Here is a 72089-nt window from a genome sequence, read left to right as displayed (position 1 = left end):
GGTAGTCAAATATACGTATGAATTCCAGTGAGTAACTAAGTACATACTGTAATTATTACTGTATTAGTTACTTGATGGTGTTCTGACCTGTTACATACTGAACAATGGTTGATACTATTAATGTATTAGTTACTGTTTTCTTCTGCTCTTTATATCATAGATGTACAAATATATATTACAGGTTAACAGTAATACCTCTGATATTTTCATTATGACATAATAATTTAATATTTCATATAAAAATAGTAGCACTGATATGTTGAGAAACAGTGATCCATACACTCATTTATGTTTCCATTTGATATTAAATTTCATAGGAGATAATAAAATTTGGGATACTTTCAGTATATCCTTATCTTGTTTTCCTATTTCAATGTTGTACTTCAAAGTTAGAAAATTACTTTGTCTTCAGTTGTATCAGATAATGGTAAAACATATCTATCATTCCTTCGAGTTTTGTATCTATTCTACAGGTAGAATTTGACAGTCATTATGGATCAGAACACTATTGTCCTCTCAGTACTGTCAGGGTGTTTGGAACATCTATGGTGGAAGAATATGAGATAATGGAGACAGCAGATGAACCCAGTCATCCTTTATCACTGGAGAATGAAGATGATCGCCTTGGTAGGTTGCAGTATCGTGTCAATGTTTATATTTAGCTGTGGATAAATTAATCAAGATATATATATATGATTGTTTTTCTATAGATACATTTATTTTGATTAACATTTTTATAAATTTTCTACAAATACATGATATATTTCAAATTTAATAAATATATCTTTTAATAACTTTAAAACTTAGCTAATACCAAATTGTATATTTACATATTTTTTATACACACAACAGTTGCTATGGTTACGTGATTAGTGCTACTACAGTTTGTAGAGACAGTTGTCTTAAAAACAATATAGATTTAATTTTCAACATTATAACTAAACTTAATCGTGGCTTGTTGTGAAAGAAAATACATCCATTATTTTTAAAGCTACTGGGTATTGTCGTCTTTTAAAGATCATAAAATGTTTGTTGTCAGGGCTACTCGTCTATTTTAAATCAGCACATATGTTCATATCTGAATTCTGTAAAATGTACCAAAGAAAACAATTGTCCATGAATATCAGAAATATGAAAAACAAGTCCTGTTTTATTTGTTTCTCTTGCTTTAAAATTACATTATTTTGAAGGCCCTTATTTTTAGGGCCTTTCAAATGTTCATGACCCAATGAACTTCAGAGATAAACGTTTTACATAACTTTTTATGGATTTTACTCGCAAAGAAAAATGCTTCAGTGAGAATAAAAAAAATTGTTAATATTTGGTAGACATTTCTGATGAATCTCATGTGAGGACAAATCTCTTTGGAAGTGCAAAGGAAGCCATACTAAACATTGTTAAAAAAGTAGTTCTTGTCTTGTCTGGAAAAGAAAAAGGTAAGTATTCCATTTCTTTGTTTCCTCTGTGGTATTGTTTGTTTTTTTGTAATGTTCCACTTTTTGTAACATAGTTTGAAACCAACTAAATCAGTTTGCTTACACTTGTCACAAGAAACCCACTTGAAATAAAAATGTATCTCGGAATAAAAGGACCTGAAGATGACGTAGGAAGGTCAAAACATTGACCTCTCCTTATGAATAAGTGTTAATACTCATACCAACTGTTCTTAGATGCAGGTTACTTACACTGTAATAATCATAAAGGAAAATAGTTAATTTGTAAGAACACTCCTTGTTGAAACTGATTTAACTTTGTAATAAACAACAAAGTGAATGACTGCTAGTCACATGTAAAATTGTTATACAGAACAAAGTAGGTGATCACTACTACTCATGCGTAAAATTGTTATACAGGACAAAGTAGGTGACCACCTGTGAGAGCTACTCTTGCTTTGTGTATAAAAAAGATGTAGCTGCTTGTGTGTTATATCAGTGGGAAGGGGATAATTATAATCTGTTTGAGTTACTTTGGTATAAAGGTGTGTAGTTGGTGTTAATATGTTGAATGTAAATTGATAGATTGGTGCACCAATTTTATTTTTATGGAAGGTGTGCACTGTTATTATATTGAATGTAAATTGTTAAGAAAATTGTTTGTCTTTTAGAGAGAAAAAAAGCTGTATAAATTTGATATTTTAATGAATTGAGTGTTCTAACAAATATCAAACAAATTTTATTCTTTTGTATTTTATAAACACGTTTATAAAGTAAGAACATATGGTTGATTGTATTTAGTAAAACTGATGGTTTGGTTTTTGTAAAATTATTATTTTTATGGTTTTATTTTTGTAAACTGTAATTTGTAGAAATGAAACGTTTGAACCGGTTTCTGAATTTTTCTCACACCCTAGTAGTTATGTCACTCTTTCTGCATCTCATTCCTTTTTAAATTCTGGGAAGATTTTCTAGTGTTTAGAATGTGATGTTTTTCAATACAAAGATTAGTTAGTGTTATTAGCATAGATAGACTGACATACAATGTTATCCATTTGTAACATTTGACAAGTTATGTTTTATTTTAGAGATCCAAGAAGAGAAAGATGTGGGTACTGAACCCCCAACAAAAGTTCAAAGGTTACATAATTTCTTTTTCATATTTTTATATTTTGATTCATAAAGTAAGAAACTAGAGTAAAATATTTACATAGTTTAATAACATTTTGACATCCAGACTTTGAAAGCATATCCTTAAAGGAAATTGTTGTTATCAATTGGAAAATCTTTAAGTATGACCTGGCCTTGTTCTGCTGATTGTAAATTCATATTTTAAATAATGCAAATTCATAAAATGTTCTTATTTAGTATTCTTTCTTTTGACCAGCTTGTGATTTATTGTCATTTAGTGCTTTGGTAAGAATTGATGCCTTCTAAGGAAGAGTTCTTTATAATTAGTTTTTTTGTTTTAGCTCTGACACTGAAACCAAGTCTGTGACCAATTACTCAGTGTCCAGCAACACAACAGCTAACGTGACTGAGTACTATGGGAAGAATATTGCGTTACCTCATGGTATAAGCAAGTTGATTCCTTATCTGTTTACTTATGACCTCTGTAACATTCACAACAAACTCCATTCTGATACATCCAGTCTGGCATGTTGGTTTCTACATGTTGTATTAGGACCTAAGTCTCCTGATCAACTGTGTTTCATGAACAGTGTTCCACAACCAATGGTAGATAAAGCTGTTAAATGTGAAAAAGGAACCACACTACAGCTTGGTTATAATGTAGAGGAACTTCATTATTCTATTGCCAACTTGCCTACCTCTGGACCAACTGAATTGCCAGTTGTTACGTCAGAAAGTGTTACTCTCACACTGATAACTCAAAACACCAGTGGAAGTTTACCCTATGACCAGTCATCCATTTTAAGTCATTCCTTAAGAGATGAAAATCTTGCTAATATCCAAGAAAAAATTCAACCAACACAAACTTTCCCAGAAAGCAGTAAGATATCTGAGCAGGTTGACAGTGAAGAATTGACTGTTCTTTTAAACGACCAGTTGCAACCAGAGTTCGATAAGATATTTTACACTGAAGAAATGGTGAATAGTGGTATCCAGGCAGCAGGTTATGACCACCTTTCTGTGAATAGCATGGAAAGCAAAGAACCGAGAGAGAGTCCTGAAAGAGATGAGGAAGTTGAAGATGGTGATGAACCAAAACATGCTTCAACTAACTATAGTCACGTCGTTAGAAAGGAAGACGACACAGAAGTCTCTACAGATCATGGCAGAGAAGGGGTTATTGTTGAAGAAAAACAAATTCCTAATACGCATCTCCACGAGGCTGGACCAAGTGGCAGTGGTCAGAAGCATGACCCTGTTATTGTTCTGACACAGGCTGGACAGAAGGAATCAATCTTTATGAGATTAAGCAATCGTATTAAAGCTCTGGAGTTAAACATGTCCTTAAGCAGTCGTTATCTGGAAGAACTCAGCCAACGTTATCGTCGTCACATGGAGGAGATGCAGAAAGCATTCGATCGAACTATTGGAGCATTAAATGTTACAACAGCTGATGCAGCTGATAGGGTGGGTATTACATGTAAATTCAATGGAATAAAACAAATATAACAATTTAACCAATTAGAAAAAAATTATTTACCCTTGGAGAAGGAAGATCTTTTCAATTATGCTCATGTTGTGGTTTTAATTTTTTGTTTTTTTTAAACCTTGTACATTTTTTTTTTCTTAAAAATCTATATCATGTAGACACACAAGTCATGGACATTAATAGGTCTGTTTAGTTGAATATAAAAGGTGGGGTGTCTGCTTTGAAGGTTCTTTTAAAGAATATCTGTCCTTTTCTCTTGCCAAGCCTAGTGTGGCCAAGTAATTAGGGTGCTCGACTCGTAATATGTGGGTTGCTTTAGTGGTTGGTAGTGATGACTATCTGCCTTCCCTCTAGTCTTACACTGCTAAATTAAGGATGGATAGCACAGATAACTCTTGTGTAGCATTACGTGAAATTCAAAAACAAACAAACATACGTTCTTGCTGAGATGGTTTGATTTCTTACAAAATTCTAAATTAACTGAATTTTCTTTAATTTGTAACTGAGAAAAGTTAGATGTCAACACATCTTTAACATCCAACTAAAGTCTGGTTTAGTAGACAACTAATACTGTATAAGCTGAAATTGAAATATTAAATTTTATAAATTAAATAATTCTCATGCTTATAATGTTCTAGTATCTCAAACTGTAAGTGCAATCTAACTGATCTTGAGTTTTAAGTTTTATTGATCTGTTGGTGGAGAGGTTTATCATGTTGTCAGCCTCAAGTTTACTATTTGTTTAACAGAATCTCCATCAAGAAGAAGTCATTGGACAGCTCCTAACTCAAGTTGCCAACTTGACACAAACTGTAGACCTTCTACTGTCTGAAAAAGAGATGATACACGAACAGGTAGAGAGTTGTAGTCTGATGAGAGGCTTTCATAAACATTTATAAAGTTGTAGTCTGATGAGAAGCTTTCATAAACATTTATAAAGTTGTAGTCTGATGAGAGGCTTTCATAAACATTTAGAGGGTTGTAGTCTGATGAGAAGCTTTCATAAACATTTAGAGGGTTGTAGTCTGATGAGAAGCTTTCATAAACATTTAGAGGGTTGTAGTCTGATGAGAGGCTTTCATAAACATTTAGAGGGTTGTAGTCTGATGAGAGGCTTTCATAAACATTTAGAGGTTGTAGTCTGATGAGAGGCTTTCATAAACATTTAGAGAGTTGTAGTCTGATGAGAGGCTTTCATAAACATTTAGAGGGTTGTAGTCTGATGAGAGGCTTTCATAAACATTTAGAGGGTTGTAGTCTGATGAGAGGCTTTCATAAACATTTAGAGGGTTGTAGTCTGATGAGAGGCTTTCATAAACATTTAGAGGGTTGTAGTCTGATGAGAGGCTTTCATAAACATTTAGAGAGTTGTAGTCTGATGAGAAGCTTTCATAAACATTTAGAGGGTTGTAGTCTGATGAGAGGCTTTCATAAACATTTAGAGGGTTGTAGTCTGATGAGAGGCTTTCATAAACATTTAGAGAGTTGTAGTCTGATGAGAAGCTTTCATAAACATTTAGAGGGTTGTAGTCTGATGAGAAGCTTTCATAAACATTTAGAGGGTTGTAGTCTGATGAGAGGCTTTCATAAACATTTAGAGGTTGTAGTCTGATGAGAGGCTTTCATAAACATTTAGAGGGTTGTAGTGATGATATTTGCTTTCATAAACATTTAGAGGGTTGTAGTCTGATGAGAGGCTTTCATAAACATTTAGAGAGTTGTAATCTGATGAGAGGCTTTTTCATAAACATTATTAGTCCCTAATCACAAATGTTTTGATGTACAGCTAAATGAGATAATTCTGAATTTAGTACAATTTTAATATTTTATATGTATGAGACTACTACCTTCTTATTAATTTTTCATAACCAATGACTCTGGTTTAATCAGATATCAGTGTTACTCTTCTTAATAACCAGTTTTCATATTGTCTTCAAAGTATCTTTGGTTCCTGACATTACAATGCTCTCTCTCTTCAGATTCTAGAGATACATGTATGCTTCTTGGTCATCCAGGTTATTATTCTAGTGGCGGTGTTGTCTCTCTATGTCAGAAGGTTTTTCTACTCTCCTTACCAGCATTCTGTTGCCATGTCTCTTAGTACTGACATACACAAACAAAGTATTGTAGCTGGTTCTCCTGTCATACCAGAAGCAGAGAAGAAAAGAATACCAAGAGATGAAATAACCACTTCTGGTGATTAGATTTTGGATTTATGTAGAGATGAGTGAGTGTTGAAAATAGCAAAAAAAATCATTTAAAAGTAATTTTATGGGCTGTCTTTTAGTTGTTAAATCACAATGGGGTTCTTGATTTTAAAATTATACTCAATTCCTGAACAAAATTTTATAAATGTGTTTCATTTATTCTAAGTTTTTGAATTACAAGTAGTTTAATGACAGTAGCTTAACAAGAAAGGTTTTGAATTGTATCTGCATATGTAATATTGTCCTGATGCCTCTACAGAAGATATACTTATGTATATTTTCTTTCCCTCACAAGCTGTTACCAAGATTGATATGGCATCTTGGTAAGTAAACTGTTTTGTTTTATTTGTTATAAAGTTTGTTTAACTTGGTTCTAAATATTTTGTAATCTGTTATGACAAAGTTTGTCTTTATTATTGACCAGCTGTTCCGCTTGTTAGTTATTCATGTTTCTCATTTGTAGTTATTGTGCTCTTCTTCTAGGGACAAGCCCACATGTGGTGGTCGTGAAGCCAACCATTCCTATCATGGTAGATCCTCCTCCCAAGGTAACTCGCATCAGTTTTATTATCCACTTAGTGGTTAATAAGTATTATAACAAATATTTGACAGTTAACAAACCTTTGTCAGTACTGCTTGAGGGTTGATGGACCTTCATCAGTACTGCTTAATAGTTATTAGGTTTTTATCTGAACTACTTTTTGGTTAGTATGAACTAGAAATACTTGAGTGTTAATTTAAAAGCACGAAAAGTCAATTTTTTTTTCCACTTTTCATTTTGTTTTCTTTGATGTTTTATTGTTTTTCAAATAGTTTTGTACATACGTTGAAATATTTTGTGCTTTGAGCAGCCCCAGAGAAAACAGAAGAACAAGAAGCCAAAAGGAACGGTGATGTCTGCATCAAAAGTGAACTTAAACAAACTAGTGGAAAGTAGTGACATCTACAGGACAGCTGAAGATCAAACTTGTCTTTCAAAGTGTAGAACTGTTGGTGTCTTCTTTTCTCATTCTTCTTTTACCCAAGATTTAACCCCAACTGTAGAATTAAAACAATCTAAATGTAACCTGGTATGTGGAATAGTACAAAATGAGAATGTTAGCTCTTGGGAGACAAAGAAGATCATTGATAAAAGTTTTCCAAGTAAACCTCTACAAAATATTACCAATGAGTATGCAGTATTTAATGGTGCCAAAGTGAAGAATGTATCTGTCAAGAAAAAGAAATCCAACTTCAAAAGTGTTAAAATTAGAGAAAATTGATTCTGTGTAATTCTAGTCACGAAACTATTGAGATTTATATTTTATTAGAGTTGCCACCTTTCTGTTCGTATCATGCTATGGAGTTGCCACCTTTCTGTTCTTATCATGCTATTGAGTTGCCACCTTTCTGTTCGTATCATGCTATTGAGTTGCCACCTTTCTGTTCGTATAATGCTACTGAGTTGCCACCTTTCTGTTCGTATAATGCTACAGAGTTGCCACCTTTCTGTTCGTATAATGCTACGGAGTTGCCACCTTTCTGTTCATATCATGCTACGGAGTTGCCACCTTTCTGTTCATATCATGCTACAGAGTTGCCACCTTTCTGTTAGGTATCATGCTGCGGGTTGCCACTTTTCTGTTAGGTATCATGCTACTGGTTGCCACCTTTCTGTTAGGTATCATGCTCGGGTTGCCACCTTTCTGTTAGGTATCATGCTGCTGGGTTGCCACCTTTTTGTTAGGTATCATGCTATTGAGTTGCCACCTTTCTGTTGGTATCGTACTCACGGGTTGCCACCTTTCTGTTCGTATCATGCTACGGAGTTGCCACCTTTCTGTTTGTATAATGCTACGGAGTTGCCACCTTTCTGTTTGTATAATGCTACGGAGTTGCCACCTTTCTGTTCGTATCATGCTACGGAGTTGCCACCTTTCTGTTCATATCATGCTATGTATTTTAGTTATCTGATGAAATATACTAATATCTTAGGCATTTGTTTTCCCATTGATATAAGGAATTCTCAAACTTTTCTTCATACATTCTGAACAAGTACTGATAAAAAAACACAACATTGTGATAGAATCATTTTGTTCAGGAATGATTAGAAATATATTAACATTTCATCACTCTAGCAATTATATTTGCCTGCACCTGTGAAATGTTATCATATTTATTGGAAAATCTCTGCCCCAAAGTGGACTTCGCGTTAAATCTGTCTTCTTTACATGTAACAGTTCCACACATTTATCTATAGTTTGTCAGTAGCTGTTGTTGTATTATATTTTTAAAGTGTACTTTGTTACTTTTATTATACATATATTCTAAATGGATTTTAATGACTTAAATAATAGAATTATAAAACTCAGAGCATGCTGCATATCAGAGTTAATAATTGTTTTTTATTTTATGTATGAAAAGTTACTTGTAAGAAGCAAGAACTAAAATTAATTTGATAAAGAAAAATACAAAAGAATATTATTTGTTAGTTAGCAGCTGAAATGACAGAAACAAATCACTTTAGCTTTGTTCTTTATACTGAATCTCACAAACATAAACTTTAATATAGCTAACCTAACCTAAACTGTACTGAAAATGCAAAACTGTGACACCAAATCTGCATGTGCTACAATATAAAACTGATACGCATCCACTATAATGCAAGAATTCATTTTAACATTTTCACAACTGGTTTTAAACAAGTGAGTCACAAGTGTTTTGAACAACCCAGCAAGTCATAGAATTACAGATGTCAATCTTTCAAGCTCTGTTGGAGACAAGAAATCCCTGTTGTCAGTTTTTGATGACTCTTCAGTCTTCATGTTGACACTGAGGCCAAAACTGATTGGCTAGAAACTGGCCACATGTAGCTCTCTCTCCCACACATACATTTTTAAGATAATTTTGTTGTTAGAAAGATCCACACAATGTTCCAAATGTTTAGAGTAGTGATACTGGGACATGTTAGTATGCCATATTAGTATAAGAATTGCTAAATAAACGTCGGGTAGATCTCGTTGTTGGCCTAAGTGGAATTGATGTTGTTACAAGTAACATATTCATAGACTGTGGTGAAAAAACGATACTGTGTGAAAAATTGATGTTGTTACAAGTAACATATTCATAGACTGTGGTGAAAAAACGATACTGTGTGAAAAATTGATGTTGTTACAAGTAACATATTCATAGACTGGTGAAAAAACGATACTGTGTGAAAAATTGATGTTGTTACAAGTAACATATTCACAGACTGTGGTGAAAAAACGATACTGTGTGAAAAATTGATGTTGTTACAAGTAACATATTCACAGACTGTGGTGAAAAAACGATACTGTGTGAAAAAATTCACAGACTGTGGTGAAAAAAAAAACGATGATACTGGTGAAAAATGACAAGTAACATATTCATAGACTGTGAAAAATTGTGTGTTGTTACAAATAACATATTCACAGACTGTGGTGAAAAAACGATACTGTGTGAAAAAACGATTGATGTTGTTACAAGTAACATATTCACAGACTGTGGTGAAAAAATACTGTGTGAAAAAATTGATGTTGTTACAAGTAACATATTCACAGACTGTGGTGAAAAAACGATACTGTGTGAAAATTGATGTTGTTACAAGTAACATATTCATAGACTGTGTGAAAAACGATACTCTGTGAAAAATTGATGTTGTTACAAGTAACATATTCATAGACTGGTGAAAAAACGATACTGTGTGAAAAATTGATGTTGTTACAAGTAACATATTCATAGACTGGTGAAAAAACGATACTGTGTGAAAAATTGATGTTGTTACAAGTAACATATTCACAGACTGTGGTGAAAAAAACGATACTGTGTGAAAAATTGATGTTGTTACAAGTAACATATTCACAGACTGTGGTGAAAAAATGATACTGTGTGAAAAATTGATGTTGTTACAAGTAACATATTCATAGACTGGTGAAAAAACGATACTGTGTGAAAAATTGATGTTGTTACAAGTAACATATTCACAGACTGTGGTGAAAAAACGATACTGTGTGAAAAATTGATGTTGTTACAAGTAACATATTCACAGACTGTGGTGAAAAAAACGATACTGTGTGAAAAATTGATGTTGTTACAAGTAACATATTCACAGACTGTGGTGAAAAAACGATACTGTGTGAAAAATTGATGTTGTTACAAGTAACATATTCACAGACTGTGGTGAAAAAACGATACTGTGTGAAAATTGATGTTGTTACAAGTAACATATTCACAGACTGTGGTGAGAAAACGATACTGTGTGAAAAATTGATGTTGTTACAAATAACATATTCACAGACTGGTGAGAAAACGATACTGTGTGAAAAATTGATGTTGTTACAAGTAACATATTCACAGACTGTGGTGAAAAAACGATACTGTGTGAAAAATTGATGTTGTTACAAGTAACATATTCATAGACTGTGGTGAAAAACGATACTGTGTGAAAAAACAAGTTGATGTTGTTACAAGTAACATATTCACAGACTGTGGTACTGTGTGAAAATTGATGTTGTTACAAGTAACATATTCATAGAAAAACGATACTGTGGTGAAAAACGATACTGTGTGAAAAATGTTGATGTTGTTACAAGTAACATATTCACAGACTGTGGTGAGAAAAACGATACTGTGTGAAAAATGTTGATGTTGTTACAAAAATTGATGTTGTTACAAGTAACATATTCACAGACTGTGGTGAAAAAACGATACTGTGTGAAAAATTGATGTTGTTACAAGTAACATATTCATAGACTGTGGTGAGAAAAACGATACTGTGTGAAAAATTGATGTTGTTACAAGTAACATATTCATAGACTGTGGTGAGAAAAACGATACTGTGTGAAAAATTGATGTTGTTACAAGTAACATATTCACAGACTGTGGTGAGAAAAAACGATACTGTGTGAAAAATTGATGTTGTTACAAGTAACATATTCACAGACTGTGGTGAGAAAAAACAGACTGTGGTGAAAAAACGATACTGTGTGAAAATTGATGTTGTTACGATACTGTGTGAAAAAAACGATTGATGTTGTTACAAGTAACATATTCACAGACTGTGGTGAGAAAACGATACTGTGTGAAAAATTGATGTTGTTACAAGTAACATATTCATAGACTGTGGTGAGAAAAACGATACTGTGTGAAAAATTGATGTTGTTACAAGTAACATATTCACAGACTGTGGTGAAAAATTGAAAAGTAACGATACTACTGTGAAAATTGATGTTGTTACAAGTAACATATTCACAGACTGTGGTGAGAAAACGATACTGTGTGAAAAATTGATGTTGTTACAAGTAACATATTCACAGACTGTGGTGAAAAAAACGATACTGTGTGAAAAATTGATGTTGTTACAAGTAACATATTCACAGACTGTGGTGAGAAAAACGATACTGTGTGAAAAATTGATGTTGTTACAAGTAACATATTCACAGACTGTGGTGAGAAAAACGATACTGTGTGAAAAATTGATGTTGTTACAAGTAACATATTCACAGACTGTGGTGAGAAAAACGATACTGTGTGAAAAATTGATGTTGTTACAAGTAACATATTCACAGACTGTGGTGAAAAAACGATACTGTGTGAAAAATTGATGTTGTTACAAGTAACATATTCACAGACTGTGGTGAGAAAAACGATACTGTGTGAAAAATTGATGTTGTTACAAGTAACATATTCACAGACTGTGGTGAAAAAACGATACTGTGTGAAAAATTGATGTTGTTACAAGTAACATATTCACAGACTGTGGTGAGAAAAACGATACTGTGTGAAAAATTGATGTTGTTACAAGTAACATATTCACAGACTGTGGTGAGAAAACGATACTGTGTGAAAAATTGATGTTGTTACAAGTAACATATTCACAGACTGTGGTGAGAAATTGATGTTACCAGTGCTTTTCTCGTTCACATTTTGTCTTTGGTTTCGAATCACAGTTGTAGTGAAATATTCTCAGAGCGTTGATGTTTCAAGAATGTTCATAGATTCCTCGGCCACGTGGCCTATATCAAGGATCATCAAAGGACACAATTGTATGTCATTTGTTGGGTGTGTAGATTGTTCAGCCATGTGGTCTATATCAAGGTTCACCAAAGGACACAAATGTATGTCATTTGTTGGGTGTATAGATTGTTCAGCCATGTGGTCTATATCAAGGTTCACCAGAGGACACAAATGTATGTCATTTGTTGGGTGTATAGATTGTTCAGCCATGTGGTCTATATCAAGGTTCACCAAAGGACACAAATGTATGTCATTTGTTGGGTGTATATAGATTGTTCAGCCATGTGGTCTATATCAAGGTTCACCAGAGGACACAAATGTATGTCATTTGTTGGGTGTATAGATTGTTCAGCCATGTGGTCTATATCAAGGTTCACCAAAGGACACAAATGTATGTCATTTGTTGGGTGTATAGATTGTTCAGCCATGTGGTCTATATCAAGGTTCACCAAAGGACACAAATGTATGTCATTTGTTGGGTGTATAGATTGTTCAGCCATGTGGTCTATATCAAGGTTCACCAAAGGACACAAATGTATGTCATTTGTTGGGTGTATAGATTGTTCAGCCATGTGGTCTATATCAAGGTTCACCAAAGGACACAAATGTATGTCATTTGTTGGGTGTATAGATTGTTCAGCCATGTGGTCTATATCAAGGTTCACCAAAGCATACAAATGTATGTCATTTGTTGGGTGTATAGATTGTTCAGCCATGTGGTCTATATCAAGGTTCACCAAGGACACAAATGTATGTCATTTGTTGGGTGTATAGATTGTTCAGCCATGTGGTCTATATCAAGGTTCACCAAAGGACACAAATGTATGTCATTTGTTGGGTGTATAGATTGTTCAGCAATGTGGTCAATATCAAGGTTCACCAAAGCACACAAATGTATGTCATTTGTTGGGTGTGTAGATTGTTCAGCCATGTGGTCAATATCAAGGTTCACCAAAGCACACAAATGTATGTCATTTGTTGGGTGTAATTTTTAGCCACAATGATAAGAATTTGTGTTTTATACTTGTTTCAATGGTTAGGGATACAAACCAGTATGGAACTGAATCAAACTTTTTAAATTTATTTATTCATTTTGGAAGACCAACAACTCTAGGATAATGATGAATTGGTTTCTGAATTGACTGATATATCTTGTTAAATTTACAGTTACTTTGTTATTTGAGATAATAATTAAGCTGGATTTGGACCTCACATTCACCACTTGGTTTGATTAATTAACACCAAAACTTAGATGTCGTGACCACACATTCAGCACTTGGTTTGATTAATTAACACCAAAACTTAGATGTCGTGACCTCACATTCACCACTTGGTTTGATTAATTAACACCAAAACATAGATATCGTGACCTCACATTGACCAGAGGTTTGATCAGCCCTAATTCTTCTAGTTGTTTAATAATTAATACTGTTTCATCTTCATATAATCAGTTGTATGCTGTGCTGTCAAACAACAATCAGAATGGTATATTTCAATAACTTAAGTTTCACCAATCATGGTGAAACATTGTTAACTACATTTGCCTGATTTTACCATAAGCTTGGTCAGTTAGAAATGATTTAGAGTTTATGGTATTTATATCAAAAGTTAAAATCAGGTACTTTAGACCAGTTGTGCTTTATGATTTTTATGCATAGTTTTATTGTATAGGAAGAGATTTGAAACTTGATTTAAAACATTGTTTCTTCTTTACAAGATTCGAATGTCATTTGAAACCATTCAAATGTTATTTAATTATTGCACTCAACTATTGTAAAGAAGTGAAAATAAAGTTTTTATCACTGATTTCAGTGTTTTTCTCAAACTAATTTATTTAGCAAGCTATTATTAAAAAAAGTTATAGAATATGATAATTTATGGTATCTTTTGATGCATTTCAAATTTGTAAAGCCAGTATTGCCTAATATTATAATATCTGAGCCTAGCCCTTTAGGTACAGACAAATATTATGAATATGAAGTAAATATATGATGTAAACATAGCTACAACAGTACATGTGATATGGAGAGACAACCAATTCTATTCACGTATTTGGAATGAAAATAAGTTCGTTAAGTAATCTATCCGGGCTCGTCTTTGTGACAGTTTATATAAATCCCTGTTTGGGGCCTCGATATTTTATGTTTTTTGGTGAGGAACCGGTTGAACCGATTTAAATTAAATGTGTTAAAGGATCTCGAGTGGATGTGTTAGTTTAAATACATTTACAATCAAATCCACTTTTCCAGCTAAAAATAAACATTGCATGCAATGTGCAGTAGGAAATGAAAATAGTATTTAATTGTTCAAAGGAACAAAACTAAAGTACATTTACTGACGCAAGAACGAAATATGATCTTTTTTTTTTTTTTTTGTAAGGTCTGATGAAGTAACAACAGATTTCCTTCAACAATATTTATTATTGTCAACAAACTCAATCAAAATTAAGATCTTGTACAAATATAAGTCTAACGTTTCTTAAAGCAAATTATTGGAATCGCCCATGTTGATTAGCGCTACCTACCTGCTGGTTATTTTCATTTAATAGAGGGAAGTTTTACATTAAAGTTAAAACAGGAATCAAATGTGTAGCATGCCGCACTTTTATTAATACTTCAACTAAAATTTTAGCCTCTATAACAATCGTTATGTTCATTGTTTTCCAAATTGATCTAAATTCCATTTGTTTAATCAACTCTCGGAGATGTTCGAATTATTGCGAGATTTTCTGAAGTGCTTTGAATGAAAAGTTCTGATATTTCACAACCCTTGACCCGACATGGCCAGGTGGTTAAGGCACTCGACACGTGATCCGAGGGTTGAATCCCCATCACATCAAATGTGCTCGTCCTTTCAGCTGTGAGAATGTTATAATATTTTACCAATCCCACTATTTCTTGGTAAAAGAGTTGGCGGTGGGTGGTGATCACTAGCTGCCTTCCTTCTAGTCTTACACTGCTAAATTAGGGACGGCTAGCGTAGATAGCCCTCATGTAGCTTTGCGCGAAATTCGTAACAAACCAAACCACAACCCACCTCCTTCACTATCCTCAGGTAACTTTCTAGCGTATAAATACCATTTTGTGATGCTGAAGCCAAGTTCGCTTATTAATAAACTCTTTTCTTCATAAAACTGCAATAACCTCTTACTTCACTGTTAAAGTCGTGAGGCGTTATTATGTAACAATCAATCTTCCTGTTTATTAACAAATAGTTAGCGACGAGTGATGTTTGTCTAAATGCTTTTCTTCTAGGCTCGTTCTTTCTAATATCGCGCAAAGTTACACAAGGACTATCTGCGCTAGCCGTCCCTCATTTTGCAATGTAAGACAAGAGGGAAGGCAGCTAGTCGTCACCACCTACCGCCAACTAACAGACTACTCCTTTATCAACGAATAGTGGGATTAAGAGTTACATGATAAGGCCCCCACTATGAAAGGGTGGGCATGTTTGGTGTGACGGGATTCGAAGCCGCGACCATAAGATTACGAGGTAAGTGCCCAAATTATCTGGCCATGGAAACTCATATTTTATCTGAAAAAAATACTCGAGCCACTAAAATACACGGATAACAAGAAAAATTACAAATGTGTATTCTACCAGTTTTTGTTTGTGTGCTACCTAAAATTCCATAGATTGATACGGGCCTCTTTTAGTCTATAACTTCAAAATTACAGACGGCTATTGAGTTAGTAACTTTGCATCAACATATATATATATATATATATATTTTTTTTTTTTACAGAATGTGGCTAATATTTTCCTGTTGCTATAGTCCGAAAGTTTACAGACAGGTTCAAAATTATAATTAATGCCGCGCGTATTAAAACAAATAATAACCTTATGAAAAATATAAATAAAGTTTTGTGACTATTTTTTAGACATGTGATAACACTTGTAACTCAGTTAGTGTTCTTAATATGTATGTGACACAAACAAACAAATAATAATAAAAACAGTTGTTATGGAGCGTTGCACCTTTTCTTAAGAATTCACTGAAAACAATATGGCTGGTGGAACAAGTGCTGGAGATTGGTGTCTTATTGAAAGTGATCCCGGAGTGTTCACAGAATTAATCAAAGGCTTCGGTACACCATTTGAAAATAATATTTAATAGTGTTTGTCCAATCAGACTTAATTTTTATTTTAGAAGTTATTTCTGGTGTTTTTGTAAGTATGATGAATACAATTTAGGCTTAACAAGACAACGCTAACATTAGTTGTAAAAGTAACGTGACTGTGCAAGCCTGTTACTAATTAAATTAGCACTATTAGTATTAGTTATCGTTTCACAAAATTAGTGTTATAACTAGTCCACCATATTGTTTTCGAAATACATTACTAATATTATACTAATTCTGGCAATAGTATTGGTAGGAGATGTTTGCAGCTTAAGTTAAACCATTTTATATTTCTACTATTAACAAAGTACATGTTGTTTTTATTTGTTTTCTTCAGATGTGGTGAATGCAGTAAATTTAAAGGAAGACTATGAGTTATTTTGTAAAGTTTTGTAGTTTATGCTGATAGTACAATACTGCTTTAACTTGTCATATCATCAAGTTGGACGTTCGTGAACTTGGTGAAGTTAGGCCTAACCTAATTGTATTTTTAAAAGCTCCCAAATGTTCAGCTGTCAAGTATAATAAATGTTAATACATTAATTCACTATGGTTGGAAGTAGATATGCAGCAAATGGTTAAGTCTGTTATGGTAGATTTGAATAGAACACTGACTGTTTACATCAGTTGTAACTTGTAAAGCTGTTTCAGTTATCATATTTTTAATGTTAGCACAATGGATATATAGTCACTTATTTTCAGACTAGGCATTTTTTATTGTAATTCAGTACTATTGTAACTTTTAGTGTTTGATTAGTGTCTTATAATAACCATGGACAGTGATAACTGATGTGAAAAATCTACCTTCTGGCTTAAGGTAATTTATTTCTTTTATCGTATCTTAATCCTTATAGGAGAAATTATTTAGCTTTTTTTTATCATTTAACTATAGATTGGGTAAAAGTATCATGTTTTTTCTAGTAACAAGGCTAGGAAGTATTGAACTGTCAACATGAACTCACTATTTATGTATGTGTATTCACAGTAATGGTAGAATAAGTATTGTAATAAAAATTGTGTTGTGACAAACATTAATTTTACTGCTGTGTTTAATTATTTGTTAGGTTTATAGAGAAAGAATAATTTCATGGATGTATATTTAGTGTGAAAGGTTTAAAATGTGTTTTTTTAATGAGGCTATACTGGAAAGTTCTTTTTTTAACAACAGAAAATTAAGAAGAGTTGTTATTACGTCTAAACATATTTTTAATTAATGTTAATATTCAATCAAAATGAGTTTCCCCTATTTACAACAAAACTAAAAAGTAATTTAGTAGTGAATATAGCTAACTAGATAGAGTTTTGATACATACAGAAATGAGTGTGTGTTGTTTTGTAAGTTGGGTACTTTCACTGTTAACAATATTTAACAAACTAAAAAGTAATTTAGTAGTGAATATAGCTAACTAGATAGAGTTTTGATACATACAGAAATGAGTGTGTGTTGTTTTGTAAGTTGGGTACTTTCACTGTTAACAATATTTAACAAACTAAAAAGTAATTTAGTAGTGAATATAGCTAACTAGATAGAGTTTTGATACATACAGAAATGAGTGTGTGTTGTTTTGTAAGTTGGGTACTTTCACTGTTAACAATATTTTTGGCAGTAATCATTGTAATATTTCACATGGTTTGGCCATGTTTTAACTTATTTTGAATATTTACATATTTGTTTTCTGTTAGTATGTAGTGGAGAACTGAAGTCTGAACTGTTTTATACTAGTTCAGTTGATGATTAGTACAGAAACCAGAAGATGCTAGTATCTGTAACTAAAATAGAGTATTACTGACCATCTTCCATGACTTTATTTATATCTTGAGATTTAATATAAACATTTTGTAAAATGTGCAGATAACTACTATGCTGGCTAGGTGATTAAGGGATTCAACTTGTAATCTGAGGGTTGTGGGTTCAAACCACCTTTGCACCAAACATGCTCGCCTTTTCAGCTGTGGGGGTGTTATAATGTGATGGTCAATCCCACTATTCATTGGTAAAAAAGTAGCCCAAGATTTGGCAGTAGGTGGTAATGACTAACTGCTTTCCCTCTTGTTTTACACTGTTAAATTTGGGATGGCTAGTGCAGATAGCCCTTATGTAGCTTTGTGCAAAATTAAAAAACAAAACAAACTAATTTGCTATAGTAAGACTTGCCATTCCAAATTTTCAGAAGCTTTGGACAAAAAACTAGTTTCATTTGCAAGAAGTAATTCTGAAATACTACTACAGTAATAAAAACTAAATTTAATGACATTAAATTGAGCAAAACCACCTGAATATTCTCCAGTCCTTTGAGTATCTATTAAGTTTCAGATAATTCTAAAGCTTACAAATAGAGGTCAGTAAGGTAGAAGGATTAATGTGAAAGTTATGAAGGGAGAGTCTTTATTGGGAAGGCAGAATACTTATTTTAAAAATTAAAGGAAGACTTAGTCTAAAAACAAGAAACAAAAACTTTGGGAGAAATACAGAACTTGGCAGGAAGTTGCATGGAGAGGGAGGTAACAAAAGGGATCTCTTGGCCAGTTTAGTGAAGGGCTGATACTTATAGCTGGTCCCTGAGATAAGTGTAAATACACAACCATTGTATTTTGTGCACACTTTAAGCATGACTGTATGATTAGTAGTTGGTCACGTAATGAAAGTCTAAAGTTCTAGAATTAATTAAGTAAAAGTTAGGTCAGTGTTACTAGATACATAATTTCTGATTTAGTTATGATTTTTTTCTAGCCTGTTGAATGACTTGTCTCAAGGTTTTCAAAGTAATATAATGATCACAAGAGTAGGTGTGTTTTGTAAAGATGTGACTGTTAGCTAACTAATGTAAAATCTACAAGTGACAGTTTTGCATGACTCGGATATTTGTTAATGTCTCCAAAGATTGAATTAACTGATTTGTGAGCTTTAGATATTCTGGCTTTGGTTCAAAATAAATTATTTTTACAAGCACAAAAGCTGTCAGTTTATCTCTAACTGTTCACTAAACTAGTAATCAACATGTTTAATATATTTCTAGGGGTTAAAGGTGTACAAGTAGAAGAGTTATGGACCTTGGAACCTGAAAGTTTTGAAAAACTAAAGTAAGTTTCTGAGTTCAGAAATATAAATTAGTCACTGAGAGAAACTTTAAACTTCAAGAAATAATGTTTTAGTGTTAAATAGGTTCTTACCTTTGTGGTTTTAAAACATAATATTTATAATTAGACAAATATACAGGTGATATGTGGGCATATAATTCATTCAGTGCTTTATATGTGTGGTAAGAACTAATGTATCAGTTGATTTCTTTGTATTTCAGGCCAGTTCATGGGCTGATATTTCTTTTCAAGTGGTTTCCTGGAGATGAACCATCAGGATCTATTGTTCAAGATAATCGGTTAGACAAAATATTTTTTGCTAAACAGGTAAGTTTCAGGTTTTATTTTGTTTACATTTGTGGTAACTGCCAGGTATTTACTGGGTTACTGAAAACTTAAGATGGTTACTTATTAAAGAATAACATTTTCTCCTACTTAAAGAAAACTGTGATATTCTAAGTGTTATAGTTTATTTTGGATTTACTTTTACCAATATACTCTAGACCTAAAATGAAATTGTTGTTTGTGTCACAACTAATTTGTTGATTATTTGATTTAGTAAAAATTCTAGATATTTCACTTCAAAGCCATTTTTAACAGGTTATCAACAATGTTTGTGCTACTCAAGTGTTCTGTTAAACTACAGTTACCTTAGTTTCTTTCTCTGTACTTTTTAACAGGTTATCAACAATGCTTGTGCTACTCAGGTTAAGTGTTCTGTTAAACTACAGTTACCTTAGTATCTCTGTACTTTTTAACAGGTTATCAACAATGTTTGTGCTACTCAAGTTAAGTGTTCTGTTAAACTACAGTTACCTTAGTTTCTTTCTCTGTACTTTTTAACAGGTTATCAACAATGCTTGTGCTACTCAGGTTAAGTGTTCTGTTAAACTACAGTTACCTTAGTTTCTTTCTCTGTACTTTTTAACAGGTTATCAACAATGCTTGTGCTACTCAAGTGTTCTGTTAAACTACAGTTACCTTAGTTTCTTTCTCTGTACTTTTCTGTTAACAGGTTATCAACAATGTTTGTGCTACTCAAGTGTTCTGTTAAACTACAGTTACCTTAGTTTCTTTCTCTGTACTTTTTAACAGGTTATCAACAATGCTTGTGCTACTCAAGTGTTCTGTTAAACTACAGTTACCTTAGTATCTTTCTCTGTACTTTTTAACAGGTTATCAACAATGTTTGTGCTACTCAAGTGTTCTGTTAAACTACAGTTACCTTAGTTTCTTTCTCTGTACTTTTTAACAGGTTATCAACAATGCTTGTGCTACTCAGGTTAAGTGTTCTGTTAAACTACAGTTACCTTAGTTTCTTTCTCTGTTCTTTTTAACAAGTTATCAACAATGCTTGTGCTACTCAGGTTAAGTGTTCTGTTAAACTACAGTTACCTTAGTATCTTTCTCTGTACTTTTTAACAGGTTATCAACAATGTTTGTGCTACTCAAGTGTTCTGTTAAACTACAGTTACCTTAGTTTCTTTCTCTGTACTTTTTAACAGGTTATCAACAATGCTTGTGCTACTCAAGTGTTCTGTTAAACTACAGTTACCTTAGTATCTTTCTCTGTACTTTATAACAGGTTATCAACAATGTTTGTGCTACTCAAGTGTTCTGTTAAACTACAGTTACCTTAGTATCTTTCTCTGTACTTTTAACAGGTTATCAACAATGCTTGTGCTACTCAGGCTATTTTAAGTGTTCTGTTAAACTGCAAGCATCAAGATGTTTCATTAGGTGAAACATTATCTTCATTCAAAGAGTTCTGCCAGTCATTCGATGCTCAGGTAAAACTATAGTTTTTAGATTTCATTCGATGCTCAGGTAAAACTATAGTTTTTAGATTTCATTCGATGCTCAGGTAAAACTATAGTTTTTAGAGTTCATTAGATGCTCAGGTAAAACTATAGTTTTTATATTTCATTCGACGCTCAGGTAAAACTGTAGTTTTTAGATTTCATTCGACGCTCAGGTAAAACTGGTAATTTCAACTGTAAAACTATAGTTTTTAGATTTCATTCGACGCTCAGGTAAAACTATAGTTTTTAGATTTCATTCGACGCTCAGGTAAAACTATAGTTTTTAGATTTCATTCGACTCAGGTAAAACTATAGTTTATAGATTTCATTCGAAGCTCAGGTAAAACTATAGTTTATAGATTTCATTCGATGCTCAGGTAAAACTATAGTTTTTAGATTTCATTCGATGCTCAGGTAAAACTATACTTGGTTTTTAGATTTAATTAGATGTCCTGATACCACTGTAGTTGGTTTTTAGATTTCATTTGATGCTCTGGTCATACTGTAGTTGTTTTTAGATTTCATTTGATGCTCTAGTCATACTGTAGTTGTTTTTAGATTTCATTTGATGCTGTGGTCATACTGTAGTTGGTTTTTAGATTTCACTTGATGCTCTGGTCATACTGTAGTTGGTTTTTAGATTTCATTTGATGCTCTGGTCATATTGTAGTTGTTTTTAGATTTCATTTGATTCTCTGGTCATACTGTAGTTGGTTTTTAGATTTCATTAGATGTCCTGATACCACTGTAGTTGGTTTTTTAGATTTCATTTGATGCTATGGTCGTACTGTAGTTGTTTTTAGATTTCATTTGATTCTCTGGTCGTACTGTAGTTGTTTTTAGATTTCATTTGATTCTCTGGTCGTACTGTAGTTGTTTTTAGATTTCATTTGATTCTCTGGTCGAACTGTAGTTGTTTTTAGATTTCATTTGATGCTCTGGTTGTACTGTAGTTGTTTTTAGATTTCATTTGATTCTCTGGTTGTACTGTAGTTGTTTTTAGATTTCATTTGATGCTCTGGTCATACTGTAGTTGTTTTTAGATGACTTTGTTTGACTAAAATAAGTTTTTGTAACACTAAATTTATTATACATATATCTTGGTGGCAAAATGAAATGATATTTTGTTATAACAGTTGTGATTTAGAATATTTTTTATTGTGTAACAAAGTTAGTCTTGGTCATATTATGTAAGTCAGTGTAAATAGTGTTTAGTTGACTAATTAGATTGTGAAGTACAAGAAATAAGACCTTATGTTGTGAAGTAATAGAGTTTATTTCTGTTTAATTGAAATTTGATCAGATACTGGTTAGTGGGGGTGCTTATGATTTGCTGTAACTTATTGAAATTTTATACAGATGTGCTAAAATTTAATCAGAGGATTTGTTAAGGTTTTATTTGAGTGTTGACATGATTAAAGTACTAACACTTATAATAATTTCATCATTATGTAGGAGCTTAATCAGTTAATCATTGTCACATGTTTCTCTTAAAACTGGTACAAGTTATGAGGTGTAACTTTAGTTGTAATATTAAATGTTAAATTAAATACAGTGTTCCTTTTCTTCACAGATGAAAGGTCTAACACTTAGCAATTCAGATGTGATCAAACAAGTACACAACAGCTTTTCAAGGTAATAATACCTTTTTTATTTACAATTCTATTTATCTCTTCATAATGTAGTTAATATGTGACATTTTGTGTTAGTGGAGTAATTCTTAGAAATCTAGCAAGAAACTAATCTTCATGGAAAAAGCCCAACTACATGTGCATGTATGTAGAGCTCTGAACTGAAAATATGTGTAGCTTCTGTAGGTTGAATTTTGATATTCAGTACAAGAATAACGGTTTCTGGTTTCTTGGTGCATGTGTGTGTGCATAGTCATAAAGTAGTAACTTGAATAATATCTTATTTTGTGTTTTAATTAATGTTGTGATCATTTGTTGTGGTTTAACTGCTCAGTGAAGGAAATATGTAATGAAATATAACAAGTGGTCTGATATTGTATTACCAGTATACATGTACACTTGTTATCAGGTGGAAATATGTAATGAAATATAACAAGTGGTCTGATATTGTATTACCAGTATACATGTACACTTGTTATCAGGTGGTCTGATATTGTATTACCAGTATACATGTACACTTGTTATCAGGTGGTCTGATATTGTATTACCAGTATACATGTACACTTGTTATCAGGTGGTCTGATATTGTATACATGTACACTTGTTATCAGGTGGTCTGATATTGTATTACCAGTATACATGTACACTTGTTATCAGGTGGTCTGATATTGTATTACCAGTATACATGTACACTTGTTATCAGGTGGTCTGATATTGTATTACCAGTATACATGTACACTTGTTATCAGGTGGTCTGATATTGTGTTACCAGGATACATGTTGTGTTACCAGTATACATGTACACTTGTTATCAGGTGGTCTGATATTGTATTACCAGTATACATGTACACTTGTTATCAGGTGGTCTGATATTGTATTACCAGTATACATGTACACTTGTTATCAGGTGGTCTGATATTGTATTACCAGTATACATGTACACTTGTTATCAGGTGGTCTGATATTGTATTACCAGTATACATGTACACTTGTTATCAAGTGGTCTGATATTGTATTACCAGTATACATGTACACTTGTTATCAGGTGGTCTGATATTGTATTACCAGTATACATGTACACTTGTTATCAGGTGGTCTGATATTGTATTACCAGTATACATGTACACTTGTTATCAAGTGGTCTGATATTGTATTACCAGTATACATGTACACTTGTTATCAAGTGGTCTGATATTGTATTACCAGTATACATGTACACTTGTTATCAGGTGGTCTGATATTGTATTACCAGTATACATGTACACTTGTTATCAAGTGGTCTGATATTGTATTACCAGTATACATGTACACTTGTTATCAGGTGGTCTGATATTGTATTACCAGTATACATGTACACTTGTTATCAAGTGGTCTGATATTGTATTACCAGTATACATGTACACTTGTTATCAGGTGGTCTGATATTGTATTACCAGTATACATGTACACTTGTTATCAAGTGGTCTGATATTGTATTACCAGTATACATGTACACTTGTTATCAGGTGGTCTGATATTGTATTACCAGTATACATGTACACTTGTTATCAGGTGGTCTGATATTGTGTTACCAGTATACATGTACACTTGTTATCAGGTGGTCTGATATTGTGTTACCAGTATACATGTACACTTGTTATCAAGTGGTCTGATATTGTATTACCAGTATACATGTACACTTGTTATCAGGTGGTCTGATATTGTGTTACCAGTATACATGTACACTTGTTATCAAGTGGTCTGATATTGTGTTACCAGTATACATGTACACTTGTTATCAGGTGGTCTGATATTGTGTTACCAGTATACATGTACACTTGTTATCAGGTGGTCTGATATTGTGTTACCAGTATACATGTACACTTGTTATCAGGTGGTCTGATATTGTGTTACCAGTATACATGTACACTTGTTATCAAGTGGTCTGATATTGTGTTACCAGTATACATGTACACTTGTTATCAGGTGGTCTGATATTGTATTACCAGTATACATGTACACTTGTTATCAAGTGGTCTGATATTGTATTACCAGTATACATGTACACTTGTTATCAAGTGGTCTGATATTGTGTTACCAGTATACATGTACACTTGTTATCAGGTGGTCTGATATTGTGTTACCAGTATACATGTACACTTGTTATCAGGTGGTCTGATATTGTATTACCAGTATACATGTACACTTGTTATCAAGTGGTCTGATATTGTATTACCAGTATACATGTACACTTGTTATCAGGTGGTCTGATATTGTATTACCAGTATACATGTACACTTGTTATCAGGTGGTCTGATATTGTATACATGTACACTTGTTATCAGGTGGTCTGATATTGTATTACCAGTATACATGTACACTTGTTATCAAGTGGTCTGATATTGTATTACCAGTATACATGTACACTTGTTATCAAGTGGTCTGATATTGTATTACCAGTATACATGTACACTTGTTATCAAGTGGTCTGATATTGTATTACCAGTATACATGTACACTTGTTATCAGGTGGTCTGATATTGTATTACCAGTATACATGTACACTTGTTATCAAGTGGTCTGATATTGTATTACCAGTATACATGTACACTTGTTATCAGGTGGTCTGATATTGTATTACCAGTATACATGTACACTTGTTATCAGGTGGTCTGATATTGTATTACCAGTATACATGTACACTTGTTATCAGGTGGTCTGATATTGTATTACCAGTATACATGTACACTTGTTATCAGGTGGTCTGATATTGTATTACCAGTATACATGTACACTTGTTATCAGGTGGTCTGATATTGTATTACCAGTATACATGTACACTTGTTATCAGGTGGTCTGATATTGTATTACCAGTATACATGTACACTTGTTATCAGGTGGTCTGATATTGTATTACCAGTATACATGTACACTTGTTATCAGGTGGTCTGATATTGTATTACCAGTATACATGTACACTTGTTATCAGGTGGTCTGATATTGTATTACCAGTATACATGTACACTTGTTATCAGGTGGTCTGATATTGTGTTACCAGTATACATGTACACTTGTTATCAGGTGGTCTGATATTGTATTACCAGTATACATGTACACTTGTTATCAGGTGGTCTGATATTGTGTTACCAGTATACATGTACACTTGTTATCAAGTGGTCTGATATTGTGTTACCAGTATACATGTACACTTGTTATCAGGTGGTCTGATATTGTATTACCAGTATACATGTACACTTGTTATCAAGTGGTCTGATATTGTATTACCAGTATACATGTACACTTGTTATCAGGTGGTCTGATATTGTATTACCAGTATACATGTACACTTGTTATCAGGTGGTCTGATATTGTGTTACCAGTATACATGTACACTTGTTATCAGGTGGTCTGATATTGTATTACCAGTATACATGTACACTTGTTATCAAGTGGTCTGATATTGTATTACCAGTATACATGTACACTTGTTATCAGGTGGTCTGATATTGTATTACCAGTATACATGTACACTTGTTATCAAGTGGTCTGATATTGTATTACCAGTATACATGTACACTTGTTATCAAGTGGTCTGATATTGTATTACCAGTATACATGTACACTTGTTATCAAGTGGTCTGATATTGTATTACCAGTATACATGTACACTTGTTATCAAGTGGTCTGATATTGTATTACCAGTATACATGTACACTTGTTATCAGGTGGTCTGATATTGTGTTACCAGTATACATGTACACTTGTTATCAAGTGGTCTGATATTGTGTTACCAGTATACATGTACACTTGTTATCAGGTGGTCTGATATTGTATTACCAGTATACATGTACACTTGTTATCAGGTGGTCTGATATTGTGTTACCAGTATACATGTACACTTGTTATCAAGTGGTCTGATATTGTATTACCAGTATACATGTACACTTGTTATCAGGTGGTCTGATATTGTATTACCAGTATACATGTACACTTGTTATCAAGTGGTCTGATATTGTGTTACCAGTATACATGTACACTTGTTATCAGGTGGTCTGATATTGTATTACCAGTATACATGTACACTTGTTATCAAGTGGTCTGATATTGTATTACCAGTATACATGTACACTTGTTATCAAGTGGTCTGATATTGTGTTACCAGTATACATGTACACTTGTTATCAGGTGGTCTGATATTGTATTACCAGTATACATGTACACTTGTTATCAGGTGGTCTGATATTGTATTACCAGTATACATGTACACTTGTTATCAAGTGGTCTGATATTGTGTTACCAGTATACATGTACACTTGTTATCAGGTGGTCTGATATTGTATTACCAGTATACATGTACACTTGTTATCAAGTGGTCTGATATTGTATTACCAGTATACATGTACACTTGTTATCAGGTGGTCTGATATTGTATTACCAGTATACATGTACACTTGTTATCAGGTGGTCTGATATTGTATTACCAGTATACATGTACACTTGTTATCAGGTGGTCTGATATTGTATTACCAGTATACATGTACACTTGTTATCAAGTGGTCTGATATTGTATTACCAGTATACATGTACACTTGTTATCAGGTGGTCTGATATTGTATTACCAGTATACATGTACACTTGTTATCAGGTGGTCTGATATTGTATTACATGTACACTTGTTATCAGGTGGTCTGATATTGTATTACCAGTATACATGTACACTTGTTATCAGGTGGTCTGATATTGTGTTACCAGTATACATGTACACTTGTTATCAAGTGGTCTGATATTGTATTACCAGTATACATGTACACTTGTTATCAGGTGGTCTGATATTGTATTACCAGTATACATGTACACTTGTTATCAGGTGGTCTGATATTGTATTACCAGTATACATGTACACTTGTTATCAGGTGGTCTGATATTGTATTACCAGTATACATGTACACTTGTTATCAGGTGGTCTGATATTGTATTACCAGTATACATGTACACTTGTTATCAGGTGGTCTGATATTGTATTACCAGTATACATGTACACTTGTTATCAGGTGGTCTGATATTGTATTACCAGTATACATGTACACTTGTTATCAGGTGGTCTGATATTGTATTACCAGTATACATGTACACTTGTTATCAGGTGGTCTGATATTGTATTACCAGTATACATGTACACTTGTTATCAGGTGGTCTGATATTGTATTACCAGTATACATGTACACTTGTTATCAGGTGGTCTGATATTGTATTACCAGTATACATGTACACTTGTTATCAGGTGGTCTGATATTGTATTACCAGTATACATGTACACTTGTTATCAGGTGGTCTGATATTGTATTACCAGTATACATGTACACTTGTTATCAGGTGGTCTGATATTGTATTACCAGTATACATGTACACTTGTTATCAGGTGGTCTGATATTGTATTACCAGTATACATGTACACTTGTTATCAGGTGGTCTGATATTGTATTACCAGTATACATGTACACTTGTTATCAGGTGGTCTGATATTGTATTACCAGTATACATGTACACTTGTTATCAGGTGGTCTGATATTGTATTACCAGTATACATGTACACTTGTTATCAGGTGGTCTGATATTGTATTACCAGTATACATGTACACTTGTTATCAGGTGGTCTGATATTGTATTACCAGTATACATGTACACTTGTTATCAGGTGGTCTGATATTGTATTACCAGTATACATGTACACTTGTTATCAGGTGGTCTGATATTGTATTACCAGTATACATGTACACTTGTTATCAGGTGGTCTGATATTGTATTACCAGTATACATGTACACTTGTTATCAGGTGGTCTGATATTGTATTACCAGTATACATGTACACTTGTTATCAGGTGGTCTGATATTGTATTACCAGTATACATGTACACTTGTTATCAAGTGGTCTGATATTGTATTACCAGTATACATGTACACTTGTTATCAGGTGGTCTGATATTGTATTACCAGTATACATGTACACTTGTTATCAGGTGGTCTGATATTGTATTACCAGTATACATGTACACTTGTTATCAAGTGGTCTGATATTGTGTTACCAGTATACATGTACACTTGTTATCAGGTGGTCTGATATTGTATTACCAGTATACATGTACACTTGTTATCAAGTGGTCTGATATTGTATTACCAGTATACATGTTGTGTTACCAGTATACATGTACACTTGTTATCAGGTGGTCTGATATTGTATTACCAGTATACATGTACACTTGTTATCAGGTGGTCTGATATTGTGTTACCAGTATACATGTACACTTGTTATCAAGTGGTCTGATATTGTGTTACCAGTATACACGTACACTTGTTATCAGGTGGTCTGATATTGTATTACCAGTATACATGTACACTTGTTATCAAGTGGTCTGATATTGTATTACCAGTATACATGTACACTTGTTATCAAGTGGTCTGATATTGTGTTACCAGTATACATGTACACTTGTTATCAGGTGGTCTGATATTGTATTACCAGTATACATGTACACTTGTTATCAGGTGGTCTGATATTGTATTACCAGTATACATGTACACTTGTTATCAGGTGGTCTGATATTGTATTACCAGTATACATGTACACTTGTTATCAGGTGGTCTGATATTGTATTACCAGTATACATGTACACTTGTTATCAGGTGGTCTGATATTGTATTACCAGTATACATGTACACTTGTTATCAGGTGGTCTGATATTGTATTACCAGTATACATGTACACTTGTTATCAAGTGGTCTGATATTGTATTACCAGTATACATGTACACTTGTTATCAGGTGGTCTGATATTGTATTACCAGTATACATGTACACTTGTTATCAAGGTGGTCTGATATTGTATTACCAGTATACATGTACACTTGTTATCAGGTGGTCTGATATTGTATTACCAGTATACATGTACACTTGTTATCAAGTGGTCTGATATTGTATTACCAGTATACATGTACACTTGTTATCAGGTGGTCTGATATTGTGTTACCAGTATACATGTACACTTGTTATCAGGTGGTCTGATATTGTATTACCAGTATACATGTACACTTGTTATCAGGTGGTCTGATATTGTATTACCAGTATACATGTACACTTGTTATCAGGTGGTCTGATATTGTATTACCAGTATACATGTACACTTGTTATCAGGTGGTCTGATATTGTATTACCAGTATACATGTACACTTGTTATCAGGTGGTCTGATATTGTATTACCAGTATACATGTACACTTGTTATCAGGTGGTCTGATATTGTGTTACCAGTATACATGTACACTTGTTATCAAGTGGTCTGATATTGTATTACCAGTATACATGTACACTTGTTATCAGGTGGTCTGATATTGTGTTACCAGTATACATGTACACTTGTTATCAGGTGGTCTGATATTGTATTACCAGTATACATGTACACTTGTTATCAAGTGGTCTGATATTGTATTACCAGTATACATGTACACTTGTTATCAGGTGGTCTGATATTGTATTACCAGTATACATGTACACTTGTTATCAAGTGGTCTGATATTGTATTACCAGTATACATGTACACTTGTTATCAAGTGGTCTGATATTGTATTACCAGTATACATGTACACTTGTTATCAGGTGGTCTGATATTGTATTACCAGTATACATGTACACTTGTTATCAGGTGGTCTGATATTGTATTACCAGTATACATGTACACTTGTTATCAGGTGGTCTGATATTGTATTACCAGTATACATGTACACTTGTTATCAGGTGGTCTGATATTGTATTACCAGTATACATGTACACTTGTTATCAAGTGGTCTGATATTGTATTACCAGTATACATGTACACTTGTTATCAGGTGGTCTGATATTGTATTACCAGTATACATGTACACTTGTTATCAGGTGGTCTGATATTGTGTTACCAGTATACATGTACACTTGTTATCAAGTGGTCTGATATTGTGTTACCAGTATACATGTACACTTGTTATCAGGTGGTCTGATATTGTGTTACCAGTATACATGTACACTTGTTATCAAGTGGTCTGATATTGTGTTACCAGTATACATGTACACTTGTTATCAGGTGGTCTGATATTGTGTTACCAGTATACATGTACACTTGTTATCAAGTGGTCTGATATTGTGTTACCAGTATACATGTACACTTGTTATCAGTGGTCTGATATTGTATTACCAGTATACATGTACACTTGTTATCAGTGGTCTGATATTGTGTTACCAGTATACATGTACACTTGTTATCAAGTGGTCTGATATTGTGTTACCAGTATACATGTACACTTGTTATCAGGTGGTCTGATATTGTATTACCAGTATACATGTACACTTGTTATCAAGTGGTCTGATATTGTGTTACCAGTATACATGTACACTTGTTATCAGGTGGTCTGATATTGTATTACCAGTATACATGTACACTTGTTATCAAGTGGTCTGATATTGTATTACCAGTATACATGTACACTTGTTATCAAGTGGTCTGATATTGTATTACCAGTATACATGTACACTTGTTATCAGGTGGTCTGATATTGTACACTTGTTACCAGTATACATGTACACTTGTTATCAGGTGGTCTGATATTGTATTACCAGTATACATGTACACTTGTTATCAGGTGGTCTGATATTGTATTACCAGTATACATGTACACTTGTTATCAGGTGGTCTGATATTGTATTACCAGTATACATGTACACTTGTTATCAGGTGGTCTGATATTGTATTACCAGTATACATGTACACTTGTTATCAGGTGGTCTGATATTGTATTACACTTGTTATCAGGTGGTCTGATATTGTATTACCAGTATACATGTACACTTGTTATCAGGTGGTCTGATATTGTATTACCAGTATACATGTACACTTGTTATCAGGTGGTCTGATATTGTATTACCAGTATACATGTACACTTGTTATCAGGTGGTCTGATATTGTATTACCAGTATACATGTACACTTGTTATCAGGTGGTCTGATATTGTATTACCAGTATACATGTACACTTGTTATCAGGTGGTCTGATATTGTATTACCAGTATACATGTACACTTGTTATCAGGTGGTCTGATATTGTATTACCAGTATACATGTACACTTGTTATCAGGTGGTCTGATATTGTATTACCAGTATACATGTACACTTGTTATCAGGTGGTCTGATATTGTATTACCAGTATACATGTACACTTGTTATCAAGTGGTCTGATATTGTATTACCAGTATACATGTACACTTGTTATCAGGTGGTCTGATATTGTATTACCAGTATACATGTACACTTGTTATCAGGTGGTCTGATATTGTATTACCAGTATACATGTACACTTGTTATCAGGTGGTCTGATATTGTGTTACCAGTATACATGTACACTTGTTATCAGGTGGTCTGATATTGTATTACCAGTATACATGTACACTTGTTATCAAGTGGTCTGATATTGTGTTACCAGTATACATGTACACTTGTTATCAAGTGGTCTGATATTGTATTACCAGTATACATGTACACTTGTTATCAGGTGGTCTGATATTGTGTTACCAGTATACATGTACACTTGTTATCAGGTGGTCTGATATTGTGTTACCAGTATACATGTACACTTGTTATCAAGTGGTCTGATATTGTGTTACCAGTATACATGTACACTTGTTATCAGGTGGTCTGATATTGTGTTACCAGTATACATGTACACTTGTTATCAGGTGGTCTGATATTGTGTTACCAGTATACATGTACACTTGTTATCAAGTGGTCTGATATTGTGTTACCAGTATACATGTACACTTGTTATCAGGTGGTCTGATATTGTATTACCAGTATACATGTACACTTGTTATCAGGTGGTCTGATATTGTGTTACCAGTATACATGTACACTTGTTATCAAGTGGTCTGATATTGTGTTACCAGTATACATGTACACTTGTTATCAGGTGGTCTGATATTGTATTACCAGTATACATGTACACTTGTTATCAAGTGGTCTGATATTGTATTACCAGTATACATGTACACTTGTTATCAAGTGGTCTGATATTGTGTTACCAGTATACACGTACACTTGTTATCAGGTGGTCTGATATTGTGTTACCAGTATACATGTACACTTGTTATCAGGTGGTCTGATATTGTATTACCAGTATACATGTACACTTGTTATCAAGTGGTCTGATATTGTATTACCAGTATACATGTACACTTGTTATCAGGTGGTCTGATATTGTATTACCAGTATACATGTACACTTGTTATCAGGTGGTCTGATATTGTATACATGTACACTTGTTATCAGGTGGTCTGATATTGTATTACCAGTATACATGTACACTTGTTATCAAGTGGTCTGATATTGTGTTACCAGTATACATGTACACTTGTTATCAAGTGGTCTGATATTGTATTACCAGTATACATGTACACTTGTTATCAGGTGGTCTGATATTGTATTACCAGTATACATGTACACTTGTTATCAGGTGGTCTGATATTGTATTACCAGTATACATGTACACTTGTTATCAAGTGGTCTGATATTGTATTACCAGTATACATGTACACTTGTTATCAGGTGGTCTGATATTGTGTTACCAGTATACATGTACACTTGTTATCAGGTGGTCTGATATTGTGTTACCAGTATACACGTACACTTGTTATCAGGTGGTCTGATATTGTGTTACCAGTATACATGTACACTTGTTATCAGGTGGTCTGATATTGTATTACCAGTATACATGTACACTTGTTATCAGGTGGTCTGATATTGTGTTACCAGTATACATGTACACTTGTTATCAGGTGGTCTGATATTGTATTACCAGTATACATGTACACTTGTTATCAGGTGGTCTGATATTGTGTTACCAGTATACATGTACACTTGTTATCAAGTGGTCTGATATTGTATTACCAGTATACATGTACACTTGTTATCAAGTGGTCTGATATTGTGTTACCAGTATACATGTACACTTGTTATCAAGTGGTCTGATATTGTATTACCAGTATACATGTACACTTGTTATCAAGTGGTCTGATATTGTATTACCAGTATACATGTACACTTGTTATCAGGTGGTCTGATATTGTATTACCAGTATACATGTACACTTGTTATCAAGTGGTCTGATATTGTGTTACCAGTATACATGTACACTTGTTATCAAGTGGTCTGATATTGTATTACCAGTATACATGTACACTTGTTATCAAGTGGTCTGATATTGTATTACCAGTATACATGTACACTTGTTATCAAGTGGTCTGATATTATATTACCAGTATACATGTACACTTGTTATCAAGTGGTCTGATATTGTATTACCAGTATACATGTACACTTGTTATCAAGTGGTCTGATATTGTGTTACCAGTATACATGTACACTTATCAAGTGGTCTGATATTGTGTTACCAGTATACATGTACACTTGTTATCAGGTGGTCTGATATTGTATTACCAGTATACATGTACACTTGTTATCAGGTGGTCTGATATTGTGTTACCAGTATACATGTACACTTGTTATCAAGTGGTCTGATATTGTGTTACCAGTATACATGTACACTTGTTATCAGGTGGTCTGATATTGTGTTACCAGTATACATGTACACTTGTTATCAAGTGGTCTGATATTGTGTTACCAGTATACATGTACACTTGTTATCAGGTGGTCTGATATTGTGTTACCAGTATACATGTACACTTGTTATCAAGTGGTCTGATATTGTGTTACCAGTATACATGTACACTTGTTATCAAGTGGTCTGATATTGTATTACCAGTATACATGTACACTTGTTATCAAGTGGTCTGATATTGTGTTACCAGTATACATGTACACTTATCAAGTGGTCTGATATTGTGTTACCAGTATACATGTACACTTGTTATCAGGTGGTCTGATATTGTATTACCAGTATACATGTACACTTGTTATCAAGTGGTCTGATATTGTGTTACCAGTATACATGTACACTTGTTATCAGGTGGTCTGATATTGTATTACCAGTATACATGTACACTTGTTATCAAGTGGTCTGATATTGTATTACCAGTATACATGTACACTTGTTATCAAGTGGTCTGATATTGTGTTACCAGTATACACGTACACTTGTTATCAGGTGGTCTGATATTGTGTTACCAGTATACATGTACACTTGTTATCAGGTGGTCTGATATTGTATTACCAGTATACATGTACACTTGTTATCAAGTGGTCTGATATTGTATTACCAGTATACATGTACACTTGTTATCAGGTGGTCTGATATTGTATACATGTACACTTGTTATCAGGTGGTCTGATATTGTATTACCAGTATACATGTACACTTGTTATCAAGTGGTCTGATATTGTGTTACCAGTATACATGTACACTTGTTATCAAGTGGTCTGATATTGTGTTACCAGTATACATGTACACTTGTTATCAAGTGGTCTGATATTGTGTTACCAGTATACATGTACACTTGTTATCAAGTGGTCTGATATTGTGTTACCAGTATACATGTACACTTGTTATCAGGTGGTCTGATATTGTATTACCAGTATACATGTACACTTGTTATCAGGTGGTCTGATATTGTATTACCAGTATACACGTACACTTGTTATCAGGTGGTCTGATATTGTATTAACAGTATACATGTACACTTGTTATCAGGTGGTCTGATATTGTATTACCAGTATACATGTACACTTGTTATCAGGTGGTCTGATATTGTATTACCAGTATACATGTACACTTGTTATCAGGTGGTCTGATATTGTATTACCAGTATACATGTACACTTGTTATCAGGTGGTCTGATATTGTGTTACCAGTATACATGTACACTTGTTATCAAGTGGTCTGATATTGTGTTACCAGTATACATGTACACTTGTTATCAGGTGGTCTGATATTGTGTTACCAGTATACATGTACACTTGTTATCAGGTGGTCTGATATTGTATTACCAGTATACATGTACACTTGTTATCAGGTGGTCTGATATTGTATTACCAGTATACATGTACACTTGTTATCAGGTGGTCTGATATTGTATTACCAGTATACATGTACACTTGTTATCAGGTGGTCTGATATTGTATTACCAGTATACACGTACACTTGTTATCAGGTGGTCTGATATTGTATTACCAGTATACAGGTACACTTGTTATCAGGTGGTCTGATATTGTATTACCAGTATACATGTACACTTGTTATCAGGTGGTCTGATATTGTATTACCAGTATATATGTACACTTGTTATCAAGTGGTCTGATATTGTGTTACCAGTATACACGTACACTTGTTATCAAGTGGTCTGATATTGTATTACCAGTATACATGTACACTTGTTATCAAGTGGTCTGATATTGTATTACCAGTATACATGTACACTTGTTATCAGGTGGTCTGATATTGTATTACCAGTATACATGTACACTTGTTATCAAGTGGTCTGATATTGTATTACCAGTATACATGTACACTTGTTATCAGGTGGTCTGATATTGTGTTACCAGTATACATGTACACTTGTTATCAAGTGGTCTGATATTGTGTTACCAGTATACATGTACCCTTGTTATCAGGTGGTCTGATATTGTATTACCAGTATACATATACACTTGTTATCAAGTGGTCTGATATTGTATTACCAGTATACATGTACACTTGTTATCAAGTGGTCTGATATTGTATTACCAGTATACACGTACACTTGTTATCAGGAATTTTACACACCTGCTTCTTATTTCAGACAACAGATGTTTGAATTTGATTCAAAACATACCAACAAAGACGATGATGTTTTTCACTTCATTGGTTACGTCCCAATTGATGGAAGGCTGTATGAACTTGATGGGTTGAAAGATGGTCCCATTGATTTAGGTATGGTTTAGTTTGTTATTAATATTTTAACATTACATCCAAATATTCTGAACTAAAGTGTTTTAACATTCAATAAACAGTGTTTTAAACACTTTGTTGTTACCTTAATACATGAAAGGCTTTATATAGTTATCATAGTACCACAGATACTTTGTGTTGTTACCTTAACACCTGAAAGACTCTATATTGTTATCATAGTACCACAGATATTGTGTGTTGTTACCTTAATACATGAAAGACTTTATATTGTTATCATAGTACTACAGATACTTTGTGTTGTTACCTTAATACCTGGAAGACTATATTGTTATCATAGTACTAGAGATATTGTGTGTTGTTACCTTAATACCTGGAAGACTATATTGTTATCATAGTACTAGAGATATTGTGTGTTGTTACCTTAATACCTGGAAGACTATATTGTTATCATAGTACTACAGATACTTTGTGTTGTTACCCGAATACCTGAAATACTCTATATTGTTATCATAGTACCATGGATACTGTGTGTTGTTACCTTAATACCTGAAATACTCTATATTTTAATCATAGTACCACAGATATTGTGTGTTGTTACCTTAATACCTGAAATACTCTATGTTGTTATCATAGTACCACAGATATTGTGTGTTGTTACCTTAATACATGAAAGACTTTATATTGTTATCATAGTACTACAGATACTTTGTGTTGTTACCTTAATACCTGGAAGACTATATTGTTATCATAGTACTAGAGATATTGTGTGTTGTTACCTTAATACCTGGAAGACTATATTGTTATCATAGTACTAGAGATATTGTGTGTTGTTACCTTAATACCTGGAAGACTATATTGTTATCATAGTACTACAGATATTGTGTGTTGTTACCTTAATACCTGAAATACTCTATATTGTTATCATAGTACTACAGATACTTTGTGTTGTTACCTTAATACCTGGAAGACTATATTGTTATCATAGTACTAGAGATATTGTGTGTTGTTACCTTAATACCTGAAATACTCTATATTGTTATCATAGTACCACAGATATTGTGTGTTGTTACCTTAATACATGAAAGACTTTATATTGTTATCATAGTACTACAGATACTTTGTGTTGTTACCTTAATACCTGGAAGACTATATTGTTATCATAGTACTAGAGATATTGTGTGTTGTTACCTTAATACCTGGAAGACTATATTGTTATCATAGTACTAGAGATATTGTGTGTTGTTACCTTAATACCTGGAAGACTATATTGTTATCATAGTACTAGAGATATTGTGTGTTGTTACCTTAATACCTGGAAGACTATATTGTTATCATAGTACTACAGATACTTTGTGTTGTTACCCGAATACCTGAAATACTCTATATTGTTATCATAGTACCATGGATTCTGTGTGTTGTTACCTTAATACCTGAAACACTATATTGTTATCATAGTACTACAGATACTTTGTGTTGTTACCTTAATACCTGAAATACTCTATATTGTTATCATAGTACCACAGATATTGTGTGTTGTTACCTTAATACCTGAAACACTTTATATTGTTATCATAGTACCATGGATACTGTGTGTTGTTACCTTAATACCTGAAACACTATATTGTTATCACAGTACCACAGATATTGTGTGTTGTTACCTTAATACCTGAAATACTCTATATTGTTATCATATTACCACAGATACTTTGTGTTGTTACCTTAATACCTGAAACACTTTATATTGTTATCATAGTACCACAGATACTTTGTGTTGTTACCTTAATACCTGAAATACTCTATATTGTTATCATAGTACCACAGATACTTTGTGTTGTTACCTTAATACCTGAAATACTCTATATTTTAATCATAGTACCAAAGATATTGTGTGTTGTTACCTTAATACCTGAAATACTCTATGTTGTTATCATAGTACCACAGATACTTTGTGTTGTTACCTTAATACATGAAAGACTTTATATTGTTATCATAGTATCACAAGCACTTTGTATTGTTACCTTAATGCCTGAAATACTCTATATTGTTATCATAGTACCACAGATACTTTGTGTTGTTACCTTAATACTTGAAATACTCTATATTGTAATCATAGTACCACAGATATTGTATGTTGTTACCTTAATACCTGAAATACTCTATGTTGTTATCATAGTACCACAGATACTTTGTGTTGTTACCTTAATACCTGGAATACTCTATATTGTTATCATAGTATCACAGATATTGTGTGTTGTTACCTTAATACCTGAAATACTCTATATTGTTATCATAGTACCACAGATACTTTGTGTTGTTACCTTAATACCTGAAACACGTCATATTGTTATCATAGTACCACAGATACTTTGTGTTGTTACCTTAATACCTGAAATACTCTATATTGTTATCATAGTACCACAGATACTTTGTGTTGTTACCTTAATACCTGAAATACTCTATATTGTTATCATAGTACCACAGATATCGTGTGTTGTTACCTTAATACCTGAAATACTCTATATTGTTATCATAGTACCACAGATACTTTGTGTTGTTACCTTAATACCTGAAATACTCTATATTGTTATCATAGTACCACAGATACTTTGTGTTGTTACCTTAATACCTGAAAGACTTTATATTGTTATCATAGTATCACAGATATTGTGTGTTGTTACCTTAATACCTGGAATACTCTATATTGTTATCATAGTATCACAGATATTGTGTGTTGTTGCCTTAATACCTGAAACACTTTATATTGTTATCATAGTACCACAGATACTTTGTGTTGTTACCTTAATACCTGAAAGGCTTTATATTGTTATCATAGTATCACAAGCACTTTGTTCTGTTACTATCGTGCTTCAAATACTATTTTTACTATGGTACATTCTACACTTTCTAAATTATAATTTATCATGGAATTTTGTATAAAAGGTTTTGGTCTAAAGTTTTTTCAAAATTGTATAACACCATAAGTTACCTTTATTTTAGTGTGATTAGAAGGATGGTATCAGTATCTGTTGATTCTTGTAATATTATTTCCTGTTTATTTTCATAATGCTATTACCTGTCTCATACTGTTATTATGTCAGTACTTGTTGATTCTTGTAACATTATTATGTCAGTATCTGTTTATTCTCGTAACATTATTACACCGGCATCTGTTGATTCTCATAACATTATTAAGTCAGTACCTGTTGATTCTCGTAACGTTATTATGTCAGTACCTGTTGATTCTCGTAACGTTATTATGTCAGTACCTTTTGATTCTCGTAACGTTATTATGTCAGTATCTGTTTATTCTCAATGTTATCACATGAACCTCTTGATTCTTGTAACGTTATTATGTCAGTACCTGTTGATTTTCGTAATGTTATTATGTCAGTACTTGTTGATTCTTGTAATGTTATTATGTCAGTACCTGTTTATTCTTGTAACTTTATTATGTCAGTACTTGTTGATTCTTGTAACATTATTATGTCAGTATCTGTTGATTCTTGTAACATTATTATGTCAGTACTTGTTGATTCTTGTAACATTATTATGTCAGTATCTGTTGATTCTTGTAACATTATTATGTCAGTATCTGTTGATTCTTGTAACATTATTATGTCAGTACTTGTTGATTCTTGTAACATTATTGTCAGTATCTGTTGATTCTTGTAACATTATTATGTCAGTATCTGTTGATTCTTGTAACATTATTATGTCAGTATCTGTTGATTCTTGTAACATTATTATGTCAGTACTTGTTGATTCTTGTAATGTTATTATGTCAGTACTTGTTGATTCTTGTAATGTTATTATGTCAGTACCTGTTGATTTTCGTAACGTTATTATGTCAGTACCTGTTTATTCTCGTAATGTTATCACATCAACCTCTGTTGATTCTTGTAATATTAGTATGTCAGTATCTGTTGATTCTTGTAACTTTATGTCAGTACCTGTTGATTCTTGTAACGTTATTATGTCAGTACCTGTTGATTCTAGTAACTTTATTATGTCAGTATCTGTTGATTCTGGTAATGTTATTATGTCAGTATCTGTTTACTCTCAATGTTATCACATCAACCTCTGTTGATTCTTGTAACGTTATTATGTCAGTACCTGTTGATTCTCGTAACGTTATTATGTCAGTATCTGTTTATTCTCAATGTTATCACATCAACCTCTGTTGATTCTTGTAACATTATGTCAGTACCTCTTTATTCTCTTAACTTTATTATGTCAGTACCTGTTTATTCTCTTAACTTTATTATGTCAGTATCTGTTTATTTTCTTAACGTTATTATGTCAGTATCTGTTTATTCTCGTAATGTTATCACATCAACCTCTGTTGATTCTTGTAATATTAGTATGTCACATGCTATGTAATTTAGAGGTTTTACCAGAATTATATAACGATTTATTCAGGTCCAATTCCAACTTCAACTGACTGGTTGGATGTAGTTCGTCCAGTTATTGAGAAACGAATTCAAAAGTGAGTAACTGTGTATGTTTATTGGTTTGTTTGTTAGCTTACAGCATACAATCTTTTTTATTTAAAGTGATTTAAATTGTGTGGTGGAAAATATTTATATTTACGTTTCTTGTCATTTATAAAGAACAGAATATTATACCTACATATCTTCTTCAATACATAGAACCTTGTTTTACAATAAAGTGGTATTGTTTTACTTTAGATACAATGAAGGAGAGATACATTTCAACCTTATGGCTATTATCTCTGACCGAAAAATGATTTATCAGAGAAAACTTGAAGATCTGACTAGTCAACTAGAAGTAAGTGTTTGTAAACAGAAGACTGCCTGTTGTATAGTTATGTAAGTGTTTCTAAACAGAAGACATTATCTGTTCTATAGTTACGTGTTTCTAGCGAGTTTGTAAACAAAAGACATTATCTGTTGTATAGCTACGTAAGTGTTTGTAGAGAGTTTGTAAACAAAAGACATTATCTGTTGTATAGCTACGTAAGTGTTTGTAGAGAGTTTGTAAACAAGACATTATCTGTTGTATAGCTACGTAAGTGTTTGTAGAGAGTTTGTAAACAAGACATTATCTGTTGTATAGCTACGTAAGTGTTTGTAGAGAGTTTGTAAACAGAAGACATCTGTTGTATAGTTATGTAAGTGTTTGTAGAGAGTTTGTAAACAAGACATTATCTGTTGTATAGTTACGTAAGTGTTTGTAGAGAGTTTGTAAACAAAAGACATTATCTGTTGTATAGTTACGTAAGTGTTTGTAGAGAGTTTGTAAACAAAAGACATTATCTGTTGTATAGTTATGTAAGTGTTTGTAGAGAGTTTGTAAACAAGACATTATCTGTTGTATAGTTACGTAAGTGTTTGTAGAGAGTTTGTAAACAGTAGACATTCAAAGTTGGGTAGTTAATAAACGTTTGTTAGTTGTGTATTTCTACACACGTGTGCTGATCTGTACCATGTGTGTACCTTTACTCCCACCACTACCACATTACCAAAGCACATTGTAAAAATGTTAACCCTAGTTCTTCATAGCCAAACTACAATATTAACCCCAGGTTTAGGTAACCAAATTACACTGTAACTATATTAACAGTGGTCCCAGATAAGAAAGCATATCTTAACTATATTGATTGACATTTGTTAGGTATCATTTACCGATTTAATTTCATTCAATTTGATTGACAAAAGCACATTTCTCGTGTCCCTCTAATCTATCTGTTCAATATTTACCATTATGATGCTTTTTGATGTTATGTTTTGTTGTCTGATCCTTTAAAGTAACATTCATAATTTGCCAAAGTGATGTTTCTTGAATGACATAAAATGAAGTAAAATTATTGTTAGTTTGAAAATTTTGTTTCTACTAGTCTGGTGGAATGGAAACAGATGAACTTCAGCAGGAAATTAACAAAATACATGACATGATAGCTGACGAAGAAAGTAAAATGAACAAATATAAGGTGAGTTCTTTAAATACACCACTGTTATAAGACCTTACTGTAGCCCTCTTTATATGCTTTTAACAAAGTCTCATTTATTATCCTCAGTTTCTTTGATGGAAAAGAATTTTAGCTCTTAGGTAAATGTTACCATGAAATGTTCAGATGTTTGTTTATAGTAACTCTGCAGTTGTGATTTAAATGTTATCCTGAAATGTTCAGATGTTGATATCAAGTTACTCTGCAGTTGTGATGTAAATGTCACCATGAATTGTTCAGATGTTGATATCAAGTTACTCTGCAGTTGTGATGTAAATGTCACCATGAATTGTTCAGATGTTGATATCAAGTTACTCTGCAGTTGTGATGTAAATGTCACCATGAATTGTTCAGATGTTGATATCAAGTTACTCTGCAGTTGTGATGTAAATGTCACCATGAATTGTTCAGATGTTGATATCAAGTTACTCTGTAGTTGTGATGTAAATGTCACCATGAATTGTTCAGATGTTGATATCAAGTCACTCTGTAGTTGTGATGTAAATGTCACCATGAATTGTTCAGATGTTGATATCAAGTCACTCTGTAGTTGTGATGTAAATGTCACCATGAATTGTTCAGATGTTGATATCAAGTCACTCTGTAGTTGTGATGTAAATGTCACCATGAATTGTTCAGATGTTGATATCAAGTTACTCTGTAGTTGTGATGTAAATGTTACCATGAATTGTTCAGATGTTGATATCAAGTCACTCTGTAGTTGTGATGTAAATGTCACCATGAATTGTTCAGATGTTGATATCAAGTCACTCTGTAGTTGTGATGTAAATGTTACCATGAATTGTTCAGATGTTGATATGCTACTCTGTAGTTGTGATGTAAATGTTATCATGAAATGTTCAGATGTTGATCTAATGTTACTCTGTAGTTGTGATGTATGATCTAATGTTACTCTGTAGTTGTGATGTATGATCTAATGTTACTCTGTAGTTGTGATGTATGATCTAATGTTACTCTGTAGTTGTGATGTATGATCTAATGTTACTCTGTAGTTGTGATGTATGATCTAATGTTACTCTGTAGTTGTGATGTATGATCTAATGTTACTCTGTAGTTGTGATGTATGATCTGATGTTACTCTGTAGTTGTGATGTATGATCTGATGTTACTCTGTAGTTGTGATGTATGATCTAATGTTACTCTGTAGTTGTGATGTATGATCTAATGTTACTCTGTAGTTGTGATGTATGATCTGATGTTACTCTGTAGTTGTGATGTATGATCTGATGTTACTCTGTAGTTGTGATGTATGATCTAAAGTTACTCTGTAGTTATGATGTATGATCTGATGTTACTCTGTAGTTGTGATGTATGATCTGATGTTACTCTGTAGTTGTGATGTATGATCTAATGTTACTCTGTAGTTGTGATGTGTGATCTAATGTTACTCTGTAGTTGTGATGTGTGATCTAATGTTACTCTGTAGTTGTGATGTGTGATCTAATGTTACTCTGTAGTTGTGATGTGTGATCTAATGTTACTCTGTAGTTGTGATGTATGATCTAAAGTTACTCTGTAGTTGTGATGTATGATCTAAAGTTACTCTGTAGTTGTGATGTATGATCTAATGTTACTCTGTAGTTGTTGTGATGAAATTAACATCTTACTTTTCTTGCAGACAGAGAATACCCGTAGGAAACACAACTACTTACCACTGATAATGGAGTTGTTGATAACCCTAGCAAAAGAAGGTAAACTGGTTCCCTTAGTTGAGAAGGTGAGTATTGGTTGTGATACCAACAAGTAAGTGTTTACTGCTTCTATGTGCTGTGGTAAAACTCTAACAAAACTGTAATGTAGTGAAACTGTCTCAATGTGTACTGTGGTGGAACTCTCTGTCCAATAAAACTGTAATGTAGTTAAACTGTCTGAATGAAGTGTACTGTGGTGGAACTCTGTTCAATAAAACTAATGTAGTGAAACTGTCTGAATGAAGTGTACTGTGGTGGAACTCTGTCCAATAAAACTGTAATGTAGTGAAACTGTCTCAATGTGTACTGTGGTGGAACTCTGTTCAATAAAACTAATGTAATGAAACTGTCTGAATGAAGTGTACTGTGGTGGAACTCTGTTCAATAAAACTAATGTAATGAAACTGTCTGAATGAAGTGTACTGTGGTGGAACTCTGTTCAATAAAACTAATGTAATGAAACTGTCTGAATGAAGTGTACTGTGGTGGAACTCTGTTCAATAAAACTAATGTAGTGAAACTGTCTGAATGAAGTGTACTGTGGTGGAACTCTGTTCAATAAAACTAATGTAATGAAACTGTCTGAATGAAGTGTACTGTGGTGGAACTCTGTTCAATAAAACTAATGTAATGAAACTGTCTGAATGAAGTGTACTGTGGTGGAACTCTCTGTTCAATAAAACTAATGTAATGAAACTGTCTGAATGAAGTGTACTGTGGTGGAACTCTGTTCAATAAAACTAATGTAATGAAACTGTCTGAATGAAGTGTACTGTGGTGGAACTCTGTTCAATAAAACTAATGTAATGAAACTGTCTGAATGAAGTGTACTGTGGTGGAACTCTGTTCAATAAAACTAATGTAGTTAAACTGTCTGAATGAAGTGTACTGTGGTGGAACACTCTGTCCAATAAAACTAATGTAGTGAAACTGTCTTAATGAAGTGTACTGTGGTGGAACTCTGTTCAATAAAACTAATGTAATGAAACTGTCTGAATGAAGTGTACTGTGGTGGAACACTCTGTCCAATAAAACTAATGTAGTGAAACTGTCTGAATGAAGTGTACTGTGGTGGAACTCTGTTCAATAAAACTAATGTAGTGAAACTGTCTCAATGAAGTGTACTGTGGTGGAACACTCTGTCCAATAAAACTAATGTAATGAAACTGTCTGAATGAAGTGTACTGTGGTGGAACACACTGTCCAATAAAACTAATGTAGTGAAACTGTCTCAATGAAGTGTACTGTGGTGGAACTCTGTTCAATAAAACTAATGTAGTGAAACTGTCTCAATGAAGTGTACTGTGGTGAAACACTCTGTCCAATAAAACTAATGTAGTGAAACTGTTTGAATGAAGTGTACTGTGGTGGAACACTCTGTCCAATAAAACTAATGTAGTGAAACTGTCTGAATGAAGTGTACTGTGGTGGAACTCTCTGTCCAATAAAACTAATGTAGTGAAACTGTCTGAATGAAGTGTACTGTGGTGGAACTCTCTGTTCAATAAAACTAATGTAATGAAACTGTCTGAATGAAGTGTACTGTGGTGGAACTCTGTTCAATAAAACTAATGTAGTGAAACTGTCTGAATGAAGTGTACTGTGGTGGAACTCTGTTCAATAAAACTAATGTAGTGAAACTGTCTGAATGAAGTGTACTGTGGTGGAACTCTCTGTTCAATAAAACTAATGTAATGAAACTGTCTGAATGAAGTGTACTGTGGTGGAACTCTCTGTTCAATAAAACTAATGTAATGAAACTGTCTGAATGAAGTGTACTGTGGTGGAACTCTGTTCAATAAAACTAATGTAGTGAAACTGTCTGAATGAAGTGTACTGTGGTGGAACTCTCTTTGTGAACCTGATGATGACCGAAGAAGGTCGAAACATTGTTCGCTCTTCTATGTAAAATATTTCTCAACCCAAACGAGCCGTTTTTGCATATAAATGTCTGAATGAAGTGTACTGTGGTGGAACTCTCTGTCCAATAAAACTAATGTAGTGAAACTGTCTGAATGAAGTGTACTGTGGTGGAACTCTCTGTTCAATAAAACTAATGTAATGAAACTGAATGAAGTGTACTGTGGTGGAACTCTCTGTCCAATAAAACTAATGTAGTGAAACTGTCTGAATGAAGTGTACTGTGGTGGAACTCTCTGTTCAATAAAACTAATGTAATGAAACTGAATTAAGTGTACTGTGGTGGAACTCTCTGTTCAATAAAACTAATGTAGTGAAACTGTCTGAATGAAGTGTACTGTGGTGGAACTCTCTGTTCAATAAAACTAATGTAATGAAACTGTCTGAATGAAGTGTACTGTGGTGGAACTCTCTGTTCAATAAAACTAATGTAATGAAACTGTCTGAATGAAGTGTACTGTGGTGGAACTCTCTGTCCAATAAAACTAATGTAATGAAACTGTCTGAATGAAGTGTACTGTGGTGGAACTCTCTGTTCAATAAAACTAATGTAGTGAAACTGTCTGAATGAAGTGTACTGTGGTGGAACTCTGTTCAATAAAACTAATGTAATGAAACTGTCTGAATGAAGTGTACTGTGGTGGAACTCTGTTCAATAAAACTAATGTAATGAAACTGTCTGAATGAAGTGTACTGTGGTGGAACTCTTTGTTCAATAAAACTAATGTAGTGAAACTGTCTGAATGAAGTGTACTGTGGTGGAACTCTGTTCAATAAAACTAATGTAGTGAAACTGTCTGAATGAAGTGTACTGTGGTGGAACTCTCTGTTCAATAAAACTAATGTAGTGAAACTGTCTGAATGAAGTGTACTGTGGTGGAACTCTGTTCAATAAAACTAATGTAGTGAAACTGTCTGAATGAAGTGTACTGTGGTGGAACTCTTTGTTCAATAAAACTAATGTAGTGAAACTGTCTGAATGAAGTGTACTGTGGTGGAACTCTCTGTTCAATAAAACTAATGTAATGAAACTGAATTAAGTGTACTGTGGTGGAACTCTCTGTTCAATAAAACTAATGTAGTGAAACTGTCTGAATGAAGTGTACTGTGGTGGAACTCTCTGTTCAATAAAACTAATGTAGTGAAACTGTCTGAATGAAGTGTACTGTGGTGGAACTCTCTGTTCAATAAAACTAATGTAATGAAACTGTCTGAATGAAGTGTACTGTGGTGGAACTCTCTGTTCAATAAAACTAATGTAATGAAACTGTCTGAATGAAGTGTACTGTGGTGGAACTCTCTGTTCAATAAAACTAATGTAGTGAAACTGTCTGAATGAAGTCTGCTGTGGTGGATCTCTCTGTCCAATAAAACTGTAATGTAGTGAAACTGCCTGAATGAAGTGTACTGTGGTAGAACTCTCTGTCCAATAAAACTAATGAAGGGTACTGTGGTGGAACTATATTTATATCTGACACCAGTTTTGAACTGTCGTAAAGTTTTAGAAGCTGAGACACGTCTGTCTGAGACTGTAGTGTTTTATGTACAGAAATAATTTAACTTTTAATAAACTCTGCTAGAATAAAATAAATATTTGTTGTTATTATTTGTGTGGTTGTCTTATCTGTAATTTTATTTATAAAGTTGGACTACAGATATCTGTTTATTTATTATAGGCCAAAGAAAAGTCTTTTGAGAAGAAAGAGAATGAGAAAGGTAAAGAACTTGAGACACGTTAGTTAGAAAGAAACAGAATGAGAAAGGTAAAGAACTTGAGACACGTTAGTCAGAATGTTTTGTATTATTTAAACAATAAATATATTCTTCAAACATGTCCCAAGTGTTTGTCTTTTAACAATCAAGTCAACAAGATGGTCAGTGGTCTCTAAATGATTTATTCAAGCCTTCCACAGTGACAGTATTACTGTTTGAGATACACCTGTTGTTTTTTTCACTGAAAACATTGAATATTGTGATCTAATATTAGTGTTAACTAAGGTTAGTCTGTGGATAGGCTTTGTGGGCATGTTGTAATGTGGTATGATGAATGTTCTAACAGTTAGAATCTTTATTACTAAACGTTGATGGGAACACTCTTTTAACAAAATGTGGTTCAGTACTAATGTACGGGTGTTAATAAAACAAAGAACAGTGTTTTGATTTTTGTAGGCCATCTTTAGGTTCTCTGCTTTATTGATAAAAGTAAGTATTAATACCCATACCAGCCATCCTGAGATACATTTTTACTTCAAGCTGGTTTCTCGTCATCACGGGTGGTTGAGCACTGTGTGTTTTCACTTGTCTCCGTAATCCAACATTTACTCTTTGATGTTGGTTTAAAGTTGTAGATGGTACTGATACTTTGTATTAGGATTTGTTGTTTGTTGGTACTTAAATGAAACAGATTATTATCTTTCCATTTGACTGTTGTGATGATTCTTATTGTGAACATTAATATATAAAACTGTTATATTAATTGTTGTTCAATACCCAAACTACAGTTTATCTCAGGGTTTTTATTTTCTGTGTTTAAATATCTATGTCAGTGTTAACAAAATTAGGTTGCTCGAGATTACGGAGAGGAAATCTAGGAATCGGGACTGGAGTTACTGTCTGTAATAAGTTGTAACTTATCCGTTTAAAGTACTGTTTTTATAAAGATTGATTGTAGCAGGAAATGACAAACAGAACTGTTTTAAAGTTCGTGCTAGTTCTCCCTCCATTATATATCACAACAAGCTGGTCTTGAAAGTATTCCATAATATCTTATGCAAAAAATGTTTTTTACATAATTTTGAGATGTGTTTGTGCACAGAACTGTGTATTGATTTCAGCTATAAAAAAATTTATAACAGAGTTTGTCACCTTCAATCATCAGTATATTCCATTTTAAACTAATAATGTAATTGGTTTTTGTAAAATTCTTGACGTCTGTTTTTTTGTGCAACAAAAATTTATCATTATAACACCGTCAAACATTTTACCTTTCTGGCAGTATAGATAAAGGAAGATGTGTACATACAGAGAGAGGGCTTTAAATGTTGAGAACTAAAGTGGTGGTTTAGAAAGGCTGGAATATTAATAAATCTTCATGAAGATGAAATCAGTGTTCTTCACTTCACATGAACTCCATAACTCTACAGAAGTTCACCGTTTGTTATTTTAAAAGATTGCTGTTATATATCAGTTTTTATGGTTATGTTTGACTTTTAGTCAATCGTAAAATAAAACTTGGAAGCTTTTTTAAAATCTAAATAAATAAAAACATCTTAAAATAAGGTTGAAACATAACCTTTGTTCTCTTTGAGAAAGAAACGGTCATTCGTACACTTTAACTGTTTTGTTTCATACATAGAAACAGTCAATGATTGTTTGGTATAGAAACACGAAACTAGACACCTTAACACATCTTCGTTTAATTCAGTCTCAAAAATTGTATCTTGGTAACGAGTCATTATTAGATCCAACAGATAGCTTGACGTGACTTTTCTACAAGAAAACACGCCTCTTGGTTCAGTCTGAAACTTCTGGGCTTAGATACTGGCAGTGGGCACAACACGGATAGCCCTTTCCGTTTAACAAACAACAGATTTTGTTAATTATTGATTCTATGTCACTACTGGATATTTTTTGTTTATCTCGCACGTGGCCATTACTTCCTATCACCTTTTATATGTATCACTTTAAACATATCATTTCTGTTTAAAAACTGTTGAATTCTGTTCCTCAAAGAGTTATAGTTTTAAATATAGTCAAACTTCAAATAGGAATTGCAAAAAAAAAAAAAACATAAACAAGGTTGAATATCTACTGTTGAAGTAATAAATCCCTATTCTAACTTTATTATAAGTGATGTCTACTGTAGTGACACGGGAAATTTCCAAAAACATAGAAGGTAGTTTAAAATTTTAATTCGATATTCGTAATTTTGTCGTGTTACGAAATTTTCTAAATCCGCCATAAAAACAAAATCCGGTATTTTTTGTAGCGTGCATTTTGGTTGAAAAGTTCAACTCGTGCATTTTCTAGTACATTAATCTCATTAATTGTAAATTGCCACGTGAAAGTTTTTTTTGTTTTTGAATTTCGCACATAGCTACTCGAGGGCTATCTGCGCTAGCCGTCCCTAATTTAGCAATGTAAGACTAGAGGGAAAGCAGCTAGTCATCGCCACCCACCGCCAACTCTTGGGCTACTCTTTTACCAACAAATAGTGGGATTGATTGTAACATTATAATGCCCCCACGGTTGAAAGGGCAGGCATGTTTGGTGCGACCGGGATTCGAACCCGCGACCCTCAGATTTTGAGTTGAATTGCTGTAATTTGCATGTCTGCACCATTAAATAATATATAGTTTTTTTTCTCAGCTACAGATGACGCCACCCGCAAACATAGGTTTCTGTAACTCATCCAAAACATTCTGAACTTTTATGATTAATTTGTTCATTTAAATGTTAAGTTCACATGAAAGATTTCAGTAAATGCCCCAGATCAACAAGAATATGTCTGGGAGATTTTGTGAACAGAAATTCACTTGAGAAACATTACACGACGTTGTTTTCTCATAAGTTTCAAAAACGTATTTATATTACTAAGACTTAACTACCAAGCACCAGTCAACGAACGGACGTTGGGCCACGCAACCACCTTGTCGGTCCATGGAATTTAATAATAACAAATAAGAAATTGGCATAATATACATTTATAATGTTTTTTGTTGTCTTTGTATTTTAGTGGTCTGCCACATTAAGTCGCTTCGTGGTATCGAAAAGGTTACAGATTACTGGATGTTATATCCATATTATTAGGAACTCATATTAATAAACTAAAAAAAATTAAAATTAAATAGTAGTTTGCATGGCCAACTGATTAGGACGTTCAACTTATAATCTAAGAGTCGTAGGTTCGAATCCCTGTCACACTAAACTTGTTTGCCTTTCAGCTGTGGGGACGTTATAATGTGACGTTCAATTCTACTATTCCTTAGTAAAAGAGTAGCCCAAGAGTTTGCGGTGGGCGGTGATGACTAGCTGCCTTTCCTTTAGTCTTTATTAAATTAGGGACGGCTAGCGCAGATAGTTCTCGTGTAATGTTACTCTAAATTAAAAACTTACATTTTTAGAAATACAAAACCCGGCGATGAGGGCGCTCGTCTCACTTCCACTGTTGGGGAGTTATAATGTGACGGCAAATACCAGTTTTTATTTGTAAAGACTCGAGCAAGAGTTGGCGGTTGGTGCCTTCCCTTCCAAGTTAGTACACAGTCATATACTAATTCACTATCGATTGACGGTAGGAATGAATGACATAGTCTTGTGAAAATAACTGACCGATATCATAAGGGATTCTGTGTATATTCTTTAATGTTTGAACTGAAAAACGAATGGTAAATCTCACGTAACCGTACTGACATATAAAGTTATAGATGGTATAAACCCTGTCTTTAAATTTACAATAGTTATTTAAACATATGTGGTACTAAACCCATTTGTCCATATTTTGTGACTTTGAGTTTGTTTATAAACCTTCTACATAATTTTGAGTCGAAATGAATCAATTTCAATATTGATTGTTATTCAGAGACTCAATACGTCAGTTATCAAATCACCAGAAAAATATACCGTCGATTATAAAACTATTAACAACTTATTACGGAGTTTGAAGCTAAAAATTACGAAACAGGTTTAGCACTCCAATATTACACGGCCGTCAACACGTTAAATACAGATAAAAGTAGAGATAGAATTGGCTCAAATGTGGCTTAATCGTTTTCTAGAACCTGTCTTTGGGAAAATGGATAATTCATTATTCACGTGACTTGTATGCTAATATTTATATTCATCACTTGAAAACCTTTAAACATATATATATATATATATATTACTCATAGTTGCATTAGTAATATAGTGTAATCCATAGAAGTCGCATCTGATGGTACACTGTCCTGCATTCATTTGAGACTGTGAGCATTTAACTCAGTGTCATAGCAGGTATCCTACAATTGTGGTAAGCCAAAATTCCGAGGTAACAGTTATTTGCTTGTGTTGGGTATGATGAACAGATGTAGTTATACCACTGATTTGGTTCCAGATTCTGCTAAAACACTTCAAGATATTCACAGCAGCCTGTTGTGATTGACTAGTTTTTGATTGGGTGTTGAATCTCCATACGTGAAATAACAAATGTTTTTTTCATATCTAGCCACTTTGAGGATTGTTGTAAGTGGTAACTGACACAAGACTGCAAGTGATACTCAGAAGCGCTTCCTAGCGGTGTGTCTGCGGATTTACAATGCAGAAACTGAGTTTCGATATCCTTCGTGGGCAGAGCACAGATAGCCCATTATATAGCTTTGTCCTGAACGTCAACACGTAATTAAAAATCTCTTTTTGATGCACGTCCCAGAGGTCAGGACACCTTTCCCACTCAGCAGGAAAAACAAGAAATATATATATATATTAATATTCTTGTTTCTCAGCTTCAAGCTGTAAAATAACGATTAAATATTCTATATCATTAAAGAAAATTGAATAATATATCCGCAGTTATCACAATTTGTAATACAATAATGATATAATGATTTCCGTTACTGATATATTACTGGGAAATCATGTGCGATATCACAAGTAGCTCCAGGCCTGAAAGTCAAACTTTCCTTTCTTACGATACAAAGTTTAACTATATCTGATGTAGTTATTTTAAGCCTAATGTGACGTTTACCGCAATACGATGCAATTCAATTTCCTCGTCAGGTTTACTAAAAGCGCAAACATTGGTCAGAAGAGGGAAAAAAAACTAGCAAAATTATTTTTGAGAATATAAAACAAGTCGTGCTTGTTATTTTAAAAAATGTTATTTTAACAAGAGTGAACTGACTAAAGTTACTGAACTGTTTCATATCAATTCTTGTTTTTAAATTACGTTCTTTTTATCAGAATCATTACAATAAACTATAGTTACAACATTCATTATGACGAGAAACCCATTTCAAATAAAAATGTGTTCTCAAGTACGTCACAACGCAATAATACCTCACTGTTTGGACATTTACACAGAATAGAACATCACAACGTAATAATACCTCATTGTTTGAACATTTACACAGAATAGAACATCACAACGTAATAATACCTCACTGTTTGGACATTTACACAGAATAGAACATCACAACGTAATAATAACCCACTGTTTGAACATTTACACAGAATAGAACATCACAACGTAATAATAACTCACCGTTTGGACCATTACATAGAAAAGAAAATCACAACGTAATAATACCTCACTGTTTGAACATTTACAGAGAATAGAACATCACAACGTAATAATACCTCACTGTTTGAACATTTACAGAGAATAGAACATCACAACGTAATAATACCTCACTGTTTGAACATTTACAGAGAATAGAGCATCACAACGTAATAATACCTCACTGTTTGGACATTTACACAGAATAGAACATCACAACGTAATAATACCTCACTGTTTGGACATTTACAGAGAAAAGAACATCACAACGTAATAATAACTCACTGATTGGATATTTACAGAAGTTGAATATTTTGAGACAGAAGGTAGATTTTCATGTTTTACTAAGATAGATGTTTAGAAGGGACGTCTGTTACTGTTACTATGGTGATAAGTCATTACAGAGTTTCGTACTCCTAGATCTGGGGTAAATTACGTGATGTGTGTGTCAGAACTCGCAGACCAGGTTTAAATTACGTGATGTCTGTATCAGAAATGAAGTATTGGTAATTAAGTGGCAGTTCCACTTCTAAATTACGTCACTTGGTTGTAAAGCTTGGTAGATCGATCCCAGAGAGATATTAACTCTTGCACGTGCATAGCACGTGTATCGTTGGGGTGTCTTTAAATTCAGGCCAACTCTGGGAACTGTTTTCACAAGCAACATGGAGGGCTGAGAAGAAAGTTTCTCTGGCTTTCCCAATAATTACCAACTCTCAAGTTGAAAGAAGTGGACGATTTGCCTCATATGTAACGTGGGAAAAAAAAAAGTCGATTTAAGTCACGGCATGTATTTTACTTCACTGCCGGTAGGTGGCTACTAATCCAAGGATTATAATTATTTTGGTATTTTCAAAAGGCACCTCATTTATACCACGCATGGAATAGTTGATCTGAGATCCATATGAATAGAAATAGCCATATATAAGTGAATAATACTATTAAAGCAGCAGCACCCGCCGCCTGCACGGCTACTCTTAACATAATTGGCAAAATAAAAGCTATTCTCATTTTGATATCATCTGATGGGAAACTGATGTGGTATTAATTTTATTCAAGGAGTGTTTTATTCATTTCCACCAAGGGACTTCGTGTCTTGCTACTACAAAAATATTGTTGAATTTTATACTAAATGACGTAGTTAAAAAGAACAAAAACATGTTTCGGTATTGTTTTGAATGTCGCACAAAGCTACACGAGGGCTATCTCCGCTAGCCGTCCCTAATTTAGCAGAGTAAGACTAGAGAGAAAGCAGATAGTCATCACCACCCACCACCAGCTGGTGGGCTACTCTTTTACCAACAAATAGGAGGATAAATCGTAACTTTATAACGCCCCCACGGTTGAAAGAGCGAACTTGTTTGGTGTTACAAGGATTTGAACTCATGACCTTTGGCTTATGAGTCGAGTGCCTTAACCACCTGACCACGCCAAGCCTCGTAGTCCTGTCACCTCTTATTGTCATTATTGTATGATTGTATTTATACCATTAATAGAAAAACAGTTATAACAGAACTTTTATTTCAGAATAATAAAAATAAAGATAGAGAATGTTTTAACTTATTATTATGGAAGTTATTAAATACGTACCGTTGTAACGTGTCTGTGAACTATTACACATATGTTAATACAACAAATAGGATGTTAAAATATGTTATGATCTCATTAAAAGAGGTTTTAAAGTACAGAGGTAATAAACATAATAAAGGTAAACAGGACGTGTATCACAGTAAAACGGTAATAAATACAACAAAGATAAACAGCACGTGTAACACAGTAAAACGGTTATAAATACAACAAAGGTAAACAGCACGTGTAACACTGTAAAACGGTAATAAATACAACAAAGGTAAACAGCACGTGTAACACAATAAGACGTAATAAATTCAACAAAGATAAACAGCAGGTGTAACACAGTAAGACGGTAATAAGTTCAACAAAGATAAACAGCAGGTGTAACACAGTAAGACGGTAATAAATTCAACAAAGATAAACAGCAGGTGTAACACAGTAAGACGGTAATAAATTCAACAAAGATAAACAGCAGGTGTAACACAGTAAGACGGTGATAAATTCAACAAAGATAAACAGCACGTGTATCACAGTAACACGGTAATAAATTGAACAAAGATAAACAGCACGTGTAACACAGTAAAACGGTTATAAATACAACAAAGGTAAACAGCAGGTGTAACACAGTAAGACGGTAATAAATTCAACAAAGATAAACAGCAGGTGTAACACAGTAAGACGGTAATTAATTCAACAAAGATAAACAGCAGGTGTAACACAGTAAGACGGTAATAAATTCAACAAAAGTAAACAGCATGTGTAACACAGTAAAACGGTAATAAATACAACAAAGATAAACAGCACGTGTATCACAGTAAAACGGTAATAAATACAACAAAGGTAAACAGCACGTGTATCACAGTAAAACGGTAATAAATTCAACAAAGATAAACAGCAGGTGTAACACAGTAAAACGGTAATAAATACAACAAAGGTAAATAGCAGGTGTAATACAATAAAACAGTAATCATAAAGGTAAACAGTACGTGTAACACAGTAAAACAGTAATAATAAAGGTAAACAGTACGTGTAACACAGTAAAACGGTAAGGAAGTTGTAAGTCAACGTCTTTTGGTTTTTAAATCTAACATATCCTTCTTGAAAGCCATTTGTTTTCGTTTGTTTCCATGTTCTCACACGCCCACAACAAAGGGTATTAGAATCATTCCCTGGAATGGCTAAGCATGATACCATCTCGTGACATGAGTGTGAATCTTAACCACACCGACGAATCATGGGAATTTTTGCCTCACCACATGGTTATTTAGTCCCACAAAGTTTTGCTTCACTCGGGAACCGTGGTTAGATGGGAACATGACTAAAATATTTACCGTGAGATATACAGCGAGTCTGAAATTGAAATAAAATGGATCTTAGATTCATGTAACCTTGAATTTATTTGTATTAGGTGCTACTTACTAATAACTATAATTGTGTGAACAGTAATTATATGATGTGTATGGATTAAGTCTGTTGCTTGAACTTAGCGTCACAGGTTTGGTTCTATAGCTCTGCTGACAAAGAAAAGATCTTAAATGTATTTCATTTAAGAGCCGCAGATAACTATAATATTTAATGCACTATAAGTTTTAAATGCTTGTAAGACATATTCACTAGGTGTCGCTTTAACGTAAAATACAAACAGTGTAAAACATGCACATTTCAATTTTATGCTACACCATTGCAGTCGGATTACTCAGAAATCCAGTTGTAGTTGGTATGTTTTTGGGTGGAGTAACATGAATACTTATTTTATTTTTCAGCTGTTTTAAGTATGCAGTGGTTGAAAGAAGATGTCGTGAAATCAACTCATGCGAGATGTGTTGATTTTCCATACGAAGCTACTTCTTCATTATGTTGCCTAGGGTGCGTGAAAGACTTTTACCAATGACCGATATTATGGTGGAGTCTCAATTTTTACAAGATACCAACTTTACTTATCACAGTTGGAGTTAAACTTGTTGTAGGTCTCGTTCTGGGTGGTCCTTGCACCCCAAGATGATTCTTTTCGTTCCATCGCGACTTTATACTGGCAGTAGTTTTCAATTAACTTGTTAATTTGCAAATTCAAAATTGTTTTAATATAATTGAATCCTACTAAAAGGCAACGTGACCCAAAAGAATACGTAGAAGAAAATGTAATCCAGAAATTTTCTACAAAGAGAATGTACCCAAGAGGAGATGATAAAAGTGAATGTAATTCAGAAGAATATATAGAATATAATAAATCTAAGAAAAATCCCGGTACATAATGTAACGCATAAGAGTCCATCAAATTAACACTGAAACCCTAACGAGTTTGATAGAAGAAAGTTTAATCCAGGAAAGTCTAACAGGTTAGATCTGGAATCTTGTCAAGTTCACTAGAAGAAAGTTTAATCCAGAAGAGTGTACCAGACTAGATCTGGAAAACTGAAGAGCTTACTAGAAGAAAACTTGATCCAGAAGAATCCACCAGACTAGATCTGGATCTTTGACGAGTTTAATCCAGAATACTACAGTGAAAGACAATAATATATAACTATTAAAAGTTCATTAGAAGAATAAAAGAGAGAGGTCTATCAGAAGACAATAAGAATTAAAATAGTAGTATATCAAAGGACAACAAGACCTAAGATAGTGGTCTATCAGAAGACAATAAGAACGAAGATAGTATTTTATCAGAAGACAACAAGACCTAAGAGAGTGGTCTATCAGAAGACAACAAGACCTAAAAGAGTGGTCCATCAGAAGACAACAAGACCTAAGATAGTGGTCTATCAGAAGACAACAAGATCTACAAGAGTGGTCTATCAGAAGACAATAAGAACTAAGATAGTAGTCTATCAGAGGACAACAAGACCTAAGAGAGTGGTCTGTCAGAAGACAATAAGAACTAAGAGAGTGGTCTATCAGAAGACAACAAGATGTAAGAGAGTGGTCTATCATAAGACTACAAGACCTAAGAGAGTGGTCTATCAGAAGACTACAAGACCTAAGAGAGTGGTATATCAGAAGACAATAAGAACTAAGAGAGTGGTTTATCAGAAGACAATAAGAACTAAGATAGTAGTCTATCAGAAGACAACAAGACCTAAGAGAGTGGTCTATCAGAAGACAACAAGACCTAAGATAGTGGTCTATCAGAAGACAACAAGATCTACAAGAGTGGTCTATCAGAAGACAATAAGAACTAAGATAGTAGTCTATCAGAGGACAACAAGACCTAAGAGAGTGGTCTGTCAGAAGACAATAAGAACTAAGAGAGTGGTCTATCAGAAGACAACAAGATGTAAGAGAGTGGTCTATCATAAGACTACAAGACCTAAGAGAGTGGTCTATCAGAAGACTACAAGACCTAAGAGAGTGGTATATCAGAAGACAATAAGAACTAAGAGAGTGGTTTATCAGAAGACAATAAGAACTAAGATAGTAGTCTATCAGAAGACAACAAGACCTAAGAGAGTGATCTATCAGAAGACAACAAGACCTAAGAGAGTGGTCTATCAGAAGACAATAAGAACTAAGATAGTAGTCTATCAGAAGACAACAAGACCTAAGAGAGTGGTCTATCAGAAGACAACAAGACCTAAGAGAGTGGTCTATCAGAAGACAGCAAGACCTAAGAGAGTGGTCTATCAGAAGACAACAAGATCTACAAGAGTGGTCTATCAGAAGACTACAAGACCTAAGAGAGTGGTATATCAGAAGACAATAAGAACTAAGAGAGTGGTTTATCAGAAGACAATAAGAACTAAGATAGTAGTCTATCAGAAGACAACAAGACCTAAGAGAGTGGTCTATCAGAAGACAACAAGACCTAAGATAGTGGTCTATCAGAAGACAACAAGATCTACAAGAGTGGTCTATCAGAAGACAATAAGAACTAAGATAGTAGTCTATCAGAGGACAACAAGACCTAAGAGAGTGGTCTGTCAGAAGACAATAAGAACTAAGAGAGTGGTCTATCAGAAGACAACAAGATGTAAGAGAGTGGTCTATCATAAGACTACAAGACCTAAGAGAGTGGTCTATCAGAAGACTACAAGACCTAAGAGAGTGGTATATCAGAAGACAATAAGAACTAAGAGAGTGGTTTATCAGAAGACAATAAGAACTAAGATAGTAGTCTATCAGAAGACAACAAGACCTAAGAGAGTGGTCTATCAGAAGACAACAAGACCTAAGAGAGTGGTCTATCAGAAGACAACAAGACCTAAGAGAGTGGTCTATCAGAAGACAACAAGACCTAAGAGAGTGGTCTATCAGAAGACAATAAGAACTAAGAGAGTGGTTTATCAGAAGACAATAAGAACTAAGATAGTAGTCTATCAGAAGACAAAAAGACCTGAGATAGTGGTCTATCAGAAGACAACAAGATGTAAGAGAGTGGTCTATCAGAAGACAACGAGACCTAAGAGAGTGGTCTATCAGAGGACAACAAGACCTAAGAGAATCTACCGAAGGTAGTACCACTGCTCTACATATTTTACGTGTATGGCAACTCTGACTATATCAGTTTTCTCAGAAGCATGAACCAGATCCACCTAGGTTGAGTTGTTTCTTGGAGAAACCTATACTTTGATATGTCGTTATTAAATCTTGATGTCTAACTAAACATCCCTAGTTTCCAAGTCCTACCTACACTACTGAAAAAACTTTATCAAAAACTAAAGTTTCACTCAGCTCCCCACGGTTTAGTGTACACCGCAGTTAGGGCGGAAATCTACTTTTTTACACAATATTCTTGGTTTTATCTTCATGTTTTCAGTTGAGACAAAAAGAAGAACAAGTCATTGTTAATCCTGGGAGGAAACACGTGGTCGTTTCACTTCACAAATGAAGTGATTTGATTTTTTTTATTATTTCCAAAACAGTTCCACGTGAATCACAATTTGTTTATAAGGAACGTGTTTTGTTTTTGTTATAATTGCAATATTTTCACAAGTTGTTGGATGTGTTTGCGTTGCTGGAATTTGATTATGTTTAATATCCGTGTTTATATTATACGAAAGTTATTTGTGGAAGATGAAATATTCATAAGGAAAACAACAATAAATATACTGAAATACAATAAATACAACTAAATCAGTAATAGTGACTGCACACCATTGGCTATTTCTCTGTGTTGGTAGAGTCAATACCTTAGGTAATGCGTACGCACCCATAGACTCAACTTTAACTGTGTGGATTAGAGTTAAACAGCATCAGATTAACAGCCCCATGTAACACAAATCAGATATATCTATATGTATATTTTCAGAAAAATAAACTCAGTGATAACATATTGCAGTATTCTACTTTTAAACAGTGCGGATGGACTCGTTTTTTATGTTCCCTTAAACAAAACGTACTTGGTTAATACGAAACATATAAATTATCATAAAGAAAAATTACATCACAACAAATTACGTCGAAAATACGATATGTGGTTGATTAGAATAAATGTTTATTCGACATATCTATAGATAGGATCTCATGTTTGTCTTGTTGAAGAATCAGGTGTTTATTCGACATATCTATAGATAGGATCTCATGTTTGTCTTGTTGAAGAATCAGGTGTTTATTCGACATATCTATAGATAGGATCTCATGTTTGTCTTGTTGAAGAATCAGGATTTGTATATATTTCTATATATGTCACGATCCTTTATTGTGCATAAGAGAAATACGTTTCCCATAAATAATAACCCTAAGTTTGTCTATAAATCAGAACTGAAGTTTTTATGTAAATCGGGACAAGGTTTGTCATAACCACTCTCTAATCACACAATAAAGTTTCTAAGACATTTAAATTATCATAATACTTATGTGAGTTAGTTAGAAGTAAACTAAAACTAGCTTTTCGTTTCATCGTCTACTGTATTGGTCACCACAGGAACACAATGAGAAAGATCTTCATATCTGATTACATTTTGAGAGCATCTTTCTGGTAACAAAGCACCGTTTCTATCAAACACAATCAGTTTGGGTATTAACACAAACACAATCAGTTTGGGTATTAACACTAACAAATCAGTTTGGGTATTAACACAAACACAATCAGTTTGGGTATTAACACTAACAAATCAGTTTGGGTATTAACACTAACACAATCAGTTTGGGTATTAACTCAATCAGTTTGGGTATTAACACTAACACAATCAGTTTGGGTATTAACACAAACACAATCAGTTTGGGTATTAACACAAACACAATCAGTTTGGGTATTAACACTAACACAATCAGTTTGGGTATTAACACTAACACAATCAGTTTGGGTATTAACACAAACACAATCAGTTTGGGTATTAACACAAACACAATCAGTTTGGGTATTAACACTAACACAATCAGTTTGGGTATTAACACAAACACAATCAGTTTGGGTATTAACACAAACACAATCAGTTTGGGTATTAACACTAACACAATCAGTTTGGGTATTAACACTAACACAATCAGTTTGGGTATTAACACAAACACAATCAGTTTGGGTATTAACACAAACTCAATCAGTTTGGGTATTAACACTAACACAATCAGTTTGGGTATTAACACAAACACAATCAGTTTGGGTATTAACACAAACTCAATCAGTTTGGGTATTAACACAAACACAATCAGTTTGGGTATTAACACTAACAAATCAGTTTGGGTATTAACACAAACACAATCAGTTTGGGTATTAACACTAACACAATCAGTTTGGGTATTAACACAAACTCAATCAGTTTGGGTATTAACACAAACACAATCAGTTTGGGTATTAACACAAACACAATCAGTTTGGGTATTAACACTAACACAATCAGTTTGGGTATTAACACTAACAAATCAGTGATGTTTTTAACAGAAAGAATGAAGTTTAGTTTCTTTGTTCAATTAATAGCCATCAAGCGGAGAAATATTTCTCACATACGACCCGAGATTTATTAAGTTTTAATTATATGAAACCATTACTTGTTGAATTGGATCATATCGTAAACGTAAGATTACCAAAACTGTGAATATGGAAGTCAAAAAGTCAAAAATTCGTGTATGTTAGTAGGATAAGAAAGTTACAGGAGGAATACACGATCATACTGGATGTTATCACTGGGTATCTAATATCCTGTAAGGATCAGTCTGGATGTTATCACTGGGTGTCTAACATCCTATAAGGATCAGCTTGGATGTTAGCACTGGGTATCTAACACCTTGTTAGGATCAGTATGGATGTTATTATTGGGTATCTAACATCTTGTAATGACCAGTCTGGATGTTAGCACTGGGTATCTAACATTTTGTAAGGAGCAGTCTGGATGTTATCACTGGGTGTCTAATATCCTTTAAGGACCAGTCTGGATGTTATCACTGGGTATCTAACATCCTATAAGGATCAGCTTGGATGTTATCACTGGGTATTTAACATCCTTTAAGAATCAGTCTGGATGTTATCACTGGGTATCTAACGTCCTTTAAGGATCAGTCTGGATGTTATCACTGGGTACCTAACATCCTGTAAGGATCAGTCTGGATGTTATCACTGGATATCTAACATCCTGTAAGGACCAGTCTGGATGTTATCACTGGGTATCTAATATCCTATAACGATCAGTCTGGATGTTATCACTGGGTATCTAACATCCTGTAAGGACCAGTCTGGATGTTATCACTGGGTATCTAACATCCTATAAGAATCAGCTTGGATGTTATCACTGGGTATCTAATATCCTGTAAGGACCAGTCTGGATGTTATCACTGGGTATCTAACATCCTATAAGGATCAGCTTGGATGTTAGCACTGGGTATCTAACACCTTGTTAGGATCAGTATGGATGTTATTATTGGGTATCCAACATCTTGTAATGACCAGTCTGGATGTTAGCACTGGGTATCTAACATTTTGTAAGGAGCAGTCTGGATGTTATCACTGGGTGTCTAATATCCTTTAAGGACCAGTCTGGATGTTATCACTGGGTATCTAACATTCTATAAGGATCAGCTTGGATGTTATCACTGGGTATTTAACATCCTTTAAGGATCAGTCTGGATGTTATCACTGGGTATCTAACGTCCTTTAAGGATCAGTCTGGATGTTATCACTGGGTATCTAACATCCTGTAAGGATCAGTCTAGATGTTATCACTGGGTATCTAACATCCTGTAAGGACCAGTCTGGATGTTATCACTGGGTATCTAATATCCTATAAGGATCAGTCTGGATGTTATCACTGGGTATCTAACATCCTGTAAGGACCAGTCTGGATGTTATCACTGGGTATCTAACATCCTATAAGGATCAGCTTGGATGTTATCACTGGGTATCTAATATCCTGTAAGGACCAGTCTGGATGTTATCACTGGGTATCTAACATCCTATAAGGATCAGCTTGGATGTTAGCACTGGGTATCTAACACCTTGTTAGGATCAGTATGGATGTTATTATTGGGTATCAAACATCTTGTAATGACCAGTCTGGATGTTAGCACTGGGTATCTAACATTTTGTAAGGACCAGTCTAGATGTTATCACTGGGTATCTAACATCCTATAAGGATCAGCTTGGATGTTAGCACTGGGTATCTAACACCTTGTTAGGATCAGTATGGATGTTATTATTGGGTATCTAACATCTTGTAATGACCAGTCTGGATGTTAGCACTGGGTATCTAACATTTTGTAAGGAGCAGTCTGGATGTTATCACTGGGTGTCTAATATCCTTTAAGGACCAGTCTGGATGTTATCACTGGGTATCTAACATTCTATAAGGATCAGCTTGGATGTTATCACTGGGTATTTAACATCCTTTAAGGATCAGTCTGGATGTTATCACTGGGTATCTAACGTCCTTTAAGGATCAGTCTGGATGTTATCACTGGGTATTTAACATCCTTTAAGGATCAGTCTGGATGTTATCACTGGGTATCTAACGTCCTTTAAGGATCAGTCTGGATGTTATCACTGGGTATATAACATCCTGTAAGGATCAGTCTGGATGTTATCACTGGGTATCTAACATCCTGTAAGGACCAGTCTGGATGTTATCACTGGGTATCTAATATCCTGTAAGGACCAGTCTGGATGTTATCACTGGGTATCTAACATCCTATAAGGATCAGCTTGGATGTTAGCACTGGGTATCTAACACCTTGTTAGGATCAGTATGGATGTTATTATTGGGTATCTAACATCCTGTAAGGATCAGCTTGGATGTTAACACTGGGTATCTAACATCTTGTAATGACCAGCCTGGATGTTAGCACTGGGTATCTAACACCTTGTAAGGACCAGTCTGGATGTTATCACTGGGTATCTAACATCCTGTAAGGACCAGTCTGGATGTCACCTGTGTAGGTTTTGTAGTGGTTAGATAAGTCTTGCGTTTCTTGTACTTGGGAGTTGTACTTACTGTTCGGTGTATGAGAACCATGTACTTGCAAGCAGTATTGACAATAACGTGATAATTATTGTTAAACTTTATTACGTCTATGACGACCTACGTGTAACGTAGTATAATAAAGTTACTTATTTTGTGTAAGATTGTTCTTCTGGAACTGATAGCAGCTCTTACTGATATTAACCCAGCTAAGAGCAAGTCTTCAACTTGTTCCATGACTAAATCGAGTTAATTAACCGATTCACATTATCCATGTTCAAGTAGGCGTGAGTCTATCCGAATTCAGCGACTGTTTAAGTCATAGTCATTAGTTGTTTAGGCTGGTGAGATTTTCTGGTGTAAGTTGACTGACCTTCCTAATTAATAAATACAATAACAATTAAGAAAGACATGTTGAACATGATATTTTACAGTTAATGAAGAAATGTTGAACATGATAGTTTACACTCAATGAAGACATGTTGAATATGTGTTTTAACTCTAAGGCTACTGATAATAGTCATTTCATGTTGTCTTAACGGTTTGTAAGAACTTACTGAGATACGTTTAATACAGATATCTCTGTTTTCTGTCTGTTACTAGGATACGTCTAATACAGATATCTTTGTTTTCTGTCTGTTACTGAGATACGTCTGATACAGATATCTTTGTTTTCTGTCTGTTACTGAGATACGTCTAATACAGATATCTTTGTTTTCTGTCTGTTACTAGGATACGTCTGATACAGATATCTTTGTTTTCTGTCTGTTACTGAGATACGTCTGATACAGATATCTTTGTTTTCTGTCTGTTACTGAGATACGTCTGATACAGATATCTTTGTTTTCTGTCTGTTACTAGGATACGTCTGATACAGATATCTTTATTTTCTGTCTGTTACTGAGATACGTCTAATACAGATATCTTTGTTTTCTGTCTGTTACTAGGATACGTCTGATACAGATATCTTTGTTTTCTGTCTGTTACTGAGGTACGACTGATACAGATATCTTTGTTTTCTGTCTGTTACTGAGATATGTCTAATACAGGTATCTTTGTTTTCTGTCTGTTACTGAGATATGTCTAATACAGATATCTTTGTTTTCTGTCTGTTACTAGGATACGTCTGATACAGATATCTTTGTTTTCTGTCTGTTACTGAGATACGTCTGATACAGATATCTTTGTTTTCTGTCTGTTACTGAGATACGTCTGATACAGATATCTTTGTTTTCTGTCTGTTACTAGGATACGTCTGATACAGATATCTTTATTTTCTGTCTGTTACTGAGATACGTCTAATACAGATATCTTTGTTTTCTGTCTGTTACTAGGATACGTCTGATACAGATATCTTTATTTTCTATCTGTTACTGAGATACGTCTGATACAGATATCTTTGTTTTCTGTCTGTTACTAGGATACGTCTGATACAGATATCTTTATTTTCTATCTGTTACTGAGATACGTCTAATACAGATATCTTTGTTTTTTGTCTGTTACTGAGATACGTCTGATACAGATATCTTTGTTTTCTGTCTGTTACTGAGATATGTCTAATACAGATATCTTTGTTTTCTATCTGTTACTGAGATACGTCTGATACAGATATCTTTGTTTTCTGTCTGTTACTAGGATACGTCTGATACAGATATCTTTGTTTTCTATCTGTTACTGAGATACGTCTAATACAGATATCTTTGTTTTCTGTCTGTTACTGAGGTACGACTGATACAGATATCTTTGTTTTCTGTCTGTTACTGAGATATGTCTATATATCTTTGTTTTCTGTCTGTTACTGAGATATGTCTAATACAGGTATCTTTGTTTTCTGTCTGTTACTGAGATATGTCTAATACAGATATCTTTGTTTTTGGTCTGTTACTGAGATATGTCTAATAAAGATATCTTTATTTTCTATCTGTTACTGAGATTTGTCTAATACAGGTATCTTTGTTTTCTGTCTGTTACTGAGGTACGACTGATACAGATATCTTTGTTTTTGGTCTGTTACTGAGATATGTCTAATACAGATATCTTTGTTTTCTGTCTGTTACTGAGATACGTCTGATACAGATATCTTTGTTTTCTGTCTGTTACTAGGATACATCTGATACAGATATCTTTATTTTCTATCTGTTACTGATTACGTCTAATACAGATATCTTTGTTTTCTGTCTGTTACTGAGATACGACTGATACAGATATCTTTGTTTTCTGTCTGTTACTGAGATACGCCTGATACAGGTATCTTTGTTTTCTGTCTGTTACTGAGATATGTCTAATACAGATATCTTTGTTTTCTGTCTGTTTTTTCTCTCTCTCATTTTCATCATAATTTGTTCTCTTTCTTTCTTGTCTTATTTTCTAAATTTTTTATATTCTAATTCCTCCATAGTAGCTTTATGTTGTTCTACGCGTCAAGTTCGGATTTTCTCATTTCTTTACGTGCTATTCGCTGGAAATATCTTTATTCACGAGGAAAGAACTTATCGTGAGAAACACGAGGATAAGTCTCATCTCGTCCTAAAATATTTCATCACAGGTTTCCCTAATAGGCTTAGATGAACCTTTATGGTGATCGTACACTAGTAATGTATTCTGAAGACAACAAAAACACAGAAGTAAAAAAAAAAAGTAGACTTCATTTCGTATCTCTGACAACCGCGTGTATTATATCTACACAACGCTCAGACATTGGAAGGTTTCATTAGATTCTATAGCGAACAAAGTCTGTCACACGGTCTCACTTGCTATCAGTTAGGTCGCGCTCAATTATGAAATTAAGAAACATTTGAAAAGATGTAGCTAATCACTGTGGAGATGTTGTGGGAATATGTTCAACGTGGTCAAGTAGGGTATCTGACCTCTTTGGTTTGAACTTCATAACGGACATTCAAGGTCACTATAATTTTTAATGGTAAGTTATGAGAAACAATTATCATAACCATTAGAGAGGGTTATTCATCTGACTTTCATTTAGGTTGGGTTTTGAATTTCGCACAAAGCTACTCGAGGGCTATCTGCGCTAGCTGTCCCTAATTTAGCAGTGTAAGACTAGAGGGAAGGCAGCTAGTCATCACCACCCACCGCCAACTCTTGGGCTACTCTTTTACCAACGAATAGTGGGATTGACCATCACATTATAACGCCCCCACGGCTGAAAGGGCGAGCATGTTTGGCGCGACGGGGATACGAACCCGCGACCCTCAGATTACGAGTCGCACGCTTTAAACCACCTGGCCATGCCGGGCCCTTTCCTTTAGGTTTAAACTCTATGTTACAGTCCTCTTAAATCAAATGTTGGCCGCTAGCAACGGATAAATAAATCAATGTTTCTAAGTATGTGGTTAATTACAAATAACTGTTTACATTCCTTAAGAGAAATTCTGTGAAGTTTAACTTTCTGTTGCTCAGATATCGATTATATGTTCCAGTTATAAATATATTTTTATCCTAGCTCGTTAGGAGTGACGCTAAATATTTATATGTTACTACCAACCACCAAAAATATGCTGATTTAAACTGAAGGCTATGAAGAAGACAGAAGTTGGTTTCTTCACACATTAAACATTTTTTCAAGACTCAAACAAATAAAAATAAACCGTAAGTGGTCAGGAGAGAAACAAAGTTTTGATATTTATTAAACATCATTAACTGGTCAGAGGTGAATTCCAATTTTAGTCAAATATTATTGTTTAGTTTTTAAATTGAGTGGTCAAGAGGTAATTCAATATTTTAGTCAAGTGTTATTATTTAGTTTGCAATTGAATGATTTGTGAATCGTCTGATATATATGTTAAGCCTTATCTTTTACATTAACTAGTAAGACGGTAACTAATATTTTAATGTTGTTCAGTTTTTAATTAGATGGTCTAAATGTCATTCAATGACTTAATACATTACTACTATATTCTTTTACAATGACCAGTCAAGCTCACCCAATGTCTTATTGAAGCAGAACCGTATTCTTTTAGATTGATTGGTCAAGTTCACTCCAAGAAGACAGACGGATATTTGCTCAGTAGCTCCTCTGATGCTGTCATCGTTAACTTGTAATGCACGGATAGGTTTAACAGAGGAATTAGTGAAATGTACAATTTGACCGATTCTTCCATGGGAACCGAAATTACATTTCCTGACGATCACCAGACACCTTACCGAATAATGACTTCGTCAATACGAAGTGAATTAACACTGCTGATTACACGTGCATGCACGTGACATATGATCGTGAGAAACGAGCTCGTGTGAATTACCAGTCCGTGGGAGGATTCCAAAGACAAGAGGTCCTGTGTTAGCTAATACTGCTAATACTTCTAAAACCATGACGACCTAAAGTTCTATCGAGATGGAGTAAGACAGAGAATTTTACAGACCTGTCAAAAAAAGACTGCACTTTACTGGTCTCTCAATATTGATTAAAATAGCACGTTGAATGTCTATCAATATAGGTTAATATATCACTTTACTGGTCTGTCAATATATATTAAAATAGCACTTTACTGCTCTGTCAGTGTAGATTAAAATAGCACTTTACTGATCTGTCAATATAGATTAAAATATTAAATTACTGGTCTTTTAATATAGATTAAAATAGCACTTTACTGGTCTGTTAATATACATTAAAATAGCATTTCACTGGTCTCTGAATGTAGATTAAAATAGCATATTACTGGTCTGCCAGTATAGATTAAAATAGCACTTTATTGGTCTGTCAACATAGATTAAAATAGCACTTTACTGGTCTGCCAGTACAAATTAAAATAGCACTTTATTAATATGCCAGTAAAGTTTTAAAATAGCACTTTACTGTTCTGTCAATATAGATTAAAACAGAGAGCTCTCTACCGATATATCAAGACAAATTAAAACAGAGAGCTCTCTACCGATATATCAAGACAAATTAAAACAGAAAGCTCTTTGCAGATTTATCAAGAGAGATAGAAACAGAGAGCTCTTTACAGATTCGTCAGGACAGATTGAAACAGAGAGCTCTTTATAGGTTTATTAAGACATATTCAAACAGGTTAAAACATGAAGGACGTGAAGCTAAGTGACTCAATCACAGAAAATATTTCAAACATCGTAAGGCTATGTATAATTTTAAAACATCCATATTTGGGTTTAAATGAACAGTGGATTTGTTTTAACCAGGTGACAATTATAATGAAAGTTAATAGTAAACACAATATTCTGTCAAAGATAAATTAAAGATACAACTATTGCTTCAACACCTTACTTTATGGAATTATTTTAATTCCAAGTCAACTATTACTGTATCACAGTGTGTTGGTTTCTTTTTGAACACCAATCTAAAATAAATGAAAACATTACCAGTCTATATAAACAAAGTACTGGTTAGAATATTCAATGTGTCTTTTTTAGTTAATTACAAATTAATTTTGTTTAAGCTTTTATTATAATCGTTATTCTTTGTTGATAGTTTGATATATAAATTTATGATTAATCGGTGTTATTGGGATTTTGGCCGAAAATGTCGTTAACAGAAAGGAATCCCAACTGATGAAATAATGCATTATAATCTCTATAAGTAATGTAGTTTTGTTATGTTCATTAATATATTTATAGTTTTAATTCTGATCTATGTCAGTACGTTGCTCTGATAAGTAGTTAAAATTAGAGTGTAATAGAACACAGGGTCTATAATAAACTATCCCGCATTATTATTTCTTTGTTAATGTTCACACAAAACTATTCAAGAGTACACGTGACTTAGCCAAATCTGGAACTGATAAACTTTAGGAAAGCATTTAGCAGCACCCACTGCGAACTGACAGTTACTCTTATCAAACATGTCCTGTGAGATGAGGCCGAAATGGAATTGTTTTAATAGTAACGGGACGTGAGCCATGAATGCTAAAACTTATATTGTTACACGTTATAAACTAAGCCACTTCTTCCCCGCTTAAGTGATTCCACAAACTATGTCAGCGAATTACAGTTGATAATAATATTAGTGTGTAGTAAACATTTACTAAAGTTCCAAGTTGATATTGTAAGGTGTGGTTTAACACTACACAGTACTTTAGTATACAGTTGTTTGAAAATATTTTAATACACCGTTAGAGTTGCCCTAAAGATGTGTAGAAATAACTACGCTTCAGATGTCCCTCTTCGTTCAAAAATGTTTCTAACTTCGATAAACCTTGCCAGCGTCCTCAGTTTGAACAAAGTTCTGGACTGTTAAACAGGCTTCAGACGTCGTATAGTAGCGGCGTAATTAGATAAACAGTGAACCAACCAAGAACTATCTTAGCTGTTTACCTTTCTCCTTTTACACGTAGTTGGAGCTTTGAAGGCGTTCATTCCCTAATATAAAGTGTGTCACTGTACCTGTATGTGAGAAAGACATATTACTCACGGGCGTCATGCATGGGTAGGAACAAGGGAGAAGCATACCGTGGGACATTTCCGGGTATTGGCAGTCTGGATAAACAGTCGTAGCTGGGGACTGTGTGATAAGGCGCCACCTAGAGACGTAATTTATTCTCACACTTAGTATTTCGTTTTACTGCACGTATATCTAAACATTACAATCTCTCGTTACCAACTAGCCGTTCATACGTTTGTATGAGGTCATCCCTTAAGTGATGTCCGATTTTAGGTTCAGAAAAAGACAAAGGCTTTGAAACACTTGTAATGATATTTAATCAATAATGTATGTTCCATTATTATTACTTACTTCCTGTCAACGATTCACAAGCTTCTAGATGTCACTTCTATAAAATTCTTGGAGTTTGGAGGAAAAGAATGTAAATAGGGTAGTTTTGACATCTTCATGTGTTCCAAGCTATTTTCCATCAAGATAGTTCTGCAAACTTCAGAACAGATGATAATCAGATGGAGAATATGGAGGATGTAGAAGTTTTTCCAATCTAGTTTTTCAATCTGTACAGATGTGATCCTTGTTGTATGGACCCGTGCATTATCCTGATGTAACACAATGCATATACGATTGATCAAAGCAGGCCTCTTTTCTTTCAGTGCAACATTAAATCGCTCTAACTGTTGAAAATAAAAGTCTGATGTAATCTTTACATTGAGTGGCAACAACTCAAAGTGGATCACACCAACAATATCCCACCAAACGCTTAAGAACAACTTCTTAGGGTAGAGGTCCATTATGGGGTGTGCTTTAGCCAGTTCACCTGCACTGAACTGTTGTCTACAGGTCATAACACTTTTATGATATATCCATTCTTTATCTCCAGTCACTAACCTGTCCAAAAAAAGATAAGTTATGTTCACGAGTGTGTAGAGACGTCCAAATGTCCACTCTTGCTCTAAGTTCCAAATCATGGAAAAACCGTTTTCCAAGTTTTAACACCTTTCCAAGCTGTTGAAGATGAACTGTTAAATGGGTTGAATTAAGCTTCTGTGCTGGTTTTTCAGTTGTTTCAACACAATCTTCATGAAGTGTAGCCAGCAGCAAGTCATCATTAAACTTAACAGGAAAACCTGAACGTGACGCATCACTTAAGCTGTAGTCACCTGATCTGAACTTCTGAAACCACCTTC

The 72089-nt window shown here is 33.8% G+C and overlaps 2 protein-coding genes across 8 annotated transcripts in view; both read left to right on the top strand.

Annotated features, from left to right (window-relative positions):
• The window catches only part of LOC143247816 (SUN domain-containing ossification factor-like), an 8863-nt gene extending 238 nt beyond the window's left edge, over positions 1–8625 (top strand). The window contains exons 2-10 of one of the 2 annotated variants that reach the window (XM_076496326.1): positions 474–627; positions 1329–1436; positions 2522–2573; positions 2906–4031; positions 4803–4907; positions 6033–6249; positions 6556–6583; positions 6744–6808; positions 7112–7343. In XM_076496326.1, the coding sequence (XP_076352441.1) occupies positions 474–627; positions 1329–1436; positions 2522–2573; positions 2906–4031; positions 4803–4907; positions 6033–6249; positions 6556–6583; positions 6744–6808; positions 7112–7197 (1941 nt within the window). In that variant the 3' untranslated portion in view covers positions 7198–7343. Of the gene's footprint in view, positions 1–473; positions 628–1328; positions 1437–2521; positions 2574–2905; positions 4032–4802; positions 4908–6032; positions 6250–6555; positions 6584–6743; positions 6809–7111 lie in introns of both variants that reach the window. The other variant, XM_076496325.1, reaches the window with a different exon arrangement.
• Positions 8626–16187: 7562 nt separating this feature from the next.
• On the top strand, positions 16188–49681 carry Uch-L5 (ubiquitin carboxy-terminal hydrolase L5). Of its 6 annotated transcripts, none has more exons than XM_076496327.1 (12): positions 16189–16363; positions 19414–19477; positions 19696–19801; positions 21139–21264; positions 22850–22911; positions 36694–36824; positions 41223–41289; positions 41492–41591; positions 42661–42753; positions 44411–44509; positions 48080–48119; positions 49404–49681. In XM_076496327.1, the coding sequence occupies exons 1-12, from the start codon at positions 16282–16284 to the stop codon at positions 49439–49441; spliced, it is 1008 nt and encodes a 335-aa protein (XP_076352442.1). In that variant the 5' UTR covers positions 16189–16281; the 3' UTR covers positions 49442–49681. The 6 variants fall into 6 exon arrangements, 5 of the variants coding, with proteins under 5 accessions (XP_076352446.1, XP_076352442.1, XP_076352445.1 ...); XM_076496330.1 differs by having other exon boundaries at positions 49399–49681; XM_076496329.1 differs by lacking the exon at positions 49404–49681 and adding an exon at positions 48167–48237.
• Positions 49682–72089: the final 22408 nt, after the last annotated feature.

Source organism: Tachypleus tridentatus, chromosome 3 (assembly GCF_004210375.1).
Source record: "Tachypleus tridentatus isolate NWPU-2018 chromosome 3, ASM421037v1, whole genome shotgun sequence".
Taxonomy (NCBI): Eukaryota; Metazoa; Arthropoda; class Merostomata; order Xiphosura; family Limulidae; genus Tachypleus; species Tachypleus tridentatus.
This window is presented reverse-complemented; position numbering and strand designations above follow the sequence as displayed.

Coding starts and splice junctions, on each gene's coding strand:
- Uch-L5 (XM_076496327.1), top strand. CDS start 16,282: ATGGCTGGTGGAACAAGTGCTGGAGATTGGTGTCTTATTGAAAGTGAT. Junction 41,290..41,491: donor ATTGAGAAACGAATTCAAAA/GTGAGTAACTGT, acceptor GTTTTACTTTAG/ATACAATGAAGGAGAGATAC. Junction 42,754..44,410: donor GTAAAATGAACAAATATAAG/GTGAGTTCTTTA, acceptor CTTTTCTTGCAG/ACAGAGAATACCCGTAGGAA.